The sequence below is a fragment of the Passer domesticus genome, chromosome 11, assembly GCF_036417665.1.
Source record: "Passer domesticus isolate bPasDom1 chromosome 11, bPasDom1.hap1, whole genome shotgun sequence".
Lineage (NCBI taxonomy): Eukaryota > Metazoa > Chordata > Aves > Passeriformes > Passeridae > Passer > Passer domesticus.
In genome coordinates, this window is record NC_087484.1 from 34,741,003 (window position 1) to 34,811,887 (window position 70,885).

The 70,885-nt window shown below is 49.7% G+C and overlaps 1 protein-coding gene and 1 long non-coding RNA gene across 2 annotated transcripts; both read right to left on the minus strand.

Moving 5' to 3' along the window:
* Positions 1-19,766: 19,766 nt before the first annotated feature.
* LOC135278317 (TOG array regulator of axonemal microtubules protein 2-like) lies at positions 19,767-44,694 on the minus strand. The gene is made up of 20 exons (XM_064384872.1): positions 44,538-44,694; positions 43,178-43,224; positions 42,764-42,975; positions 41,059-41,219; positions 39,699-39,745; positions 39,285-39,496; positions 37,580-37,740; positions 37,064-37,110; positions 35,458-35,546; positions 34,340-34,490; positions 33,081-33,242; positions 30,817-30,949; positions 29,110-29,215; positions 28,145-28,380; positions 26,471-26,623; positions 25,192-25,309; positions 24,109-24,212; positions 22,539-22,743; positions 21,150-21,366; positions 19,767-20,065 (listed from the first exon to the last, which is right to left on the minus strand). Exons 1-20 carry the CDS (start codon positions 44,666-44,668, stop codon positions 19,767-19,769), a joined length of 2,991 nt encoding a protein of 996 aa, XP_064240942.1. The 5' UTR covers positions 44,669-44,694.
* A 19,990-nt stretch (positions 44,695-64,684) lies between these two features.
* Positions 64,685-67,088, minus strand: LOC135278609 (uncharacterized). Its single transcript, XR_010346062.1, has 5 exons — positions 66,958-67,088; positions 66,134-66,310; positions 65,736-65,885; positions 65,403-65,517; positions 64,685-64,786 (listed from the first exon to the last, which is right to left on the minus strand). It is a non-coding gene; the product is annotated as an uncharacterized LOC135278609 (long non-coding RNA).
* Between the last annotated feature and the right edge of the window lie 3,797 nt (positions 67,089-70,885).

Here is a 70,885-nt window from a genome sequence, read left to right on the forward strand (position 1 = left end):
CCAGAAAGATGGTGTCTTTAACATTCAGGGGAAACTGAACATTCTCCAAAAGTGACGTAACAGATTCAAAGGAGAAGAAGGAAAGGAAAGGTTGGAAAGCCTCATTCCCCGCTCCTCCTCTAACTAGCTGGGTGTAATTACTAATAAATTCTCAAAACATACTGTTAGAACTGGGATGCAGGGTAGGACAAAGAAACCATAAACCACACATATCGTAAACAGACGCCAGTATCTTTGTAAACGCCCTATAAATCATTATCACCAAGGCCAGCACAATAGCTAATCTAATCCGTGTCTTTTTACTGCAAAAACTACATGATAGGGACAATAATTTTAGTGACCAGAAAGGTATTGAAACCTCAAAAAGGTCTAGAGACCAGAGCCACATAAAGGCCTCCCCAAGAGACATTACAAATTCAAACAACATGGCTACTGGGTACTTTAACTTACTACACAGCAAGCATAACCAACCTGCGATCAATAAAGGGGTTTTTCTACTTTCTCAAGCCCCAAGTTGGGCGCCACTAACTGTATTTGTCCTGATTTAGGGCAAGTTTGGGAGATAACTCTTAAAGGGGCTTCTCTACAAAAGCAGATTCAATTGCCTTTCTTTTTTCTAACTGGTTCGGGAGAAAATATTTCTTTGGAGAAAAAGTGGAAAGAAACCTGTTTATTAAACAATGGAACCCAAACAATATTAAACAATAAAACTTCTCACTACTCCAAAAAAAAAAGCAAACTCAGAACAGTCCCTTCCCCGAGTTGCAGCTCGGCTCACTCAGTCTCTGATCAGTCTCTCTGGTGCTGGAAACGCCGTGGCCCAGGCCCAGCCAGGGGGGCCACAGCTGGAGCTGCCGGTGCTCTTCTGGGTGTTCAGTGCAGAGCAGGCTTGAACAGGTCCAAGAAAAAAGGAAAAAAAAAAATACAGTCTAGGGAACTTCTTTGCCTCAGCTAGCTAAAACTAACTAAAAGTAAAAAAAAAAAAAAAAAAGGAAAAAGGAGTTCTGTCCGGTTGTTTGTACATCTGCAGAAAACACAGTTTAGGAGCAGGAATGTGGAGGAGTGAGAGCAGTCTGAAAACAAACTGTGCGCTTCTTCCCTCCCCTCTTCACTGTCTGGGAGAGTCTTAAAGGTGTAAAACTTATTATTTGGTATAAACAGAACAAGATGATTGGGGATAAAAGCATTATATAGTCAACTCAGGACATGTAGTTAAAAACATTTTGTGGATTTTAATTTTAATTTTTTTTTGTTTTGCTTACATTTTCATGGTTTTTACGCTTTTGTAAAAAAGCCATGGGAGAAGCCTTTTTAATGAATAAAGGTAGTGGAGTTGTGAAGGCCAGTGGGCCAACAGGTAAAAGTCTACAACTGTCCCCTGGATGGAAAACCCCTCAAGCAATAACCACTCTTGTCAAGGTGAGAAGAAAGGCTTCTTCCAGCATGCCTTGCTGTGATATGCAGATTCAATGTATCCCATTGGCCCTTCCCACTCTCTCCACCCCTGTGCCCTCATCCCATTGGCCCTGGTGTACTGTCCCGCCCCTCAAGAACCCTATATAAAGCTGTGCTTTCCCTGCCTGAGTGGCTCCTAGTCCCCAGACTTTCCTGAAGAAGAAGCTCAATGAAGGCTCTCCTTGGAACCCCACACAAAGACCCCATCTCTCTTTCTGCGTCGCCTGGATCTCAGAAGAGCAGAAATCACCCTGCATGAGCGCAGTCGTGCCTTGTGCTCCTGAGGAGTCTTTTCCAAGACACTTCTTTGGGAAGGTACTCTAGACAGCCACCCGGCACGACAAGTGGTGCCCAACGTGAGGCAGCAATGCTAAGGGCCCTGAGGCCCTGATGATCATTGATTGCCAGCGTACCAGACACACTCCCCTTGGTAAGAAAGGAGAAGAGCTGAGCATCAGAGGCAGCAGAGAGCGGGTCAAGACCAACAGCCCCGTAAGTCTTTTTTTTAAAAGTGCTGTCAAGCTAGGACAATTTTATAACAAAGACCCGGGTCTCATCCCCAAGAGCTTTCAGGCCAAGATTGCAGGAACCCCCAGTCCTAGTGTTGCGTGGGGGAAAGTTTACAGGGACAAAGATAAAGATGGGAACAATAATTACAAAGGAAGAACAAGACATTTATAAACATTTTAATTTATTTTTAGATTCTTATGGGACAGAGTTTTCCAAATGGGATCTGAAAAGAATTGTTTGGTGGCTTTACAACACTTTTCCTGGTGTGTCCTGGCTTGTAAAATATGCATGTATTCTATTTTGCCATCTGTTGGGGGTTGGGCAGTTTTTTCTTATCTCTTTCAGGAACAATGACACTGCCCGGAAGACAATGTCCTGCTAATGGGCTATATAATGTCCTGGCTTGTAAAATAAGCATGTATTCTTTTTTGCCATCTGTTGGGGGTTAGGCAGTTTTTCTTATCTCTTTCAAGAACAATGACACTGCCAGGAAGACAATGTCCTGCTAATGGGCTATTGAATTACTCACTGTGGCTGGTAAGATTAGTTACATCATCCCATTGGGAGATGCTCCACCCAGAGGGAGGAGCCAAGCATCCCTGCCACCATAAAACAAGCACTTCTGAGACCACAGACAGCCTTCTTCGCTGGATTTCTGAGAGGAATCAGGAACTGAGGCCCAGCTGCTCCTTCGCCGCATCTTCAGAAAGGATCTACACCCTTCTGCAGATCGCCGCTCCAGGAGGAGCAGCCACCATTTGGCTGGACTGCTGTCAGCACCCTGACTTCTCAGGGTGCCAGGTTTTTTCTCACTCTGCCAGTGGTTGTTTTGCTTGTGTTAAATTACATTGTTATTTAGTTTTTTTTTTCTTCCAGTAAAGAACTGTTATTCCCGTTTCCCATATCTTTGCCTGAGAGCCTTTTTTTTTTAATTCTGAAGTTGTGATAATTCGGAGGGAGGGGGTTTACCTTCTCCATTTCACAGGAGGCTTTTGCCTTCCTTCACAGGCTCCTGTCTTTTCAAACCAAGACAGATTTTGGCGCCCAACGTGGGGCTCGAGGGCATTGAGAAAAAAAAAGGGGATTAACAGTTCTTAGGTAGCTTAATTTGTAAGTACCACCATGTGGTCCAGTTTTCCCTGGTTTGGGTGGCATGTGATCGCAAGTGTATACTTCCCATTTACAGGCCCTTATCTAAATATGGGTCCTATAACTAAGGCCACTGTGTCTGTTATCAAGTTTGTCCTCTGGGTGAAGGATTCATGGATCTTTAATTTCCTCTGGATGGCAGGTACATGGATTCAGAGCTATCACACACTAACTGCATGTTTTTGGAGTTACTTTAATAATGGTACCTACTGTGAGGAAATGACATGGGGGGAAACCTTCTCCCTACCTTTTAACCATCTTTTTGGGTCTGCACCACCAGTTTTCGAAGGGTTAAGATCCACTTTAAGTGCTAATGATATCATACAATGGGTGGTGTTGCTGATATGCCTGTTATGTTTAGCACTCAGAGATAAGAGAAGATTAACCTGGATAACTACCCTGACACCTACACCAGAGACTAGGGGTGCTGCTGCAGAGCCTGACACTACCCCAGAGACTGGAGATGCTGCTGCTCCAGAGCCTGACCCTGCCCCACAGCCTGCCTCAGAAACGAACCACCCAGATTGGGTGAGGGTGCTGGTTAAGGAGATGCAAGCGATGCTGAAGGAGTGCATTTCACCAGCTGGTGAGAAGCCTGCCTTTTGCCTTGAAGAGGGACAGTCTAATAGTACAGCTGTGGAACCCACAAATGTTACAACTGTCCAGGTTCCAACTGAGCCACAAAGGCAGTCACAGCCAGCAGCAGTTGCCCCGGTAGAAACAAGGAGGTCTAAGATGAAAGCAGAGCACCCAGATAGAGATAGGAATGGAGGAACCTCACAACCCACAGGGGAGCCAGAAGTTGCTATCATCACCGAGTCCCTGACGTACGAAAGTCTCCGTAATCTGCACAAAGACATTGTGCGACGAGGGCGTGAGGCTTATACTACCTGGCTACTCCGGGTCTGGGACCTTATGGGTACAGGCGTGCAGCTGGACGGTGGTGAGGCAAGGAACTTGGGACCCTTAACCCAGGACTCAGGTATGAATCAGATTTTTGTAAGGGAGCCAGGATCCCTTTCTCTCTGGGAGCGGCTTTTAATGAGTGTCAGAGAGAGGTTTGTCCACAGGGAGAGAATGCAGGAGCACCACCATAGAATGCGTTGGAAGACCCTGGAGGAAGGGATCCAACAGTTAAGGGAAGTGGCAGTATTAGAGGTACTCTTTGGGAGGGATGGACAACATAATAATGACCCCGACAAGGTCAGGTGCACAGGGCAAATGCTGTGGAGTCTGGCAAATCTGGGGCCATCTCAGTACACCACTTTCATTGCAACAATTGATGCTGACACTAACCGAGAGACAGTGGGCTCTGTTGCCAACAAACTTAGGAATTATGAGAGTATGATTAATGGCCCAATGCAGGCTCATATCTCAGCTGTGATTAAGGAGTTCAAAGAAGAGATGAGGGAGGAAATGAGGAAGGTTAATGCAGCACCCGTACGAGTCACAGGCCCCAAAGTCAGAGCCCAACATTCCCCAGCTAGAGAGAGAGGGTACACCCCAAGGGCTAATCTGTGGTTCTTCCTGCGTGACCACGGAGAAGACATGGGGAGGTGGGATGGGAAACCCACTTCTGTCCTGGCAGCATGGGTCCGTCAACTCAAGGAGGGAAACTCTAACCGGGGGAGTTCTACCAAGGTGAAGGTAGCCTCAACCTCCCATGACCAAGCTTTTGGGTACGATCTGTCAGATCCCCTTGAAGGGACCTCTAGTATGTATACCCAGGAGAGGAATAATAACCAGTGTTAGAGGGGCCCTACCTCTAGCCAGGGAGAGGCACGGGAAAACCGGATCTTCTGGACGGTGTGGATCCGATGGCCTGGCACATCAGAGCCACAAAAATACGATGCCCTAGTTGATACTGGTGCGCAGTGTACCCTGATACCATCGGGACATGTGGGGGCAGAGCCTGTTTCTATTGCTGGTGTGACAGGGGGATCACAGCAATTGACCCTGGTGGAAGCCGAGGTGAGCCTGACTGGGAAGGAGTGGCAGAAACATCCTATAGTGACTGGCCCAGAGGCCCCGTGTATTCTGGGCATAGACTTCCTCCGGAACGGCTATTACGAAGACCCAAAGGGACTCAGGTGGGCTTTTGGCATTGCTGCTGTAGAGGCAGGGGACATTAAGCAATTGAACACCTTGCCTGGACTGTCAGAAAACCCGTCTGCAGTAGGACTCCTGAGGGTGGAAGAGCAACTCGTGCCAATTGCGACCTTGACAGTGCACCGCCGGCAGTATCGGACGGATCGAGATGCCGTGATCCCCATCCACAGAATGATTCGTGAGCTGGAGAGCCAAGGGGTGGTCAGCAAAACCCACTCACCCTTCAACAGCCCCATCTGGCCTGTGCGCAAATCTGACGGAGAATGGAGATTGACTGTGGACTATCGTGCCTTGAATGAAGTGACTCCACCGCTGAGCGCCGCTGTACCGGATATGCTGGAACTCCAGTACGAGCTGGAGTCCAAGACAGCGAAATGGTATGCCACTATTGACATTGCTAATGCGTTTTTCTCCATTCCTCTGGCAGCAGAATGCAGGCCTCAGTTTGCTTTCACCTGGAGGGGCATGCAGTACACCTGGAACCGACTGCCCCAGGGGTGGAAACACAGTCCCACTATCTGCCATGGACTGATCCAGACTGCACTAGAAAAGGGTGAGGCTCCAGAACACCTGCAGTACATCGATGACATCATTGTGTGGGGGAACACAGCGGCAGAAGTGTTTGAGAAAGGTAAGAGGATCATCCAGATACTGCTAGAATCTGGCTTCGCCATCAAGAAGAGCAAAGTCAAGGGACCTGCCCGAGAAATCCAGTTCCTGGGAGTGAAATGGCAAGACGGACGGCGCCAGATTCCCACTGAAGTCATTAACAAGATCACCGCTATGTCTCCACCAACCAGCAAGAAGGAAACACAAGCTTTCCTAGATGCCATAGGTTTTTGGAGGATGCACATTCCTGAGTATAGCCAGATTGTGAGCCCTCTTTACCTGGTTACCCGCAAAAAGAACGATTTCCACTGGGGCCCTGAGCAGCAACAAGCCTTCACCCAGATCAAGCAGGAGATCGCTCATGCTGTAGCCCTTGGCCCAGTCAGAACGGGACCAGAAGTCAAAAATGTGCTCTACTCTGCAGCCGGGAACAATGGTTTGTCCTGGAGCCTTTGGCAGAAGGTGCCTGGTGAGACTCGAGGTCGACCATTGGGATTCTGGAGCCGAAGTTTCAAAGGGCCCGAAGCCAACTACACCCCAACAGAGAAGGAAATCTTGGCTGCCTATGAAGGAGTTCAAGCCACCTCGGAGGTGATTGGCACGGAAGCACAACTCCTCCTGGCACCCCGACTACCAGTGCTGGGGTGGATGTTCAAAGGAAAGGTTCCTACTACCCACCACGCCACCGACGCCACATGGAGCAAATGGATTGCCCTCATCACCCAGCGCGCCCGTATTGGAAACCTGAATCGCCCTGGGATTTTAGAGATAATTACAAACTGGCCAGAAGGTGAAAACTTTAGTCTCACTGACGATGAGGAGCAGGTACAAGCGACAAGAGCTGAAGAAGCTCCACCCTATAACCAACTACCAGCAGAGGAAACACGCTACGCTCTTTTCACTGACGGTTCTTGTCGCATCTTAGGGATGAACCGGAAGTGGAAAGCAGCCGTATGGAGCCCCACACGACAGGTTGCACAAGCTACCGAAGGAGAAGGTGGATCGAGCCAACTTGCTGAACTCAAGGCCGTTCAGCTGGCCCTGGACATCGCCGAAAGGGAGAGGTGGCCAAAGCTCTACCTTTATACTGATTCATGGATGGTAGCCAATGCTCTATGGGGCTGGCTGGGAAGGTGGAGAAAAGCTAACTGGCAACGTAAAGGAAAACCAATCTGGGCTGCTGATATATGGAAAGACATTGCCTCTCGGGTGGAGAAACTAACGGTGAAAGTCCGTCATGTAGATGCCCATGTCCCCAAGAGTAGAGCCAATGAGGAACACCGAAACAACGAGCAGGTAGATCAGGCAGCGAGAATAGAAGTGTCAAAGATAGACTTAGATTGGCACCATAAGGGGGAGTTGTTCCTGGCTCGATGGGCTCACAATGCCTCGGGTCATCAGGGCAGAGATGCCACCTACAAGTGGGCACGAGACCGAGGGGTGGATCTAACCATGGACAGTATTTCTCAGGTTATCCACGACTGTGAGACATGTGCTGCCATCAAACAGGCCAAGCGGGTGAAGCCCCTGTGGTATGGGGGGCGGTGGTCTAAGTACAAGTATGGGGAGGCCTGGCAGATTGACTACATCACACTGCCCCAGACACGCCAAGGCAAGCGCTACGTGCTGACCATGGTGGAAGCCACCACTGGATGGCTAGAGACCTACCCTGTACCTCATGCCACTGCCCGGAACACCATCTTAGGCCTGGAAAAGCAAGTCCTATGGAGACATGGCACACCTGAAAGGATTGAATCTGACAACGGCACCCATTTCAAGAACGGCCTTATCAACACCTGGGCCAGAGAACATGGTATCGAATGGATATATCATATCCCCTATCATGCTCCAGCTGCTGGCAAAGTTGAACGGTGCAACGGACTCCTTAAGACTACCCTGAAGGCACTTGGTGGGGGAACATTTAGAAACTGGGAAAATAACCTGGCAAAAGCAACCTGGATGGTCAACACCCGAGGGTCCATCAATCGAGCTGGCCCTGCCCAGTCTGAACCCTTACACACAATAGATGGAGATAAAGTCCCTGTGGTACATATGAAGGGTATTTTAGGGAAAGTTGTCTGGATTAATCCCACCTCAGGCAGAGACAAACCCATCCGTGGGATTGTTTTTGCTCAAGGACCTGGTTACACTTGGTGGGTAATGCAGAAAGATGGGGAAACCCGTTGTGTACCACAGGGAAACCTGGTCTTAAGTGAAAACTGAGTATAAGATTTCATTGTGACACAGATGGAAATAGAATAAGGGGTGGATAATGTCCTGGCTTGTAAAATATGCATGTATTCTATTTTGCCATCTGTTGGGGGTTGGGCAGTTTTTTCTTATCTCTTTCAGGAACAATGACACTGCCCGGAAGACAATGTCCTGCTAATGGGCTATATAATGTCCTGGCTTGTAAAATAAGCATGTATTCTTTTTTGCCATCTGTTGGGGGTTAGGCAGTTTTTCTTATCTCTTTCAAGAACAATGACACTGCCAGGAAGACAATGTCCTGCTAATGGGCTATTGAATTACTCACTGTGGCTGGTAAGATTAGTTACATCATCCCATTGGGAGATGCTCCACCCAGAGGGAGGAGCCAAGCATCCCTGCCACCATAAAACAAGCACTTCTGAGACCACAGACAGCCTTCTTCGCTGGATTTCCCAGAGGAATCAGGAACTGAGGCCCAGCTGCTCCTTCGCCGCATCTTCAGAAAGGATCTACACCCTTCTGCAGATCGCCGCTCCAGGAGGAGCAGCCACCATTTGGCTGGACTGCTGTCAGCACCCTGACTTCTCAGGGTGCCAGGTTTTTTCTCACTCTGCCAGTGGTTGTTTTGCTTGTGTTAAATTACATTGTTATTTAGTTTTTTTTTTCTTCCAGTAAAGAACTGTTATTCCCGTTTCCCATATCTTTGCCTGAGAGCCTTTTTTTTTTTAATTCTGAAGTTGTGATAATTCGGAGGGAGGGGGTTTACCTTCTCCATTTCACAGGAGGCTTTTGCCTTCCTTCACAGGCTCCTGTCTTTTCAAACCAAGACATGGTGCATCTGCAAGACTCCATATTTACCATCAACTTTTGGGACCTAGTTTGTGTGAAGAACACTCACTATGGCACCTGAATTGCTGCCCATATCCTCTGCCATCCAAGAGACCTTACACCATCATGCAGCACATGGAGGCCTCCTGCCTTTGGTCATGTCTCCCATAAAACCCCTTCTAGCTTCTGTGAAGCTCCCCTTATTCTGCCCCTCTCTGATTTTCCCATACCCTCCCCAGTCCCTGATCTGGAGTAGTGTTGGCCATGCCATCCCAGACCCTCCTTTTCAAGATGGTAATGGTCACACCACCTTGAAACTGTTTTCCAGCTCTTCACCTTCTCTTCCTGGCTCTGATCTCGCCTCTGGCTCTGCCTCTTCTCCCGAATGCACCATCTCTGGAGGCTCTGACCGTTCCATCATAGGGCACATCTCTTCTAGGGAAGATGGAACCAGAGACCCCGCTCCGGAAACCATTCTTTTTTTTACTCCGCCAAAATGGTGGCGCCCATAACCCCCCGACTGGACCCCCAGACAACTTGCTACAGTTACCCAACATACAACATCAGGGCTTCCACTCTCTCTCCTGAGAGGGTCTCCCCCTTAGTTGCCTCCACCAGCACCATACAGCCCCTCTAAAGCCAGGCTGATCCATCAGACAGTTTGGGACATGTGTTCCAGTGTCGAGAGCCTCCTTTAAATGCAGCCATTGCCATCTGGACTCCCCAAAGAAACTTCATATTCAATGAATTTGTGCCTGCGCCAGTGACCACCGCCATGGATTGCAGTGGCAGGCATCTCCAGCACGCTGTGGCAAACTGCATTTAACAAAGTTTGACACCTAGAGCTCCCAAGTGCCGCCAGCAGAGGAGAAATCATCACCAAGCCTGCTCCAGACAGCAAATTAATGTAACCGTACAAGTTTTCTATAGAAATCATAACACTTCCCCTTTTATTCCTCCTTCCTGGTAAATATATTTTCAGTTGTATTTAGATAATTTTAAGTTTAACCAAGTTCTAGATCACCTTGAAGATATGTTTGTTTGATTAACCTTTTACAGATCCCCAGTCTTCATTAAAAAGGAGTAACTTGATTTAATAGTATTAATTGAAGTGATGTAAGCTATTCAATACCAGTATTATTATTTTGTTGGTTAATGTTGATTTAGTTTTTACAGACTGTTATTATCTCTTTTAATTTTAATATATGCAAAAATGTAAATAGTTCTCAACTAAAGTTACAAGAAGTTAATATGACAGAAACAATCCTAACTCCCATTATTCATGTTAAATCTTTAAATGCCTCTATTTTAATTAATTGGAAAAATCGAGTTTCCAGAATGCACTCTTTATACCCTGTCTATTGTCCTTTCTGCAAGGAACCCCGCAGAAAGACAATATCATATTGTAAAAGTATGTGTCAGTCATAGGTTAAGAAGGAAGTGAGTTTTTTTGGGAAGCTGTGATTAAAGCAATCAGTGCTTAGATTTGAATACTGGCACTTACCTTGGCCACTGAAGGTATGGAGTGCCTTTGAGAACACCAGGGGTGAAAAGAGCAGAGAACTCCTAAGAGAACTTTCTTGGTCCCAGTCCGTGAAGCAAGTCAGACCTTCCCTACCCAGCCAGGGCTGGGTGGGGGAGGCGAAGCCTTGCGGCTGGGTGAAGTAGGCCGGAGCTTCAGGCAAAGGAGGGGAGGTGAAGGCCTTGTAAGATGAAAAAGTGGAACAGCCCTGAAAAGCATTGAGCCACCCCCTACTCCCCAGGAGAGAGAGAGAGCCAGTGCCTGTGCTGCCTTAAAATTCAATATCACAGCCTGACAGCACAGCTGGCCAGAAGGAGAAGTAAGGGATGTGGCACAAAAAAAGTGCCCAGCAGCCGTGGGAGTTCTGGGCAGACAGAGGGGAAAATTTTAATCCCTTTGTAGAATAAGAACCTTACAAACACTGATCCTCCTGCATCTGAATGAAGAGAGAGAGATGAAGCAGTGGGCAAGTGTGATGAAAGTGAGTACAAGTGAGAAATATTACAAGAGGTGAGAAGAATCCTCAGTGTGAAGAAATAATAGAGTTGCCTTGAGCTGGACTCTTTCTTATATGGCCATGGAGAGACCTATATTTTTCCTGTGACACAGAAAAATGCACTTAGGGGGAGGCAATGCCTTGAAGCCAAAGAGAGTACAGTGAAGCAGTGGCAAGAACAGAGACAGCTGAGGAGGGTGTGAGATGCCCTCTGTCTTCAGAGAAGAAGATCTCTGTTTACGAGGCCCCTCGGCCCCAGGGGGTGAAATTTGGGAAGGACTGGTGTCCCGAAGTTAAGAGACTGCTGCTTTTGTTAGAACTAGGTGGGGCATCCTTAAAAGAAGAACCCTAAAGGCAGTTCTGGTCCATGTGCAGTGGTGAGAGCACTGGACATGGAGGGAAGAAGTCATGAGAGCAGATGTTCTCCGAGCAGTGCCACGAGTGACACGGAAACACAAGAAGTTCCAATTGTGTTTCCGGGGGAAGCCTATGATGCAAGGGGAGACTCCTCTCTCCCTGATAGACTTGAGAGTTGATTATTTGAAAGGTGATGATAGACTCAAAAAGTTGATTATCTGAGAGATGATGATAATGTAAAAATCTGTGGTGTCATTTCATGCCATGAATGAAAGGAGAGGGAAGGAGGAGGAATGTATTGGGAAAGTTTTCATTCTTAGTTTTGTATCTGTTCCTTTTTAAATGCTGTAAGTTAATAGAATTTGTCTCCTTTATTCCTAAATTGAAACCTGATTTGCTCTGTTCCTGATCACATTGCACAGAAGCCACTAAAGAAAGTGTATTTTCATGGAAGCACTGGCACTGTGCCAGCCTCAAACCATAACAGTGTCTAATTTGATGTTTGATTTTTCACTGGTTGAAAAAGTTTTTTACAAATGATGTGATTTATTTTGTGTTTTTATAAATGGTGTGTTTTATTTTGCACCTGATGTGTTAAATTACAATTCTCGTTAGTAGAAAAGTAAGAGAAGTTTTAATGAGAGTGAAAAGCAAGTGAAAATAAGGTGTGTGTAAGCTGTCTGATTGTAAGACAAGGAGTGATAGTATAGAATACTTGAAAGACTGTTAAAGGGAAGAGAAAGAGGAAAAAAAGGAAAAAGAAAAGAGAGACAGTGAGAGTGAGAAAAAAGGACTAGTTTACTAAGATTAACGGCATTAAGTTGAGAACCAAGAAATGAAAGAAAAGACTTTCCTTAAGTGTTACTTTGATTATTACGTTAAACTTATTTTCTTACCTATACCTTTCGATCTTTACATATCTCAAAATTAATTTCTTGTGTGTACCCCTTTCATGTTTAATCTTTCCATTAAGATTGTTTATTGTCTGAAGTTTAGCTAAAATTATCAGTTCTATAATTGTCATTGTCTTGTTAATAGTGTTTTACTGTTCATTATTATGCCCCCGGGAATCCCTTTATGAGTTGTCCTAATGCCTCTAGAAGTTACCCCATAAGTATGAAGGAATTTAAGTTGAAGAGTATTCTGGGGCCATAACTTAAAGATTGTTCTCCTGTTTCTAAAAGAAATAAAAAAAGTGGGAGTTGTTTTGTGCCCCCGCCCCAGGTGGCAGGGATTCTACCCAGACAGACAGCATCGGTTGAGGGGTGTGATTTAAAGAAGATTCCACCCCTCCACCCTGTGGGGCATGTCCCTGGAAGTCCGGAAAAAGGCATTCCACTCCATCTTGTCAAAGAAGGAATGGCTCCAGAATGTTCTTCCTTTCCTGTACCCCCATTGGTTTCAATTCTACTGCAATGTCCTCACCTTAGTTTTTTCCATTGGCTGTCCTCCTGGATTCACCCATTTGCAGTCCCCTGCTCCTTCTGCTATTGGACCCTGACCCTAAATGCCACCCCTAGCCTGTCATATAAAACCCATGACTACCCCCTTGTTTCTTGTCTTGGTCGCTGGCACAATAAAGGATTGAGGCTTTTGCTAAAGCAAGAAGCATCCTGTTGCCTGCCTTTCCCTGTTGTTCATCGGTGCCTGCCTGAGGTCTGAGACTCCAGGGCCCAGGAGTTGTTGCAGCACAGTCCCCATCCCACTCAATTTGGAATTTTAGGAGGTGGCAGGCCATGGGGGGCCACAGGCCCCTGGGCTGGATGCAGGTCCCTGGACACGAACGCCAGCCGTTTTTCATGGGCAACAAAACTGACCAGGCCAGTTTGCTGATGTCCTTTCCAGGAGGTGCTTCCCACTGCCAGGGCAGCATGAGCTTTAGGTGGTACCAGGTTGCCTCTGGGAGACATCCTGCGCCATCTGGGATTTCAGGAGGCAGCAGACTAGTTGGGGCCACAGGCCCCTTGGCTGAATGCAGGCCATTTTCCATTGGAAACAAAACTCACCACCCCAGTTTCATGGTGTCACTTTGCAAGAGGCACTTGGCACTGCCAGGGGAGCCCGAGTTGGAGGTGCTGGAAGCTTGGGTCTGGGAGACATCCTGTGGCATTTGGGATTTTAGGAGGCAGCAGCCCACTTGGGGTCACAGGACCCTGGACATGAATGCCAGTGGAGGAAAGATCTAATTCTAAAAGCATGGCCCAGGCAATGCTCCTTTGACAAGTTCTGCCCTGAGCTTTCCTCAGGAAGATCTGAAATGTTCAATGTCACCAGCAAAAGCTCCTGCAATGGCTGCTCGCCATCAGAGCAGGACTGTCAGCTGTGAAACAAGTGCTGCCACAAGCAGCAGCTTACCCAGGGCAGCAAATCAAGAGCTAGGAAGGAGCTGATCTGAAGGCCAAACCTCCTTAGCTCCTTCTAAAAGAGCTGGAACAGTTCCTCATTCCAGTGCGGTGGAATGCTGGGCACCACAGCTCTAGGTGAGAACTGGGCACAAGTTTTCTCTCACTGTGTGCTGTGATGGTTTCTGGAGGAGCTCTGGGCTCCTGTGCGTGCTGGCCACAATGAGGAGAGAAGGAATCAAGTGCACTGACACACCTTTGCCTTGAGCATAACCCAGCCTGGACCAAACACACTGAAAGGTTTCCCCCTGTCTTGAAAAGACTGGTCCACTGACAGCTCAGGTTGATTTGGTGTCAAGGAATTTCCCTGAGAAATACTCAGTTTGTCTTCCTCTCTGCCTTTCCCTCAGCAGCCTTGGGGATGCTCCTATGTGAAGCCATCTGTCTCACAGAGTTTGAGACAACTTAAAACAGGATACTGTGCAATAAGTCGTCTCCTCTAAACTGTTGCAACAATCCCTTTCCAGCAATAGGAAATTATTACTAATAGATGAAAGTGGAAAAAACCCCAACAGTTTATTAACAAACAGATCCCGCTATGACACGTGTTACAAGGTGGAGCCGGGATCTCTCTCGGGAAGAACAGGAGCTGTCATGGAGTAGTTCTAGCAGCTGATGAAAGCTCGGTGGCTTGTCTGGCATCGACTTTCTGCCAGTGGCAGAGCTCCATGGAACAGTCACAGCAGGTGAAGCAGCTGGGCTGGAGCCCCTCAGTGCCTTTTCTCCCTGGCGTGGCTCAGCTCACAGACTCTTGGGCTGGGAGCGGGTCTGCTCCGCTTCTGCCAGCACCATGTCCCTGGGCTTGGACAAACAGTTTTCTGCTAGGAGAGCCCTGCACTCAGTTCCACATCTCTTTCAAAAAGGCCCAAACCAACTCCAAACACTCAGTCTACAGCAGCTTTTCACAATGGGCTGCAAAAATCGAGGACTGCTGCAAGTGAGTGTTGGAAGGCTCTTGTCTTGCTCCTGCCAGCAGAATTCTCTGTGATTTTATGCAATTTTATTCAGATGCAACAGGAGAACTGAGGTTTTTTATTAAAATATTCCATAATAAGTAACAGGCCTCGGGAGCATGAGGTGCAGAACTGACATGTGAAAGCATGAGCATATCCTCCAAAGTGGTCAGTTTAATTGTCCATTTTATTACTCTTCTATTTACTCTACACTAAGAAGGAAACGCAAGCTTTGCTTGGAGGCAAAGCAGGCATGGGATACACTAGGATCCCTCGCAGGCTCACCAGGGCTGGCAGTGACAAAGCAGGCAGACTGCTTCATTGAGAACCACTACAGAGCTACATCCCTATGTGCTTTTAAGTAGCATGGTATTATTAAGAGCTCCTTTTCTGCATGAGATACAAAAAAGGAGGTCCCAAATGATCTTCATGCAAGCATGCAGTAAAGACCTGATCCTGCTATCCTAATGAGGCTTTTGCTTTGGCAATTACACTCTTCCCATTCATCTTTTGAGGCAAACACTTGTGGTTTTCCCCTACACCCTTGCAAGGCTGGCAGTTGCTGCTTCCCATTTCCTGTTCTTCCCTAGAGCCAGTACAGTGGCTGCTTTGAAACAAAAAGCCCTGAGATCTGGATAGCTTGAAGGAGCATGAAATGCTAATTGAGTGTTCATGGTGGTCATACCCAGGTCTGCACTTGCCAGTGCTCTGAAGCAGCAGCAGGAGGACCGTGCATCATTCCTGTTGGTGGATGTTCATGTTTCTGGTGTGCAAGAGCAATGACTTGAGGAGGGACAAAAATTCCCCAATTCAAACAGTGGCTGTGCAAGGAGATGTGAAGTTTCACAGCCTTTTCTAGGATATTTTAGAAAGATCTAAGAGAATATTGTGGCATTGAGTAGGTCCCTAATTTTGTCTCCAGAGAAATCCCCAAAGGCCACATTCACTCTGCTGGTGATGGCAACCCCAGCAGCTCACGGGCTAGTTTTCCCTGCAACATGCCACCCTGCCTGGGCTTTACTAGGCCAGGACTAGACCCATAGCTAAGCAAACACATGCAGCCAGGTGACATAGAATTTTTCTTTCAGAAAGCCTAATTAACACAATTCCCATGTCGTTTCTTCTGTAACATCAGAAGCTGGCAACCATGAGAACTTTGCTGGCAAAAGGTTACATTTTGCACTGGGCCTAGAAGTGTTTTTCCCTAAGGCAAAGCAAATTGCAATGTGAAGTTCAAAAGCTTCAAATGCCTATGAAAGGAAACTGCGGAATAATTTCTGGAAAGGCAGCATTGTCAATGATCATGCAGCCCAGCAACAGCTGGAGCTGCATCCAGAATTGCTTCTTCCAGCTGTGCAGGAATTCATTTCAGTGGCAAGCACTGTTCCATGATGAACAAATTGTCCCCTAGCTCTGGGCTGAATGGCACCCAGGCTGCGGTACAGATTTGAGGAACCCTTGTCACTTGTTATTGGCCTCCCAGTGCACTCATCCTTCTGCAAACAAGGTGCAAACAACACAGCTGGGCTGCTGTCCTGGGTAAATATACATACAGACGGTTTTTCCAAATCAGTGCATCTTTTCCCAGTGAAAGACACGAATTCTTCTTACCTATGAAATTGTGATTGAAGACACCTGTGAGCCAGATCTGTGTGAGACTGCAAAGGAGCAAAGCTTTGGGGTTTGGGCACATTTCTCTTTGTTTCTTTGCTCAGGCTTTTTCTGAGCACAGAACACACCTAGGTAGAAAGCTTTTGACTATAGCGGATCTTTTGGATCCATTGTCCCCCAAATAAGTCAACAGGTGGCCCTGTCATAATGCCAAGTAACAAAGAGCAGCACAAATGACACAAAGAAAACATGGCCAAAGAGGAAGAGGAGAGGCCCAGTGAGGAGGAAAGGATGTGGTGAGACACTGGCACATTGAGTGAGCTGCACTCCCACCATCTCTAGGCTAGCAGGACCTGGTCTCACATTCTTCTCCTGGTTTATTTAAATTTAATTTATTTATTTACTTTTTTTTCATCATCAGTATAAAAGATATACAATTAAAAATATGTAATCAAGATTTAAAGATACAATCAAAACACATTTATTCAAAACTACATCTAAGGATCAGAACATATGTACATCTACTACAAAACCTAACATATAAATCCTATTCTTCAAACAATCTTCATACAGGCAGCAGCTTCTTCCTGAACTTGGAGAAAAGAGAGCTCTTCTGTACAGCAGGCAAGGACTTTGTGGGTAAGGCACCATGGGAATTGTCCAGAGGAACCTTCTCAGTAAGACTGTAACCAGTCCGATCTGCAAAATGGAGACAGAAATTTTAACAGGGGCCACAATGCAAACCTAAAGCAGCTAAAGCTCCATATTTCATGGGACAGACATCCTGCAAACTTCTAAAGAGCTGCACAGGGAAACATGCTCTTGCTGGCAGGCACTTGAGGCAGGACAAGGTAAAACCCTGGCCCACTTCCACAGGGCTGCCACAGGAGCACCCTGGCCTCTGGGCTGCCCTGGGACAGCAGGGAGCCCAGAGCCCTGTGCTCTCCAGCAATGGCTCAGCTGCACATGCACCCTCCTGCTCCTCTGCCTGCCCCACAGCTGAGCAGCCCTCCAGCTCCACAGGCACTGGCAGCAGCACAGCTCATTGCAGGGGCACATGCAGGCACAGCTGTTCCCTGGCAATGTGCACAGGCTCTCTGGGCTGCCACAAGACCCTTCCTCCCACCAGAGATTGGCCCAGCTCCCCCTCACCTCTGTGTGAGGCTGAGCCATGATCAGCCTTCACCTTGTCCTCAGTCTGGAGTTGCTTCAGGCCCCCCATGCCATGACTAGGAAGGGCGATGGAGAGAGAGGGGGCAGGTGCACACCCTTCCTTAGCATTTGGTCTCTTTTGGCACAGCTAACAAGGCAGATCTGGAGGTGTCCAACTCAGCACGTTGTCATCTCTCTGGAGAACATCATGCCTTCACCAGCCCAACATTTTGGAGAGGTTTTCCCGCACATGTGGAGGCTGGCTGGCAGCACATCTCTTCAGCTTGGTGCCCATCACCTTGTAGAGGGCAGAGGCAAGCTTGGTGGCCACAGTGCGGACATTGGCGCTTCGCACCGGCAGCGCCTTGTTCTCCAGGAAGGACCAGAGCACGGGCAGGGCGTCGTGCTGGACCACTTCAGGGCTCCTGGCATAAACCCACTCCACAAGCACTGCCGGGAGAGAGACACAGCTTCTCAGCCACCAGCCTCAATGCAAACAGGGATCTACCTCTGCTTTTGCTAACTGGAAGCCTTCTGGCTAAGATCAGCAAAATAGCACAGAGCCCCATGATCCAGAAACGGGCAAAGCAGCTGATCATCCTGGAAACAGAACCACCAACCCCTCAGGACTAATTTCTCCAACCACAGCCTTGTCCCTGTGGCAGACTTTGTCCCTTTACTAAATTATTTCACCATCTCTTTCTGCATGAGCAATGAATGAAATGTCCAATTGCTTTTTATTTCCATTAAGAAGTTGTCTAAACCCACACTGAAGATTCGGAAATGCACCGTGGAGAGAAAATTGAGAGATTTCTAATAAAAAGGATGATTCCATTTTCATAACTTTGATGTCAAGTGCCAGATGTCTAATCTGGCTCTTCCCTTTGCTCAGTGGCACACAGCAAAGGGCAGGATTAGAACACACCTCAAAACTCCAGCCCACCAGAGACGGCTGCTGCTTGGCAGTTGGATTGGAAACACCAGTGACTAGCTGGTGTCTTTGGCAGAATGCTTCTGGGGCTTCCAACAAGCAGCTGTTTCAAACCTCAGGGTGTCTTAGAGAATTAGCTAGTCCCATTGCCATGGCATTTGAGCATCTCCACATTTTAATGCCATTTCCCCTCCCAATCTTAATGGCATTTTTTCTTATAATGTCCACTGAACTAAGGGCATAGAGAGAGCAAAATGCTACACAGGGGACTGAAATTCATCCAAAACACGAGTGTTTTCTCATATTGTCTCTGAAATCTGCTCTCTGCTCATTTTCTGAACCAAACTATATCAAACACAGACAAAAAATTTACTACCAACAGGCTCCTTGCACGGCAGATTTGGCTGAAAGATCAAAACCTGAAAAGCTCTGGAGACCATTCTTATTTTCTGATCAGGCAAAATGTTATCTAGTAGCCATTTATTACTCTGTGGTGGAAGAGACTTCATTTTCTCTAAGCTTTTAATCCACTGGCAGTCATCAATATTAAAACAGCTGCTGAAAGTACCCAAACCCCAATTGTGCTAAGCAGGAAAAGCGTTATGGTACCCATTTTAACATGGGAATTCATTTGAGTTTAAATACAATTAAAGACATTGGTGACTATTGAAGGTAAGGAACAGCTGTCTCTTCCTACTAAATCTCAGAGAGAACATCTACTTTTTCTAAAGTAGTCCTAATTTATGTTTCATTCCTTTATTTGAAAAAGAGATCAAAAGATCTGTAAAACTAAATTCCCTGTTGCTGGAGATCTACTTTTTTCAAAGCTCTTTAAAGGGCCTTTGACATTCCCAATCGCTGAACATGCCCTTTTGAGATTCCCAATGAAGACACAAAGTGTATTAAACCTTGCATTCAAAGATATTGGCCTAATTAGCAGTGGCTTTAGCCCCAGATAAAGCAAGGCTATCAATAGTCTGTTCTACTATATATTGGGATTATAATTTTCCCATTCTTTGGCTATTGCTGACATAGCAAGCCCCTCTGAGGAATCAATTATCAGCTGCATTTGTAACATTTGGGACAGTGCTGACACAGGCAGACAGTGTTTGCACACCCTGAAATGCTCAGTCCAGTGCCACTTTGGCAGCACAGGCAGGGAGCCTCAGCACTCTGCTTCTGCCCCTCTGCCCCCAAAGGCTGCCTTGCACTAAATCCCTGCCTCTAATACGTCTGTTGAGTTTTGACCTAAGCTGTGACCCCAGGCTCTGCACAGTTCAGCCTCAAAGCTTTCCAAGAGAAAAACAAGAGTTCTGTGAGGACAAAACAAACTGGTCCCCTGAAACAGCATTTGCCACCATTTTCCCTAAAAGATGACAGATGTCCCTGAGCTTCCAAGAGAGGGGCCAGCTGGGGTATTTTGAGCCCCTCCCTTTCCTGGAGCTGGGTTCTGAGATGCCCCAGTGGGAGCTCAGCCCCGAGGCCGAGCGCTGCCCCATCTCAGCTGCTGCACAGCTCTGCAGCAGCCAGGGAAACCTGCCAAATACACCTGCCTTGGCTGCTGGGCAGGAGGGACAAGCTCAGCACCTCCTGGTTTGGAGGAGCTACTCTGCTGTCTGTTCACAGGCATTGCCTGTAAATACTCCCTGGGAAGACCTCTTGGCCTAGAAGGGGAGGCCATACCTGTGATACACTCCGTGACATCCAGCAGAGCTTGGCCACTCAGTTGATTCCACTGGTAGCTGAACTCTTTCAGCAGTGATACTTTATCTACAAGTGAAACACATGTTTCTGCTCACTTTTCTGAGACCATAGGAGAAAGGACAGTGCAGAGGGAAAGGGTAGGGGCAACCCCATTCTATAAAATAAAGTACATTTCTGCTGGTTTTTGAATCCTTTTCTTCTTTCCTTCCAGCCTGCTTGGCAGGGATTTAAATTGCAAAAGAAAAGCTCTCCTTTCACATTTGTAAATGCAAAGTTGTCTGCTGTATCAGGAGCTATGTTAAAACATTTCCCATCAGGGACCTCAAGAGTTCAGTCACATGTACGCAGTGAAAAGATTTTGCATCCCAGAGCAAAAAGGAAGAACCCCATACTTGGGACACAGAAAGGCACCGAGTCAGGCAGTTCCTGAGTTCACAGAGCAGCTGAGGAGGAGAAAGTGGCAACTCCCCTTGAACACCTGCCTCTTCAACACTCCTATTTTCAGGCACATCTCCTCAGTGTGGCATTTTCAGAGCTGACATAAATCTGTGTGGCAAAGGAATTGAGAGCAGCCTTTGCCTATGTAGCTAACTGCTGTAGACATCTTGCCCCATGCAAAACAACATGTGGAACAAGGCACCATTGACAGCTGGGTTTATACCTATTTGTTATAAAGAAATGAACTTGGCAAATCCTAAGTTCCCCTTTGAAAATAGAAGACAAAGAAGAAAAGGGGAAAATAGGCAGCTAATGCCTATCATGTAGAGCATTCCCGGTGGCTGCTCTGCAGGAGCTCTGATGGGTCACTCTCCCTTCATGCCAAGAGCAAAGCTATTAATTTGGGAAGTCAAACGGGGCCCAAGCAAACTCCAAACCCCCTTTGCCTCTGAACTGTAGCAAAGCTGTAGTCTGGGACTTGCTCTTCAGACAGGCAGCACAGAGCCAAGGGCTCCTGGGACTTTTGGGAAATGCTGATCACGTTCAAGCCTGTTGGGGGACTGGTGCATAAGGACTGCACCTGCACAGCTTCTGGGGGATGCCAGCTGGAGCTTTCCACAGACAACAGCAGCTATCAAGGCACTCAGCACTCTCTTGTGTCGGAGAGACAGAGACACAGGTGAGGAGAGTCCATGCCAAGGCTCAGCCTTACCTAAATGAGCAATGGATTCTTCCAGTGCTTTCACAGCTGCGGCACGAACCCTGGGATCCTTGGAGTTCAGGTTCTTCGTTATTCCTTCCACCAAACCAATGATCACCGGGTTCAAGGCATCTTTCAGGACGCCTGTGATTTCAGCTAGCACGTCCAGCGCCTTCTGCTTCACTTTCTTGTGGCTGTCAGATATTCTCAGGACAAAATAATCAAAAATCTGTGAAGAGAACAAACAACATGAAAGCTGAATTCACATGTCCTTGTTTGAAGAGTGGATGTAGCAGTCAGCAATGTAAAAGATGAGAGTGATCCTTTCTGTCAGGTCAGCACTTGCTTGCACAATTTCACTCTTTTCCTGTGGGCCACTCACTGGAATGGTGGCACAACCTCATGCTGCTAGAAAGATTTTCTTCTGTTTTTAAGAGGTTTGGTTGGGGACAGAATAGTTCCTATGGTATTTCACTCCATCTGTAAATCATTAAATCCATTCCATTTATTCATGCTAAAGACTACCTTTGCTTTAGAAGTATGGAAGCAGATGTTTACAATGCCCGGTTTTCTACACAGTTGCCTCAAGTACTGAGGGCAATTAGGATTTTGCCAAAACTATGGCAGGAGGAGATCTAAGTTTTCTTTTGTTTGTCTCAGCAGCAGTATCTGGAGAAGTGCAGGGCTCTGATCAACTCTTCCAGGATGCAGATCATTTCTCTAAGTAACAGGTAGACTTCTGGAATTTAATGAGCTGTACAGCCCTCATTAGAGCAGGTTCAGTCCCTTGACAGACACATCATCAGGCACCTTTTCTTGGAGAAAGGGGAAAAGCAGCTACTGGGAGGAGATGGCAGAGATGAGTCCTTAGCTGTTTTCCTCCTTTTCCAAGGAGAAAAAAAGACCCCCCAAGAAGGGTGAGCACTGTCTTTACCAAGAGGAATAGGAACAAGGATGGAAATGAGAGCCAGAGTTGTGCCTGTGCAAGACTAGATGGAGTATATGGAAGTATTCTTAAAAAAACCCTGGGTTTAAACCATCCCAGTCTGATCTTCTCTTCCCTAGGTAAACCCATTTTTAGTCTAGAGAATAATTGCCATGCTTTCAGTGGCTGGATTGCCTTCACTTAACCCAGCTGGGAGTAGGAGAGAGCAGCAGTCACACCAGCAGAAAATTCTGTCATCATCGATGAACAGCATCAATAGGCTCCTGCCAGACGTATACAGCTGGACTGAAATAACTTGTCCTGAAGCCTGGACCTGAATTAAATTTGCATGGGTAAGAGGGACCAGCGTGTCCCAAACAGCCAGGATGGAATGCCAAGACACACTGAATTAACTTTACTGCTACAGGCTTAGGAAAGGAGCTAAAGGAAAGGAGCAATGAAGATACACTACATACCTGGACAATGTTAGTGGAGATGAGCTGGGGGCTGGTTTTGCACAGGTCTTGGAGGAGTGACACTCCTTCCATGCGTGTCTGAAACCCCTTGGCCTCCAGGAGATTGTAAAGCTTCTGGAGCAGCTCCGTTTCTTCCTCAACCGGAGGTAACGTGACCTGGGCTTGTGAATGGTGTAGGAGGCATCCATCAGAGGTAGATTTCACCCTGGAAAATAAAACCAAATGAGGACCTGTTGGTGATAATACCTTCAGTAAATTGTGAGCAAAACATCTTCAGTAGCTTTTCTAATTATGTGATTTCAAGCTGGAAAATCATGAGGCTCTGAAAAACAACATGGACCTAATGACATTTTGGGAGACAATGTGCAAGGAACATTCTTGCCAGTGCTCACTCAGGAAAAGCAAGGATGAGATGCATCTGATCTATCTTCAGATGGCTGCCAAGGCACACAGGTCACATTGCTTTGTGGAGAAAGAGAGACACTACTTCCAAGTTTAAGTGGCTCCTCATATGGAATGTTTGTGTCTCATAATAAGGAAACTCATCACTCTGGAGAAGTGTCTCTACAACCAGGCATGACAATCTGCAAAAATAGCTCAGGTGCACCTGAACAGATGAACAGGGTCATATGTGAAGGATTCAGAAAATCAGTCACAGAGATAAAAACAGAAGCCAAACACCCCAGAACTATGCTCACATTTCATTTGCTTCCCTAGAGACTAGATCCACAGCTTAACAACCCCACTGGGAACAATTCTCCTGGATCAAGCTGTCTCTTCCATGAGCATGGAAAGATGCTAGCTATGCTACTGAGGCATGTGGTCACGTTCCTGCCACTGCTGAGCGTGACAGAGCTAAATAAATCCCCTCTGTGATCAGAGGAGAACAGCTACAAGTAGCTCTGCAACTGCTGTGAAGAGACAGCAAGGACCAAATTCCTGTCTTAAATGCTGATTGCAGCACAGGATGAAATAAACCAAACATGCTGTCCATCAAGCAAATCATATGAAGGACAGGAATATCAAGACAAAAAGTCCACATTGAGACACCTGTTGCCTGAAGTTGATCAGGAATTGCATTGCTACTTACTACTCAAACTTGATACTGTTTCAGGGTAAGAAAACCATGATTCAGCCAGGCCAAACCACATGCATGAGAACTGCATCTTTGTGGAATGGCATCCTGCTTCTAGACTGAGACTTCTCATCAAAACACCCATCAGGAAAAGACTCCACTCAGATGAAAAAAAAGCCCTGGTTGAATTTCCTTGTCCCAAGTCAGGCAGCAGAAACTTGGCCCTGTCATAGCCTCCATACCACTGCCCTTGCCACTGAACTGGATCGTCTGAGCTGCAACCAATGGGGTCTTTTTGTCTCTCAGTTGTGAAAACCCCTCCAAAGAAGTTGTGTTCAGTGTAATGCAGAAGTAGACTTTTTTTTATCATAGAGCATTTGTAGGGAAAGAGAACAATCTGTGTCACTGGCCATCTCTGCCAGAAAGATTTTCCTGAGGAAGAGACATGTACAGCTTGTCATGTGCTTTGTCACATCTGAATAAAGTGCTCAGTACCGTTTGCTAGAAGACAATGTGGCCTGGGGTTTCTTGGAGCAATCGTTCCTCTTCTTCACCAGCTCCTTGACAGATGGGTGTTCAGCCTTCTGGTTTTCCATCCCCTACAAAGACATAGAGAAACCCCATCAATCTTTAGAGTATAAAATAGGAAATTCCCTGCTTAAAACACAAGTTAGAACCAGGATCACTGCTACCAAGGCTTAGGGAAACATTTCCTAACTTGCAGATAGAAACAGCCCAGGGATTCAGTGATGCCAACTCTTTGCTTTCAATAGCCCAAGGCAGGCTATGGGTGCTACTAGACTGAGCAGCAGTCTAAAATCCCAAATTCATTAGTCTTCAGCATAAATGGGAATAATGCAAACTGGCAGGCAACAAGTGTTCGTAAACAACAGAAGCAACAGAAAAATCTGGACTCTCTGGGGGTTGGCCCATTGTGTTGGAAGGATTTGGTTCAACACTCACTCTCCCTGTGCCTGAACAAAGGCATGCTCCCTTCTGTAATGTCGATAAAAAAAATAAAATCCCTGCCCCCCCCCCCCAAAAAAAAAAAACAAACCAAAAACAAAGGGGTTTCCACTGGATGCTGCTGAATTCACCAAGATTTTTCCAGTTCCACAGAGCTTGACAGCAGGGCGGTATTCCCAAAAGACTGTAACTGTAGTAACTAGGATTGACTTGGCCATCTTTTGTAAATTTGGAAATTTTTAGTACTACTACTTCCAGTATCTTTTGCAAAGACTCTGTTCTCTTCAGAAGCACTATTCTCACTTAATTGCTTTACTGGGCAGAGGAGGGAGAGCATGGTGGGGGCTTACACTTAAATGTAAACCCATTTGCTCTCTTTCCCTTTCTTCTTTGTGAATGATATTGAAAATATTCCAAACCCCACTTTTTCCCTAATAACATCAATTTCTTTGTGGTTTGCAGATGAACAGGCTGAGGATTAACATCTCATTCCCAGGAGAAAAATGATTCAGTAGAAGAGGAATGAGATCAAGACAGATTGGGGATGTTTGATCTCACATTAGCAGTGGCAATACTTGCACCAAGGAGCCATTTCTACTGCCAAGCACTTACTTTCTTCTGCATTCTTGTCAGAATATCTTCCAGGTCATGGGTGGAAAGAGATCGCTCCAAAAGCATTTTAAATTTTTGATGATTGAGCAACATCTTCACCATCTCCTGTCCATAATGCCTAAGGGAGGGAGGGAGGGAGGAAAGGAAAGAAAAGTGAACAAACAAAGGAAGAGTGTGAACAGAAGAGGCTTATACCTTAAATTCATCATGTGCAATCCTTGCACAAGAAGGCATTACCTACTCAGCAAAGAAGGAGATTTGCCTCCACTTGACACTGCACCGTGCTGTCAGATGAACACAGGAGGCAAGAGGAGAATGTGGGCAACAGAAAAATACCATTTCACTCTGAAACTGTGGGTGTGCTCCTGTGGGATCAAAGGATCCCAGAGAACAAGCAAAACACATCTGCTTTGTTGTCAGAGCCTATTAGCAGTGTCTTGCTGCCATTGCACAATAATTTGCCTTTCTTTAACTGGCAGGGAAGCCAGGACAAAACACCTCCTGCATCCTATTGATTATTCTATACTATATGCATGCACAGGGGCAGCTAGTTGCTCTGGTGTTCTTGGCAGCTATTCATGGGAATTTCATCATCAGAGTAAGGGGACTTTGGTGGTTTGGGTTGATTTTGCCACTGGGAAACCACAGTTTTCTTCAAGAAGAAATTTGGAGGTCACTGAGCCACAGATAACAGCATTCTAGAAATCTGCAGACCAAGTTCAGAAAGACTGAATATGTTGGCTAAAGACCCCTGAAATATTTATAGGAATGTATTAAATTAATGATAAACAAATGTTTGGGATCCTTCAGTAATGAATATTAGCCAACACTTTGGCTTTGTGTTTTGCACCTAAAGACAATGAAAACTGTTGGACTGGCTCATCTGAGCTCTTTTGATCTCAGTAAAGAATCCTTCAAGCCATAGGAAGTTGGCAATGCTCATTTCTGCTGGCCAACCTCAGGTTACCCAGTACAGTCATTTGCCCAGGCAAGCCAGAGCAGTGGTCAAAGCACCAAGGCTGACAGAGCTCCAGAAGCCTTTGGACAATGCTCTCAAGCACATGCAGTGACTCTTGGGGTCACTGCATATGACCAGGAGTGTGACTGGATGACCCTGATGGGTCCCTTCCAACTCAGCATATTCCATGCTTCTATGACCCTTATTCACACAGTGAGGGAACTTCATATTTCCTTCAGTTTCCACTCTTGTGGGGTTTTACCTTTATAGCCAGGCACAAAAGGCTTTTCCTGTTTTAGGAGGTGAAATGAAGATCATTACCTTGTGTCCTGGTGACAGTCCTGAGCAAGCTTCCCTGCCACGTGTGCCAGCCTCTCAGCCCTGGCTGTGCCTGCCAGCTTTGTGACTCCAATTCTCTCCATCAGGGACAGGAGGAGCTCGGCCCCACACTTCCGCACCTGGGCGTGGCAGCTCCTGGGAAGGAGAGAGCAAACCCTGGGGCACAGGGAGAAGGAGCAGCAGCAGCGCAGGCCTTGGCCAGAGCCTGCTCCCTGTCCTTGCTGGGGGAAGGAGGCCTGGCTTCTCCCTGCAACTTTAGACACCGCTAGAAGGTTCTGTCCTCAGGTAAACACAAAGCTAGCATTGTACAGAAGGACTGCCTGCAAGGCAGAGGGAGGAATTCAGTCTCCCTGCACTCTCTGATACTCAGCTCCTTTCACAGTATTTACTCTGAGAAAGATTAAGGAAATAGATTACACATGAATGATTTAGAAATTAAAGACACTTCATGCTGACCCATCAGAGGGCACCCAGTACACAGAGCTGCAGCGGGATTGAGGCTCTTTCCACTCATGATCCCCAAATCTGCAGACCTTTGGAAAAAAACAAATGCAGGGAAAACATGTTGTGGGCCATGAAGTTGCAGAATATCCAGCAATGCAGCCTGTTTCTTCTGTGAGGCTTGGCAACGGAGACATCTGAATGTTTTACCCTATTCCAAAGCTGAGGAAAGGAGGGACAGGCAGTTTAGCCAGGCTGTCCTGTTCTAGAGAGTGTCTCTTGGGAACTACCAGGCCCAGCACCAACATTTAAGGCAACATGTGCTTCAACTGTCCCATGGCAGTCAGGCTGTGAAGGTGCCTTTAAAGTGATTCATCATCCCAAGGCTAACATGAAACATGAGTTTGAATAGAAAGTAGAGTTCTATGGCCAGGACAGTCATACAAGACTCCTTTTGGCAGGAGCTGCACCTGCTGTGCAGGCTGTGCCACACCCAGCAGATTGTCCCCCATGTGCTCCACGCCCCAGCAAGTACCCTCCTCCTTTCTCAAGCTAATGGCATCATGAGGAGACATGGTTTTCCCAGGGCCCCTGTGGTTAGTGCTGTGAAATACCAAACACCACTCACAGCTGCAATTGCAATTGTCCCTCTTGCCACAAAAGCACAAGGCTCTATCCTCAGCCTTTGCAGGCACTTTCACTTCCCCACCAGTCACCACAGCTAGGAAAATCTGACAGCCTGGGAGAACTCCAGGAAGCAGCAGGAAGCTGAGTCAGAGGAGCTTTCATTTGGGTATCAGGAAAAAGGTTTTTCACCCTGAGGGTGGTTGGGCACTGGAACAGGCTCCCAGGGCAGTGGTCACAGCACCAAGCCTGACAGAGTTGAAGAAACATTTGGACAACAATCTCAGGCACTTGGTGTGACCCTTGGGTTGTTCTGTGCAAGGCCAGGAGTGGACTCAATGGTCCTGATGGGCCCCTTCCAACTCCCCATATTATAAAGTTCTGGGAATCTGAGAACTAATAGGCTGCAGGTGGGCAGAAACAGGTGACAAGAAGAGAGAAATGATGTTGACTGGAGAATGAAGTCACTGAGTTCACAGAAGATGCAGCATACAGGACCCTTCCCTCCCACCATTCCCATTCTCTGTCTCATCCCTTCTCCCTCCCACACACTAGAAGGTGAAGAATATCACTAAAAGAAGAACAACCTACTTGACTCCCATATCCATGAGAGCAGTCATTGCTCGTGCAGGAGTCACATTCTCCACCATGATGCCCAGAGTCTGACTGGCTGCTTTCTGAACAAATTCTGGGGAGTTGGACACCATCTGCAGAAGGACCCGAGCAACCTCATCCACCTCAGAGTCCATGTTCTTCTTCAAGGTCGCAAAGAGCTCTCCCAGAGTGACAATTGCAGAGTAGGACACCTTGGAACGGAGGTTGGCCACCTGGACAAGTCATGAGGGGAAACATAAGAATCACCTTGAAAAGAAAACCAGTTGCCTTCAACAGAAGTCCCAGAAAATGACAACACATCCCACTGTGTCCAGAGAAACATCAAAGTACAGTAAGAGCAGGAGAGCACAAGTACAGAAAGGCTTTTACTCTGGCACCAATTTCTGGTCTCAGACCTGCTTACTGCAGGCCTAAAAAAAATATTTCATTAAAGTGTTCTACTTAACCCTTCTAAAATGTTCATAGCTTTGATTTTAAGCCCTTTGACTAGAAAACTGAAGCAAGGGCTGCTTTCAAATCATAAAAGCACAAATAATAAAGATAGAAGAGTCAGGTGCTCCTGTTCAAAAAACAACACCAGCAGCTGAAGCACTCAGCCAGGAAACAGAAAACACAGGCTCAGACCCACAGACCAATTTGCAGTGTTGAATTACAGCTTGGGCAGAGACTGGGACTCTGGCAAATAACCTCATTAGTTTCTGCATTTGCACATTGCATTATAAATGCACCACACTCAAAGACAAGTGTCAGATACCCAACTTACCAGTAAATACAGCTACATGTACCCACAGATCCTACAGATAGCTGACAGAAATTAGAAATAGAAGGTCTAAAAGCAGAAATGAAGGTAGACCCTGAGCACACATGGAGATGAACAAGCACATACCTGCTCTACACACCATGTATGAAGTATGTGGGACAATTCAGAACAATGTTCTCACCTCGTTGGTAACTGCCAAGCAAATGTCATCAAGTCTGGAAAGCAGGACCTCGGAATGGGACCCAGCCAGGTGTTTGATGTTGTAGAGTCCCTCCTCCTTCAGCTCCCTGAAAGGCAGAAGATTATTTTTTTCTCTCCACCAAGGCAGCACCTGCTGAGATTATCAGGCTGGCAGCTCAGTCAAACAATGGGAGGTGCTTTTCAAGGAGTACTTAATTTAGTTATGGAAAAGGTTGCCACAGGATGATGTGGCTGTCAAAAGCCTACACAAATCCAAGAGGTGAATAGAGGGGTTTCAGAGTGGCCATTTAAGCAGACAGCCTTTCTGAAATCTCTGGCACATGATGCCCCCCTGGCACTGCTTCCTAGAAGCTGTAGACCAGACCAAGCTGCTGTTTCTTGTCACCTCCCTGTGCCTGTCCCTGAGACACAGTCCCACCTGGCTGTTTTTGGGGCATTTTCCTTCTTTGTCAGCCCCAGCAGGCAGTTCAGCACTGAGAGTCTGCACTGGCACTCTGGAGCTGAGTTTCCCCTCTGCCATCTAGGCCTCTCTGTCACCCCCTCCACTCCACCTCACATATTCCCCAAAAAAAGCAGCAGGATGTCCCAGAAGATTCCACCCCTGAGCAAGAACTGTTGAAACTCTGGCTTTTCCCAAAACCCCCTACCTAAAACAACCCCCACAACAGCAACATGTTATTTAAAAGGTGCAAACAGCACTGTCTCTCAGCACTTTGTGCAGGGCCTCAGCTACAGGCAGGAATGTGCGGCATCAGGGCTGCAGCACAGGGCTGGCGACTGATCCCACTGGCACCCCTGAGCATCATCTGGACCCCCTACACCTGCAGAAGCTCTCTGCACCTCACAGGACACCCATGAGAAATAGGGAAGAGAAAGCAGAAGAGAAAGGACAAAACAAAGGTGACTGCACAAGGAGATGCATCGTGGCAGATTTTTCATGCTCATCCCAGTGTGTATGGAGTCCTTACCCCTGTGTGAATGAAGCATCTACCAGGGAGAGATCAAAAGGACATTAAAAAGGAAACCAATATCACCTAACATTTGTAGGGTTATCACCTCTGGGCCTCCTTCTGCCTGTGTATAATTTTGGGACACATGGTGAGTGTTGACAAAACATCTCAGGCCCATATGAAGCAGTAAGAAGGAAAAAGTTGAATTCCAAAAGTGCAAGATTCCTAGAGGATTTCATTTCTTTTTCCTTCTCTTCTGCCATGAGCCCTTCAGGAGTAATGACAGCCTGAGGGACTGGACAGCACAACTCCCTGGAGGAACTCCCTGCAGCTGCTTCTGGGACTCCCATGCAGGAGGTCACAGGGAGACGCTGTCACCTGCCATTGCTGTCAGCAGTGGGGGCAGAGAGGAATCTTACTCAGTCCCACTGGGCCAGTGGCCCAAGGCACTCAAATCTCTACACTCAAAACTTCTGCCATCCCCTCAAGGTTTCCTTTGCAGCTCCATGGAGCAACAGGCAAAGCAAGGAAACAGCACGGAGCTGCTGCAGCTGGAGCAGTGCTGCAGAGCAAGGCCAAGAAAAGGCTGCTCTCAAATCTTTATCCTCTCACTGCTCTGGTTTCACGAGTGCCCTTTGTCCACTCTGGGCTCTCGGGGGCTCAGAGGTACTAGCAAGACACGATTCTAACCTACATTAATGCCAAGAGGGACACAGAGTGAACAAGGCCTTTCTTACCAGTCATCGCTGCTGAGCAAGGAGAGTGCCTCCAGCAAGGAGTGCTGTGGGTCTGGAGAGGCTCTGTCCTTCTGCCCATGCCCACGGAGCGGCTCCTCTCGGCGCTGGGCACCAGTGGCCGTCTGCGAGGTCACTGCAAGGAGAGGGTCGGCCATGGGCGCTGCGGCCCGGGCAAGGCACCCCGCCATGGAGCGGCCTGCAGCCCCATCTCCCAGCCAGGGTTCCCTGTGGTGCCAGCTGGCACTGGCTCAGAGACTTCCCTGCTCTCTGGCTCCTGGGGCTCCTTGCCTTCTCCCAGCCCCCCAGCTGGGCACAGCTCCAGGCTAAACCTGACAATTGCCCCGCAGCCCCAGCTCCCCAGGGCCACAGGTGCCACGGCCAGCGGCAGGTTCCTGCGGCCGCAGAGCTCCCGCTCCCTGCCAGACAGCGCTGACCAGCAGCACTCGCTGCCCAGGAGGGAACCCCTCAGTGCCCCTCTTGTCTCAGCACCCTGATTTCCCCAGCCCTGAGGACAGGGTCCCTCTGCAGCTCCCTGAGGAGAGACCTGCAGCTGCCTGGAGACATCCCCAAACCAAGCCTGAACAGGCCAGCCCTGCTGGGCCCGGCTCAATCCTCACGGAGCAGCTACCAGGGAACAGCCATACCTGACCCTTCCCACCTGACAGCGCCTCTGTTCCCACAGACTGCAAATATTCTAGACAGCAGGCAGCTGAGTGCACATACATTTTAGTATCCCTACTATTGGGAAGGGAGTACTTTATGGATGTTGTTCTTTCCAAACATCATCAATCTGTACTCTTTCAGAGGTGCATACTGCCTGTATTTCAAAGATGCTGAGGTGAAATTGGTCATCTAATGGATGTGTTTGCAAACTCAGTAGATTCTAAGCTTTCTCTTGTGGAAAAATGTACTTTCCAGACTAGACAGTTGATTAAAAAGGTTTCCAAATGCACTCTGAGGATAAAAATATGCAAATACAGATCCACATTGTTGGCAGACACACTCTCTTGTTGATCAGTTGACCTGGGTTTGCCTTAATTAAATTTTATGGTAAGGAAAAAAACTTACAGGGTATGAAGAAAATCAGATGATAAATGCATTTCTTATGAAACCCATTTGTCATCAAAAGCACTGTCAATCAAAAATTTCATGTTGTGCACTAAAAAGCTCATTTTCTAATGTGTAGATGAAAACATTTCAGCTGTCTACAATGATGGAGTATAAATATTGCACAGAATCTTGATGAACTGCCCTAGACTTTATAGGGTTTTTGTGCTACCTTGCATATTCTCACCAAGTATGGAGGAACCATAACAAGAAAAATATTCAGACAGGAGCTAATCTGGATGTCACTGAGGTACCCCAGCCACTGACACCAGTGATGTCACTGCAGAAGTATGTAGGCATACACATCTGGATTCAGTATGAATGGAGAGCCACCTCAGGCTAGTTCTGGTCAATTCTGGGCATGGAAGCAGCATCACTAGAAAAGAGCATTGAAGTATCACTCCTAGCTGCCATCTTCTTATCTCACCCTGCTTGGGATCACAGCACAGGCAGGCTGCCCACAAAGGAGAGACAGGAGCCACTAGGGACTATCTGCTGTGTATTTCCTGCAGGCAGCAAACAGCCTGGGAGCAGCAGGCAGCCCCTCCTGGTGTCATCGGCTGCACACGGCCGCTGTATTTGCTGGGTGACACAGGAGGCACTGCTTGTTCCCTCTTGGCACTGCAGGCTGTGGGATGGCAGCAACGAGGAGCCTTCGGGCACTTCTGGGAGCAGCAGCAGCACGACTGCACCAAGCTGCTGACTGCCCTGCAGAGACAGCCCTTGCTGGGATAGCAGAAAAGCTGGCTGCAGAACTGGACAGCAGCACAGGCAGAGGGCCAGATGGTGAGTGAGCAACTGATGGTGGTGGTTCTCGCAGGTGCACGGTGAGCACACCCTGGCAGACAGCCCTGCAGCTCACCCTGCAGTCACAGCTGCCTCCTGGCACCAGTGCTGTAGTTTGGACTATCAGGATGGGCAAAAGCCAGAGCTTAGGCCTTTACACTACTTGATTCAGCTCAGCTTTCCAACAGAGCTCTAAGAACCACTGCTCCAGCACTCCCAAGCTGGAGTAACTCAAAAGTAGATTTGCTGTTCGTTCTCAGGACAGACTATGGACCCAAGATCCCAGCTGTGCTGGCTGAGGCAGGAGGCAGTTTGTACTCCTTGTGCAAGGAAAAACCTGTTTGGAAAAAGCTGTCATGGAGCAGGCTTACCTGAGGAGCTGCGTGGGAAGCTGCCAGCCCCATGGATGATGGGCCTATTGGGCAGTAGGGACACATTGTCCTGCTTCTTCAAGACCTTCTTCTTCAAGGCACTACCAGGGTGTTTTCTCTGCACTCTAGAAGCTGTGCCATCAACAGGTGGTAGGCTAAAGCCTGCAGGGACCAAAGAGGAGCTTCTAAGTGGAAGGCACTAGACAGGGTGATGATGGAAAGGGCGAGAAAACTTGCCAGAGCTGGGTAACATCTCTTTGTTATCGCAAAGAACTTCAAGTATAACAATGGCACACTAATATGGGAAAAAGAATCACAGATTCCTAGAAGAGTTTGGATTGGAAGGCACCTTTAGGCACTATCTAGTCCAACACCTGTGAGCAGGGACATCTTCATCCTGATCAGGTTGCCCAGGGCCCCATGTAAGCTGGCCTTGAACACCTTCAAGGATGGACCAACAACAGCTTCTCTGGGCAAACCCTTCCAGCTTTTCATCCCCTTCCTTTAAAAAAAAATATCTCTAATATCTACTTTAAATCTACTCTCTTCTAGCTTCAACCAAATTGCAGCAATGCTTCCCCTAAGAAACAAGGAAACTCAGTACTGCTTTGCTTTTGTTTTCCTGTTCCAGAGGCTGGCAGGGGAAGTTACCAGAGAAAGTGCAGATAACCTTGCGTGCTGCCCTGGGGCTGAGTGCTGCCTCCTGAGGGCCCTGCTGCCGCCCTCGGGCAGCGCTCACAGCCCTGCAGGCAGAGCCCCTCGGCCGGGATTCAGTCGGGAACGCTGCTTGCTCCTGGGGCAGCAGCAGAAGCACTGCCTGGGGCTTCAGCACAGCTCTACAGCACCAGCTCCTCAGCAGGGAGTGGCAGGAGAAGGATCTCTGGTGTTTTCATGAGAAGGAGTTGCATTTTGTTTCTTCCAGGTTGCACCCTGGTTGAAAAGCATTCTTTTGGACTCACCTTGCCTGGAGGCTGCTCTCCAGGAGAGAGTCTGAAGTTCCAGTGTGCTTTGCAAGACAGAATTTTCTACTCTGAAAGACTTTCGAGGTGAAGGGGGGAAACTAATATTCTGTTACTGACTCACTGAGGCCACAAGCAAGACACTTCATGCCCCTGTATTTTTCTTTCAGAAACAGAATTAAATCCCAAGCAAGCTTCCACTCAAATGCAAGTGGAACAGTCCCCCAGTCTGACTGCAACACTGTGCAAAGGGCAAGCAAGTGGTCAAAAAGGACCACCACAAGTGTAGCCACCACTTACTTGCTTCAACTTCATCCCCGGGCTCAACTGTCTCCAGAATGGGTTGCAAGGATGTTTTCCTTTGCCTCCTTTTCTTCATCTCTCTCTCCAAATGCTCTGCGTCCTTCCGCTCTAAGTTCTTTTGAGCCAACATGCACAATGCAGCACGGATCTAGGTGCAATGGAAATGCATCATAGACTGTAAGGAGAGACACACAAACCAGACACATCTCCTCAGGAGTACAGAGTCCAGAGTCCACAGAGTGCCATAGGTTTCAATGCAGCTCCATAGACATTCCAAAAGTTTCAGAGGAATGTCTCCCGTCCTCACCTTGGCAATTACACACAGCCAGGTGGAACACTTCCGTGCCACAACCTTACACTGCTCCAACTGCAGCCTATGTCAGGAAGCCCTGCTTGAAGCATGAAGGTCATAGGAGTGCTCCAAGACAGAGGAAGAGCTGACATGGCCAGTGAGCAGGCAGTTCAGTTCCTACAGGCCATGGCAGGAGAATGAAAACCATGTGCAATATCCAGCAAGGAGGGGTAATTAGCTGTTGCTTAACACTCATGGCCAGGAATTGCAGCTGTTTCTCACTTCCTGGCTTCTGAAGGACTCAGCTCTAAAGGACTCTGAAGGACTTGGTCTCTGACATCAGGAGACCAAAATGGGGAGTCATATGAAAACAAGCTGCAGAAACACTGCTGTTAATGAGCAGAAAACTTGAGAATGAGAGGGCTGTGACATACAGCCAGAAAGGTAACCAGGAAAAATCAAACTCTCCCATTTTCTTTTGCAGACTTGCTTACACACAACATTAGAATCTTTGCTTCTCTGCTTCCGAGGATGCACTTTGCTTACATTCACTGATGTGTAGCTTATTCTGTCATTCAGAACTTCTCTAAAACAGCCTTTGCACATAAAGAATGCTTCTGACATGACCTTAGCACCATCTGCAAACCAGACACCTTGGCACCACTGGAAATAGCCAAGCAATTGCTCTCTAGTTGTCAAATATATTCCCAAGAGAATCCACATTGCCCAGGAGAGGATGATTATGATTTTCAGTGACATTTTGGGCCAAGCACTAAACAGCCACTGGAAAGGAATTCTGCTCATCCCTGTCCTTCTCTCTTACCTTTCCAAAACCTTCCCTCAGGTCTGTGTCACTCGTAAGACCAGGATCAGTGTGATGATCCATCTCCTTGGCCCGGCTCAGTGGGAGGCCTGGAAATGAAAGCAAAGGTTTGTGTAAATCTCTGGCAGATGTCAAGCCCCCAAAACCACAATGCTGGACAACAGGCAAGACAGGTTCCAGATTGCAGAGCCCTCAGAAGACACAGAGACTGTGACTGAGAGCAGCAAGGTACAATGCCTAGAGCCTCTCCCAAGGGATGGGCTACTGGCAGCAGACATGACATTACTCTGCTGGCCAGCAGACTGAAACCTGCTGCATGATGAAGGCCCCAGCCCCTGGATGCTGGAGAGCCTCTGTGTCTGACAGAGATGGGCAGAGATGGAGATTGCTCTTGACAGCAATTCTTATCTGCTCTTATTCATGCTGATATTAGTAAACATCTTCTTTTGGTTCCTAAAAGTCCCAGGTTCTAATACCTGGATGCATTTAGATCAACATTTTCTTCTCTTTGTTGGAATATTTTAGCGGACATGCAAAGAAAAACTTAGCATTGCAGGAGTGTTACCCAAACATGAACTGTGTTCTTGACACTAGATAATTCATTTTCCCCAAGGATTTTCCTTCTGAACTGTATGAGAGTGGGCCAATTTTGGGCTAGCCTGACTAAAGGCTGATTTTCTAATTGCAAGAAGAACAATGGAGCTCATTCTGAAATACTCTCCAACAGAGCTGTTAGAGCTAAGAGAACTAATTCTTTACATGGTTTCACAGAGGGTAAATTCATACAGCAGCCAAGCAGTTTGAGAGGAATCCCTGTCCTAAAACTGGATTCCTTCACCCTGTAGAATGCTTCAGTCAGTAATAAAAGTGGGCCAGCTAAGGATTAATGTCATAGGTCATTTCTAGTCCAGAATGAGTCCAGAAAAAAAGTCACCTTCCTTACTGAGCAATACTTCCCCCTAGCTGCATTAAGCATTCCAGCTGCACATCAGCAATTAAGGAGTCATTCCAAAGGGGCCGTACCCAGGATTTGCCAGAACTAACCCTGAGCAAAGGGATCAGGTCATCTGATCCATTCTTCTGCATCAGCAGAATTATTTCTTCAAGTCTCATCTGTCCCATCATGACACACCCAGAGATGGCAGAGGAACAACAACAGTGTCATTGAGGCTTTCAACTTGAAAGCATTGGCTGAGCCAGATGCACCAGAGAGTGCATTTTGTCTGGCACAATTCCACTTGTCAGGGATTAGGCAAGGCAGGGAGGGAGGACAAGGCAGAAGGCATCTCCTCCCCCAGCCTCAGTCTGCAACACTGACACAGGCAGAGAGAGCCAGGGAAGAGATTTGTCATGGTGAACCTGCCATAGGTGGCTTTGGGCCACTCCTGCTCCTGCCACTCAACAATTCACACTGCAGGAATTTTCACTGCACCACCAGAGAACACTCCCAGTGACTGGACTCTGGGAGAGTCCACTGAGCCCGTCAAGCAATTGAAATGCATTTAAAGAAATTTTAAAAATAATGGGTTTTAATCAGGCTTTCCAAATGTCACCTCTGAGTCAAGACCACAATGGTCATTTTAGGACAGACATGCCCTGTACCTACCAGCATGTTCAGAGTTCTCCTCCTTGCTTCTGCTGTTGGATCTTGGCCTGCAGAAAATGGAGGACAATGAACATGTGAGGAGGTAGAAAGAGAAGGGAGGGAATGCCTGTACCATGAAAGAAGGAAAACCGCCATAAGATGGGCACTCTGATGAAGGAGGAAATGCAACACAGAAACACACCAGGATGCAAAGCTGATTAATTTTCCTTAAGCTTTCCATTGCAGGAGTCACAGAGAGCTGGCCAAGCTCTGTGTGAAACAATAGCCAAGTCCAGAAGAGGACTCATCTTGAGGTGCTTTGAAGCCCTGCCTCCTCTTCCCCACCACCACCTCTGCTCTTGGCACATTGGTGCTGGCTTTGACATTGTGCTGGGTCATCATAGATCGGCAAAATGGGGAATACACAGAGGTTTGCCTAAATACATGGGACACCTGGCTGTGCAAAATAACCACACTTTAGAATGGGAACACACAGGTGAACAGCACACTGCAGCAGCAGCAGACACCTTGGCTCACCTCATCCCCTGGGACTCCTGGAATTCCAGCTGCGGAGAGATTTGCAGAGAGTCCGCAGCACTGCCAAGAGAGGGACTTACTGCCTTGCCTATGGGGGGGATCAGAGGTGGTCCCAATGACCCCTTCTTCATATCCCCTCCACTGGAATACAGCAAGGAAGCCTGCAAAGAGTAGAACACAGTGCTCAGATCAAGCATGCAGCCTTGTCCCTATTCATGCCTCAAGACATTTAGATGTGCATTTAATTGGGACCTGGCAGGAAAAGACAAGGAAAACTGATGGAGCAGCTTGGCCCAGGATGGGGAATGTTGACCTAGGAAAGGAAAGTGGTGAGGGAGATCCCAGGGCACACATTTGGCACCTCTCCCATTGTGCTCAGTTTTCTGCATTCCCAGCTGGCATTCACATATTTGACATCAAAATGTTCTGAGGTGCCACTGCCTCCACCTGGAGGACAGGATGTCATGGGAATGGGTTTAGATCACTATTCTCTCCCTGCCCCTAAGGTACCTCACAGCCAGTGCTGATCTCCAGTCATGTCCCCACAAAGCCATTCTGCAGGAGGCCAAAACCTGCTCTTCTCAAGCCCCTCATTTCTTCTGCTGCTGCCCTTCCCTCCTACACTTCCCCAGCAGCCTTTGAGCCCAGATGCTGCTGCTGAGCTCCCGGGATGCTCGCTGCTCTCCAGCCCCCACACATCCACCATCTCAGCCTCACTGGCTTTTAGGATGTTCAGCAGAGCTCCCCGCCCTGCTGCTCTCTGCAAGGTCTCTGCCTGCCCAAGTTCCTCCAGGGCCCCCATGCCATGGCCAGGAATGGGAATGGAGGCAGCAGGGGCAGATGCACACTCTTTGTTTGTATCCCATCATTTCTGGGCCAGCTAAAGAACCAAATCAGGACCTGTTCAGCTTCAGTGAGAGGGACAGTTCCTGTCAGGGAGACACTGGGCCTTTTCTCAGCAAGGCTGAAATCAAGTATCCAAGCCTTTGATTGGACATTTTGTCTACCAAAACTCTTGTTCATCTGCCTCCTCCTGCACCCCATGGCAAACTCAAAACAACTGCAGCTCCTGGCCCTGCTGCCAAGGCAATTGTGTGCCTGGGCTCTGGGCTGCTCTCCCCACGGCCACTTCCCACCCTTTCCCTCTGGACAAAGCCATGCCACAGCACACAGCTGCCCAGAAGCTGATGATGTCTAGAAATAGCAGCAGAGACAACTGTGCAGAGGGCATGGCTGTACAAGTCAAAAGCTGAGACAACCTGGAACTGACTTTGCAGGACTGCCTGCTCCAGCAAAGACCTTGTTCCATCCCAACCAGACACAGCTGACAAAAAACACCACCAAGACATAGACATGGCTCACAGATACCCATAGGTTACTAAATCTAGAAGGACAGCTTGTCCAGATTGGACAACTTTAGCTGCTCTGACTGCTTGTTGGTGTTTTCTCAGCCATGAGACAGAGGAGGAACCACAACAGAGCCCAGAAACCATTCAAAGACCTCTCCTGTTATTGACACATGCTGAGGATATGAAGTCTGCACTCCACAGCCACTGCAGAGACAGCCTGAAGCACAGTGTCCAGCTGAGCTCTTCTTTGGCTCAGCTGCTTCCCTGAGGTCACACCACAGGAAAAGATCTCCAATCTCTGCCTCCATCACATAAACTGAAAATCTACTGCACAGGACATAGTTTGGTCTCCTTACCTTATAACTTTTTCCTTCTGAACTCTGCTCCTGGTGTTTTCTACTGTCATTATCATAGCCAGTGCCAATGTCCTTGTTTTCTTTCTCCATGCTGTACATTTTATTATTGTTAGAAGAAGGAGAGCTGATCCTGATGGGAGGCAATGGCTTTGAGGGAAGGAGCGAAGAGGGACATGGCCGGAAAGACGTGGAGAAAATGAACCTAGTCACGCCTGCAAAGTGGAGGAATTTTCACTGCACCACCAGAGAACACTCCCAGTGACTGGGCTCTGGGAGAGTCCACTGAGCCCATCAAAAAACTGAAATGCATTTAAAGAAATTAAAAAAAGAATGGGTTTTAACCAAGCGTTCCAAATGTCACCTCTGAGTCAAGACCACAATGGTCTTTTTAGGACAGACATGCCCTGAACCTACCTGCATGTTCAGAGTTCTCCTCCTTGCTTCTGCTGCTGCATCCTGACCTGGAGAAAATGGAGGACAATGAACATGTGAGGAGGTAGAAAGAGAAGGGAGGGAATGCCTGTACCATGAAAGGATGTAAACATTCTTAGCGTGGGCACTCTGATGAAGGAGGAAATGCAACACAGAAACACACCAGGATGCAAAGCTGATTAATTTTCCTTAAGCTTTCCATTGCGGGAGTCACAGAGAGCTGGCCAAGCTCTGTGTGAAACAATAGCCAAGTCCAGCAGAGGACTCATCTTGAGGTGCTTTGAAGCCCTGCCTCCTCTTCCTCACCACCATCAGTCATTCCTCAACTTGCATCCTAACTCCCCAATTCTGCTGTCTCTCCTTTTGGAGCCAAGTGGCTCCTACAGCCACACGGAAGCAGCAAGAGCTGCTCAGCTGAGACATGAGACTGAATGGAGGGCAGCTACTTTTGTACAGATGCCAAAGCTTGACTTTGCCTGCTCGTGCCTAAACCTGGTGACAGTCTCATGCTACATGTGGTCAGAGCACTGCTGTCTCCGAGAATGCTATGACACCTCCTGGCTCTTTCCAGAACAAAAAGGCTTTTTCCAACTCAGCTGCAAGGGGAGGATATTCAGATTGCACTTTAAAAGCCCTCCCAAAGATTTCCAATTCAAATGATACTTCTGTGTCTCCTTCTTTATTGTTATCACTCGGATAAGCTTGACAGCTATATTTTCTCTCACATAGCCAAGCCAATATCTTTCCATCAGGTACGGTCCTATAACTCTTGTCTACCACCTTGCCTTCTTTGATCTTAAGCCCAGATCAAAACATTAAACATTGATCAGATTATACATCTATACCCCAAAACTTCTCTAGCATCTCATTTCACAGTGGAGGCCCAGGCACAGAGAAATTATTCCTGATGTTTACAGAAGCAGCACCTGAATTTGCAGACCCCTCTCCAGTAGCCAGTATTGGCCCATACATAATCTCATGGGTGCAGAAGTTAACAGTCAAGAATGACAGCATTCAAATATCTGCAGGACCCAGACCCAAGCAATTCACTTCCCAAAAAAGAGCACAACCATTACAAAGGGAATCAATAGCCAAGTGCAGCAGAGGACCCATCTTAAGGTGCTTTGAAGTCCTGCCTCCTCTTCCCCACCACCACCTCTGCTCTTGGCACATTGGTGTTGGCTTTGACATTGTGCTGGGTCATCATAGATCGGCAAAATGGGGAATACACAGAGGTTTGCCTAAATACATGGGACACCTGGCTGTGCAAAATAACCACACTTTAGAATGGGAACACACAGGTGAACAGCACACTGCAGCAGCAGCAGACACCTTGGCTCACCTCATCCCCTGGGACTCCTGGAATTCCAGCTGCGGAGAGATTTGCAGAGAGTCCGCAGCACTGCCAAGAGAGGGACTTACTGCCTTGCCTATGGGGGGGATCAGAGGTGGTCCCAATGACCCCTTCTTCATATCCCCTCCACTGGAATACAGCAAGGAAGCCTGCAAAGAGTAGAACACAGTGCTCAGATCAAGCATGCAGCCTTGTCCCTATTCATGCCTCAAGACATTTAGATGTGCATTTAATTGGGACCTGGCAGGAAAAGACAAGGAAAACTGATGGAGCAGCTTGGCCCAGGATGGGGAATGTTGACCTAGGAAAGGAAAGTGGTGAGGGAGATCCCAGGGCACACATTTGGCACCTCTCCCATTGTGCTCAGTTTTCTGCATTCCCAGCTGGCATTCACATATTTGACATCAAAATGTTCTGAGGTGCCACTGCCTCCACCTGGAGGACAGGATGTCATGGGAATGGGTTTAGATCACTATTCTCTCCCTGCCCCTAAGGTACCTCACAGCCAGTGCTGATCTCCAGTCATGTCCCCACAAAGCCATTCTGCAGGAGGCCAAAACCTGCTCTTCTCAAGCCCCTCATTTCTTCTGCTGCTGCCCTTCCCTCCTACACTTCCCCAGCAGCCTTTGAGCCCAGATGCTGCTGCTGAGCTCCCGGGATGCTCGCTGCTCTCCAGCCCCCACACATCCACCATCTCAGCCTCACTGGCTTTTAGGATGTTCAGCAGAGCTCCCCGCCCTGCTGCTCTCTGCAAGGTCTCTGCCTGCCCAAGTTCCTCCAGGGCCCCCATGCCATGGCCAGGAATGGGAATGGAGGCAGCAGGGGCAGATGCACACTCTTTGTTTGTATCCCATCATTTCTGGGCCAGCTAAAGAACCAAATCAGGACCTGTTCAGCTTCAGTGAGAGGGACAGTTCCTGTCAGGGAGACACTGGGCCTTTTCTCAGCAAGGCTGAAATCAAGTATCCAAGCCTTTGATTGGACATTTTGTCTACCAAAACTCTTGTTCATCTGCCTCCTCCTGCACCCCATGGCAAACTCAAAACAACTGCAGCTCCTGGCCCTGCTGCCAAGGCAATTGTGTGCCTGGGCTCTGGGCTGCTCTCCCCACGGCCACTTCCCACCCTTTCCCTCTGGACAAAGCCATGCCACAGCACACAGCTGCCCAGAAGCTGATGATGTCTAGAAATAGCAGCAGAGACAACTGTGCAGAGGGCATGGCTGTACAAGTCAAAAGCTGAGACAACCTGGAACTGACTTTGCAGGACTGCCTGCTCCAGCAAAGACCTTGTTCCATCCCAACCAGACACAGCTGACAAAAAACACCACCAAGACATAGACATGGCTCACAGATACCCATAGGTTACTAAATCTAGAAGGACAGCTTGTCCAGATTGGACAACTTTAGCTGCTCTGACTGCTTGTTGGTGTTTTCTCAGCCATGAGACAGAGGAGGAACCACAACAGAGCCCAGAAACCATTCAAAGACCTCTCCTGTTATTGACACATGCTGAGGATATGAAGTCTGCACTCCACAGCCACTGCAGAGACAGCCTGAAGCACAGTGTCCAGCTGAGCTCTTCTTTGGCTCAGCTGCTTCCCTGAGGTCACACCACAGGAAAAGATCTCCAATCTCTGCCTCCATCACATAAACTGAAAATCTACTGCACAGGACATAGTTTGGTCTCCTTACCTTATAACTTTTTCCTTCTGAACTCTGCTCCTGGTGTTTTCTACTGTCATTATCATAGCCAGTGCCAATGTCCTTGTTTTCTTTCTCCATGCTGTACATTTTATTATTGTTAGAAGAAGGAGAGCTGATCCTGATGGGAGGCAATGGCTTTGAGGGAAGGAGCGAAGAGGGACATGGCCGGAAAGACGTGGAGAAAATGAACCTAGTCACGCCTGCAAAGTGGAGGAATTTTCACTGCACCACCAGAGAACACTCCCAGTGACTGGGCTCTGGGAGAGTCCACTGAGCCCATCAAAAAACTGAAATGCATTTAAAGAAATTAAAAAAAGAATGGGTTTTAACCAAGCGTTCCAAATGTCACCTCTGAGTCAAGACCACAATGGTCTTTTTAGGACAGACATGCCCTGAACCTACCTGCATGTTCAGAGTTCTCCTCCTTGCTTCTGCTGCTGCATCCTGACCTGGAGAAAATGGAGGACAATGAACATGTGAGGAGGTAGAAAGAGAAGGGAGGGAATGCCTGTACCATGAAAGGATGTAAACATTCTTAGCGTGGGCACTCTGATGAAGGAGGAAATGCAACACAGAAACACACCAGGATGCAAAGCTGATTAATTTTCCTTAAGCTTTCCATTGCGGGAGTCACAGAGAGCTGGCCAAGCTCTGTGTGAAACAATAGCCAAGTCCAGCAGAGGACTCATCTTGAGGTGCTTTGAAGCCCTGCCTCCTCTTCCTCACCACCATCAGTCATTCCTCAACTTGCATCCTAACTCCCCAATTCTGCTGTCTCTCCTTTTGGAGCCAAGTGGCTCCTACAGCCACACGGAAGCAGCAAGAGCTGCTCAGCTGAGACATGAGACTGAATGGAGGGCAGCTACTTTTGTACAGATGCCAAAGCTTGACTTTGCCTGCTCGTGCCTAAACCTGGTGACAGTCTCATGCTACATGTGGTCAGAGCACTGCTGTCTCCGAGAATGCTATGACACCTCCTGGCTCTTTCCAGAACAAAAAGGCTTTTTCCAACTCAGCTGCAAGGGGAGGATATTCAGATTGCACTTTAAAAGCCCTCCCAAAGATTTCCAATTCAAATGATACTTCTGTGTCTCCTTCTTTATTGTTATCACTCGGATAAGCTTGACAGCTATATTTTCTCTCACATAGCCAAGCCAATATCTTTCCATCAGGTACGGTCCTATAACTCTTGTCTACCACCTTGCCTTCTTTGATCTTAAGCCCAGATCAAAACATTAAACATTGATCAGATTATACATCTATACCCCAAAACTTCTCTAGCATCTCATTTCACAGTGGAGGCCCAGGCACAGAGAAATTATTCCTGATGTTTACAGAAGCAGCACCTGAATTTGCAGACCCCTCTCCAGTAGCCAGTATTGGCCCATACGTAATCTCATGGGTGCAGAAGTTAACAGTCAAGAATGACAGCATTCAAATATCTGCAGGACCCAGACCCAAGCAATTCACTTCCCAAAAAAGAGCACAACCATTACAAAGGGAATCAATAGCCAAGTGCAGCAGAGGACCCATCTTAAGGTGCTTTGAAGTCCTGCCTCCTCTTCCCCACCACCACCTCTGCTCTTGGCACATTGGTGTTGGCTTTGACATTGTGCTGGGTCATCATAGATCGGCAAAATGGGGAATACACAGAGGTTTGCCTAAATACATGGGACACCTGGCTGTGCAAAATAACCACACTTTAGAATGGGAACACACAGGTGAACAGCACACTGCAGCAGCAGCAGACACCTTGGCTCACCTCATCCCCTGGGACTCCTGGAATTCCAGCTGCGGAGAGATTTGCAGAGAGTCCGCAGCACTGCCAAGAGAGGGACTTACTGCCTTGCCTATGGGGGGGATCAGAGGTGGTCCCAATGACCCCTTCTTCATATCCCCTCCACTGGAATACAGCAAGGAAGCCTGCAAAGAGTAGAACACAGTGCTCAGATCAAGCATGCAGCCTTGTCCCCATTCATGCCTCAAGACATTTAGGAACGCATTTAACTGGGACCTGGCAGGAAAAGTCAAGGAAAACTGATGGAGCAGCTTGGCCCAGGATGGGGAATGGAAAGGGAGATGATGAGGGAGAGACCATGGCACACATTTGGCACCTCTCCCGTTGTGCTCACTCTTCTCCAAAAGTGGCTACATTCCCAGCTGGCATTCACATATTTGACATCAAGGTGTTCTGAGGTGTCACTGCCTCCACGGGCATTTTGGATATCACGGGAGAGGCTTTAGATCTCCTTGCCCCTAAGGTACCTCACAGCCAGTGCTGATCTCCAGTCATGTCCCCACAAAGCCATTCTGCAGGAGGCCAAAACCTGCTCTTCTCAAGCCCCTCATTTCTTCTGCTGCTGCCCTTCCCTCCTACACTTCCCCAGCAGCCTTTGAGCCCAGATGCTGCTGCTGAGCTCTCAGGATGCTCGCTGCTCTCCAGCCCCCACACATCCACCATCTCAGCCTCACTGGCATTTAGGATGTTCAGCAGAGCTCCCTGCCCTGCTGCTCTCTGCAAGGTCTCTGCCTGCCCAAGTTCCTCCAGGGCCCCCATGCCATGGCCAGGAATGGGAATGGAGGCAGCAGGGGCAGATGCACACTCTTTGTTTGTATCCCATCATTTCTGGGCCAGCTAAAGAACCAAATCAGGACCTGTTCAACTTCAGTGAAAGGGACAGTTCCAGCCAGGGAAAAGGTCTGAGAGCTCTGCTGACAGCACAGAAACTGAAAATTGACCACACTGCACTTAGCTTGGTCTCCTTACCTTATGTCCTTGTCCCTCTGAACTCAGCTCCTCTTCTTTTCTCCTGTTCTCAGCATAGCCAATGCCATCTTTCCCATTCTCCTGCTCTCTGCTGCATATCAGGCTTGGCTTGGTAGAAGGAGAGCTCTTCTGGATGGGAGGCAATGGCTTGGAGGGAAGGAGCATAGAGGGACTTGCCAGGGAAAACCTCTTGGCAAGAGGGTAGCCAGACAGGCCTGCAAAGTGGAGACACAAAATATAAGAGAAACCAAAATGCAAACCCAAAGCATCTGAAGCTCCATATCTCGTGGGACCCATTCCCTGCAAACTTCTAAACAGCTGCACAGGGCTACATTCTCTTGCTGGCAGACACTTGAGGCAGGACAAGGGAAAACCCTGACCCACTTCCACAGGGCTGCCACAGGAGCACCCTGGCCTCTGGGCTGCCCTGGGACAGCAGGGAGCCCAGAGCCCTGTGCTCTCCAGCAATGGCTCAGCTGCACATGCACCCTCCTGCTCCTCTCCCTGCCCCACAGCTGAGCAGCCCTCCAGCTCCACAGGCACTGGCAGCAGCACAGCTCATTGCAGGGGCACATGCAGGGCACAGCTGTTCTCTGGCAATGTGCACAGGCTCTCTGGGCTGCCACAAGACCCTTCCTCCCACCAGAGATTGGCCCAGCTCCTCCTCACCTCTGTGTGAGGCTGAGCCATGCTCATAAGGGAAGAAGTGAGTTAGGTGAATTCCCACCTTTATCATTAACACATCTAATGGGTGTGGCACTCAAGGGGAAGAATTTTTAATTTTAGAGAAAATTTATTTGAGTTCATTTTTCATGGAACTAGCCTGCATTTAATTCCTATGAATAGTATGGAGTTGGCAAGTCTGAAGGGAAAAGGCGAAGGTTCCAATGATAAGAGGAGAAAATATTCCTTCTTCAGTCTGGCCTGTGAATCCACAGGAAAAACCCACACCGCTGTTACAGCTATTTCTGTAAACCACCAAGTCCTGTCAGCAACAGGTAGGCCTTATTGGTGTTTCTGTAGCACTGTAATACCATCCTCAGTGTTGGACCTGACCAGCAAGCAGAGGAAGAATGGGAAATTTATCTGTAGTGAGACCTGACATTGATGGCAAGGAAAGCAACAGGACTTGCATCTCATGACCATGTCCAATCTGTGCTCAGCTGTGGCCACAGTCCCTGTCCTGGCTGACAGTATGAGTGATTTGGCTGCTGTCAAAAAGGAGAAAGCAGAGTAAAGTAATGACAGAATGTTGTGATGCCATGGGCGTCCTTGCAGGATCATCTGTATCTGTCAGCCACCTACTCTGACCCAGAACTGAGCACCATGGAGCAGTTTTTCCTGAAATATGGTGGGGATTGTTTTTCCATTTGGCTTCAGCCTTTCAGCTCCTTCCTATCCTCACCTTTTCCTTCAGAGGTTTTTCCTTTTCCAGTAAACTCCATCTTTGAACCCGTGCTTCTGCCTGGCAGAAGGATCTGGTTTTGAATTTGGGAGCACTCTCAGTGTAGCCAGCGACAGGAGCTTGGTGCCCAGCCTCAGAACAAGGCCGGGTGACTCCGATCGCCAGCGCTTGGCACAGAGAGGCAGAGCCAGACGCGTCTGCTGCCGCTGTGGCCGTGCCAGCCACAACCTTCACAGCCTTCACAGCCCCAGCGTGGGGCTGCCCCTTTGTGACACAACAGCCCATGGGGCTGCCCCTTTGTGATGCAATAGCCCGTGGTTCTCTCATTTCCATGGCTGCAAAACCCCACCCCAACTCCATCCCTTTCCCTTCCCTTCCCAAGGGCAGCCAGCCTTAAGCCCAGCCTGGCCATGCCTGAGGGTTTCACACTGTCTAGGAAGTAAACCCTCTCCAAAGCTACTTTTCAAGTCCTTTATTTCTGTAATTCCCACTCAGTTCTGGGTTGCAGCTGGTTGGTGTGGGAATTGGTTAATTTCTCTTCACATCAAACAAAGTGCTGGGACACAAAGAATGGCACCAGGGGGTGGAAGTAAAAGCAGCTCTGCACTCCCCAGTAGATGAGCCCACAATTCAGCTGGCCGATAGCTTTAGGGAACAAATTGACCATCCAAACATTCCAATTTTGCTCTGCTTCATTGTTCCAGGGGTTTATTTCCTGCTTTCTTGATTGCAGAGACACCCAAACCCAACATAAACATCATCTTCCTCAAAACATTTCTGACCCTGGCAGTTCCTGACAATTCAAAATTTTCTTCATAGAAATAGCACTTGGCAGGTCATTCTAAAATACTCTCCAACAGAGCAGATAAAACTAATCATCCTTGATTTGGCAGAACTAAGCCTGACCCACGGGACACATGGGTCTGATCCCTTTTTCTGCATCTGCAAAATTATTCTTCAAGTCTCATCTCTCTTATCTATTCAAAGATCTCTGCATTAGATGCCCCCAGTGTTCAGCGGGCCGACATGATCAGTGTATCTGTAGGGTGTAATTGGCCATGCAAAACTCTCCATTGTTGTGCAAGGAGATTATTCCTGTTTTCTTTCCTGCAGACACACCCAAACCCAACATTACAACACCTGCCTCAAAGCAATTCTCATTTGGACTGTCCCTGAAAATTCAAACCTATACTCAGAGTGTTTCCCTGTCCCCAGGGACAGGCTCCAAGGCTGGGCTCTCACCTGCATGGAATGAAGAAGAGCTGCTGCCCTTGCCAGTGGCTCCGGGGTCTGGCAATCAGCGCTTTGAATGCAGCTTTTGTACACACACTGCCTCTCTGGGCCAAGCAGCATTCCTGGACATTGGCAGCACCTCTGCAGGCCAACATCCTCCAGGCACAGCTGCAGGAACGAGATTGCAGCAAGTGCTGGCTGAAGGAGTCTCCAGGCTGCAGCAGCCCTTCACCTCCAGTGGAATCATCTTGTGCTGCCCTGAGAGAAAGCAAAGGGGGTGACTGGCTCTTTGCAGATGAGGGTCTCCTCCATGTGCTGCTGCTCGCTGGGCTGATACAGCTGCTGGTGCCCTCCCCTGCAGATGTACCAGGAGCCTGTCTGGAAAAATAACACTGCCAGTGCCAGTGCCAGCCACCCATCCCTGCCATGGCCCTGCCCGCAGGGCGTCCTGCCTACCAAACTGCTCCAGTCAGGTGATGTCAGACACCATCAAAATACATTCAAACTATGCATTTTACACATTCTTTCCAAATCGTGGCCATGCAGTCCACATGCTGGAGGCAGACTGCTCTTGGCAGAATGGGGGAAGCCCCAGCAGCTGCTCTCCCCATGGCTGGATGGCCATGGCAGCAGAGCCAAGTCTCTCACCGTGCCCACTGCTGTTGGGACCCAGTGCTTTGGACATGTTCTCACTGAACTCAGACTTCTGCTACAGCAGCATTGTGCCTTCACGCATTTGATAACTAAGAGTTGGAATGGTAAGGACTCCTTACAAGAGCTACCAAATAAAAGGGGAGGGAGGGGGTGAGCGAGTTAGAATAGTTTGCTCCTTTTTAATACAGGCATACCTGGATTGAAGCAGGGACACTGGGCTAATCGTACTGGGGACTGGTTTGTAAGCCTTGTCTCTAGCAATTCCCACCAGTCTGCAAGCATTTTTTAGTAGAAAGCAGTATATAAGATTTTACAGCACATCCATGAGCAAGTCGAAGCCAGAACTCCAAGTACAAAACAAATACTCCCAAATCGGCCACCCATGGGGAAAGGAAGAAGAAAAGCAGGTGAAACAAGTGCCACTGCAACTGAATTGCTTGCGTTCATCCCATGGTCCAACTTTTGTGGACAAAAGCTCTTCAATTCAAACACACAGCTTAAGAGCAAGGAATTCAAGTGTTTTGAGAGCATTTAAAACCTGATTCCTATTACTTTCAAGGAAAGGTAGATGCTAAATTCCTTAAAAACACAAATATGGGTCTAATTGGGACTGTATCCTCCAAATCAGGAATGGAGGTTTAGAATTGCAGAACTGTTTCCATTGGAAAAGGCCTTTAAGATCATAGAGTCCTCCCAATAACCTGACATCACTAACACTGCCAAGGCAACCACAAAAGCATATCCCAGGAAATGTTGGGAGATGGAACATCATTCTTCTCTCCTTTGTCTCCCCAGGAGCCCCTTGGCAGGAGAAATGCCCACATGGGCTTTATCTGACTCCTTTCTAACCAGCCTTTCCCTCACTCCCAGGTCTCATTTGCTCTGCAGGCTTCACTAGCTCGCTCAACTCAGAGGAGCTCTCAGAGGAGAAAATGCTGCCTGGCGTGGGGCTGTCTGATCCCTGTCCCATCTTGATTCCATCTGCCCCATTCCCTCTCCCATCAAAGAGACCGAAGGATCCCCCACAACCCCACAGTACTGCAGCAGATCCCGGGCACGTTCCCTCCTCCGCTCCTTGGTGGCCCTGGGGAGGCTCCAGAGCCCTCCCTGTGTGCGGGACAGCTGCTACAGCACCGCTGCGCCTGCGGGCCAGCAGCGCCCAAGGAGCAGCTGCGCAAGTTCAGGGTCTGAAACAGAATCCTCAGCGCACACAAATGACAACTGGCATTTCAGGGGCTGGCAGGAGAAGCTAAATCCATCAGCTCGCTGCCCCTGCTAGCCATGGCCACGGTGATGCAACTGGAAGAATTGCCCCTGCCCAGGAAGCTCTCAGGTAGAAGAGAGGAGCAAAAGCCACGCATTTCTGAGCTGCTAGCTCCCAGTGCCTCAGGTTTTCCTTCCAATTTCTAAAGGGTTTGGACTATTTTTACTGTTTCAACCCTTATTGTGCACCCCTGTGAGCAAGTAAGCACTCTACAAACCCTCTCCCTCAAAGCCTTGAGGGACTGCCAGAGCAGAACTTGTTCATGTTCTTTTCTCCTGGTGATTTTATAATCCCATACAGACTCTGACAGCAAACCCGTGCTAGAGGAAAGATTGACCTTGGAATCATAGGGTACTTTCTGGGTGGGTGTTTTAATCTGCTTTTCCAGGGCCTTGGGCTGAGCAGGGTGAGGATCTGGGGGATTTCACAGAAGAACTGGCACAGGGCATTGCCATGACACTGGGGCAGGGAAAATGTATTGGCTGTTTGCAGCAGAGAATAGAGAAAGGCACTGGCCCAGGCAGCTGCTGCCATGTGGGCACAAGCTCTGCTGCCCAGGAGGGTCCCGTAGTGCAGGGGTTTGCAGATGGACACAGAGCGGTCGTAGCACATGATGGTCAAGAGGGAAAACTCTGCAGCTAGGAAGAAATAAAAAAAAAAGAGCTGTGCAGCACATCCTTTGTAGGAGATGGTGGTGGTGTCCCAGAGGGAATTGTGCATGGCTTTGGGGACAGTGGTGCAGATGGAGCCCAGGTGGCTGAGGGCCAGGTTGAGCAGGAAGAAGAACATGGGCGTGTGCAGGTGGTGGCCGCAGGCTACGGTGCTGATGATGAGGCCGTTGCCCAGGAGGGCAGCCAGGGAGATGCCCAGCAAGAGGCAGAAGTGCAGGAGCTGCAGCTGCCGCGTGTCTGCCAATGCCAGCAGGAGGAAGTGGCTGATGGAGCTGCTGTTGGACATTTGCTGGGGCTGCACATGGGGACCTGTTTGTGGCAAAAAGCACAGTGAAGGGTTAGAGGAGATACCTGGAACCAAAATCAAAGCCATTTCCCATACACCCCACTCTGGAACACACAGAGACGCCCTTTTGTGTGCAAGAGTTCCAGGCATTTCTTCATAAGCTCCCCCATATCTCTGCTGGCTTTCTTGGATATCAGAAACTCTCAGCATTTCTGCGACCCCAGGGAGAACAGAACAAGTTCTGTGAGGCCAAGTGATGAGTGGAGAGTGAGGGGAGATGGTCTGTTGTTCATATGTGGTCAGAGTTTCTCTGCTCTTTAACCTTTCTCAGGTGGAGGGTGATCACCTTCCCACATTTCCCCTAAAATGTGACCAGGTAGTGCTGAGAGCAGATGGATCCACCACAGCCCAGCTCCATTTCTGTAGCCAAGGACTCACATTGCTCATTCCACCAACCCAACAGCATTTTCAGTGTCTGCTGTAGTTTGTTTTGGCGGGGGGGGGGGGGCACCCCAGGGTGTCCCCGGAGGGCCCCCTAGGCTGTGAGTTCACTGGCAGCAGCAGGCAGGCAAGAAGACCCAACACGGCTTTTGAGGGTGCTAATTAGAAGAGGGTTTATTAGGGGTCCCTTCCCCAGGAGCATGGTGGTTACTGAGGGGGAAGGGGAAAGGGGGAGGGAGAGGGAGAGGGCAAGGGAGAGCCTAGGGAAGGGCCAAGAAGGGAGAAAAAGGGGCTAAGAGAGGAGGAGAGGCTAAGAGACCAACTGGTCTCACTTGCACAGTTTAAGAGGGAGATTGAAAGTGGGCGAGGAATCAGACTTGGGCCAGTGGGATTAGAGATACAGGATGGTTCAGGGCAGGACCACAGGTTGGGAATGTACTATACATTTTTGAAGGGTGAGACAGAGCATACCATTTGAATAAAATGCAATACTACAAGTGCCAGAACACCTCTGCCTTTCTCCATGGATCTTATCACTCAGAGATGCCCCAGGACAGGTTTGCACCCTGGATTGAAGATCCCAGCTTGGACTGCAATCTCAGAGGGACTTCCAAGTGTCCTTATGATGGCACTGGATGAAGGGAGATGCAGCTCCTTGCCTGGCTGCACTGACAGCATTGCCCAGAGCCAGGCACTGGGCACAGCGTCACCCTGAGCCAGATGTGCCCCCTCCCAGAGCCCCCAGGGCCGGACAGCTGCTCCCAGCCCTGTGCTCTGCAGAGGAACTGGGCCCGGGGCTGCAGAGCTGCCCCACGGCTCTGCTGCAGCTCTGCCTGCACAGGAGGGGCTTCACACCTTGGAGCCCCGGCCCTGAGGGCAGAGGTTTGGCTGGGGGACAGGAGGGAGGGGGCTTGTTCAGAGGGAGGGGCTGCACTGGAGGGGATCCTGTGGAGATCTCTGAACTCTCCCTGCCACAGCATTGCTGGGTTTTGTTTTCTCTCATTCCCTGATCCTCTCTGTGCTTCCTGCAGATTTTCCTCCTGCAGGTGTTTCTGTGTGTCTGATCTCTCCCTACCAGCACTCACAGATCCCAAATCTCTGTGCAGTCTCCTTGATTTACAGAACCCTGCCTGTTTGCAGGGAACTGGCTGGGGGCAGGTTCTCTTTGCAGCTTGGAGAAAGGACAGCTCAGACTGAGCCTGATGAGTCCAGCAAATGGGATGCTGGTGCTGTCCATGGGCAGAGGGGCTGAAGGCACAATAGGGATCTCCTGTGAGCCTACTGGTCACTAAAATAACAGTTCAGATGTCTCAGTCACGTGTCAAAATTCACAACTAATAATTCATAATCATCCATTAATATTAATCCCCTCTCATTGCCACTCTCAAATAGTAGGGATTCATCCCCCCTCTGTTCCACTCTCCAGTAGTAGGAATCTGAACACAAAGTCTTAGGAAATTTCCTCATTTTTATCAAAATCCTTGTCTGGGAAATATTCTATGACTGATCAGAACCCCTCAGCATGTCAGAGCTTCATGAGCATTTCACCTCCCCTGCACCAAAAATACTCAGAGTTGTACTCACAGAGTCTGTAGGCACTGGGATGTTCCAGCTTTAGGAGATCACTCCAGGAGCTGCAGCTGCATTGTCCTACAGCCAGAGGTTCCTGTGCCAAGGGCTGGCAGTGATTCTGCCTCAGGCACTTCTCAGCACCTTCCCAGCCCTGACTGATTGAAGCTCTCTGTGCCTCTGGGCTGTGCCCGGGCTGGCTGCAGGCAGTGCCCCAGCCCTGCTGGGCTGACAGAAGAGCTGCTCATCAAGAGAAATGTGCTTTTGAAGCTCTTCTTGCTTGCCAGGAGCTGCCTCTGTGCCAGGAGCCCGGCCCAGCTCAGCAGCACAGACACAGCACAAGGACTTTAATGAGCCTCTGGGGCTTTGTGCTCAGGCCCTGAACATCAGTCCCTGAGAGGCAGCTGAAGAAACCTCTCCAGAACTCCAAGTCACAATCCAACTCCAAAGTTGCTTGGACTTTTACTGGATCCCAGTGAGGGACACGACTGAGAAAATGTCCCCAGGCCCCAGGCAGAGCAGAGAACTGGAGGCACTGATGACAGGTGGGGACAAAGAGAAGCCAAGTCTTGGTGGCCTGGGGCACAGCAGGGTCTGTGCCACCAAGGGCTGGGAGGAGACACCTTGTCCTGAGGCCCTGGGGCCTCCTGGCACAGCTCCAGCCAGGCTGGGCACTGTCAGCCCCTTGTCCTGCCCTCAGCATCTCCCCCTAGCCCACATCCCAGTGGCCTCAAGGATCTGCTGGAAGGAGTCCCTGGGGAGCCTTGTTTAGGAATGGCCCTGGGGGCTCCTGAATGCTCCCAGGGAGTGCAGGTTTTTCCAAGGAGTTTGGGTTTTGCTTTTGCCTTGGAGTCTCTGAGAGCTTTGTGCAATCATGGCCTCCAATTATCTGCTTTAAGGAGTCGCTGGAGAGCTTTGTACTGACATTCAGTGGGGCTCATTAATACTTTGAGACACTCAAGGTGTTTAAGCTACTTTGGATTCTCCTTTCCACACTGAGTCTCTGAGAGGCTTTTGTGCTATGCTGGCCACCAATTCTCTCCTCCAAAGAGTCCATGAGGAGGCTGTCTTGGAGAGGGACCTCACTGGGACCCATTAATGCCTTGAGACACTTTGGGTGTTTCCTCTGACTTGGACTCCTGGAAAGGTTTGTGCAATCTCCACTCAGGTACTGAGGTTCCAGGGCTCAGCTCCAAATGCACCACAGGGCTCATTAGGATCAAGCAAGTCCTGCCAAACCATGGCTCTGCCTTGATTTCCCTCCGCTCTAGTGCAGGTCATTAGGAGGGTTTCCTTTTTCAGTTATGGAGAAATATTTCAAAGAGCTTCTAGGAAGTATGTATTCCTATTTTAAAGGGTGTCTTTTATTGCTGTTCTTATTACACAAGAGGTGATTGCAGCATTCAGTGACTGATATTGATCCAGCAGGGACTCTCCTGAGGAGCTCTGGCCTGCTCAGAGAAGCTGTGCCTTGAGCTCTGACCCAGTGTGGACAACCTTGCTCCACATTCCCCAAGCCCATTTTGTCTCTCCTCACTCACCTGGCACCTGCTTTGCTCAGAGAACTGGCTGTACACAGCCAAAGAGGGGTCATCGTCTTTTATTTTTTGAACCAATCTAAAACTCCTGAGTTGCCCCATTGAAAACAGACATCCTCCTCAAGTGTGTGCCAAGCCCAAGCTGCCACCAAGGAGGTTCCCTTTCCCTAAGGCAGAACCCTGCAAGGAATATTTTAGACACACAGGAAGTTCTGCAATAAACACAAATCCAGAGTTTGCTCAGGGCAGAATTAGACCAACTCCTGACGGACAGACCAGCTTTGAACTCCTTGCAGCTGAAAGCTCTGAGCTGGGAGGTTTGGGAGAGACCCAAGAGTGAGGGAAGGGAAATGCAGAGCACCCAGCCAGTGCTTCTGTGCAGACAGGCTGTGGGGAAGGGCACTGCAGAGCTGCCCTGGGCCAGCTGGGAGGGTGGATCATCATCCCAGTCTGCACTGGGCCATTACAAGACACTGTTGGATGGACACTGCACCGACCCCAGTGCGCCAGCCCATTGCTCAGGGCTGCTGTCACTGCCCAGAGCCAGAGGGGATCCCTTGCTGGGGGCTTGTGCCATGGCCACCTGCCCTGTGCCGCGCTGGCCGCTCAGGCACCAGGAACCAGCAGCAAAGGGCACTGCCAGGGCCAAAGGCCAGCTCAGCCAGACAGAAAGGGGCAGTGCTGGCACTGTTTCCATGGCAGCCCTCACTGGGGGTGACACCTGGGTCACCTGTCCTGGCAGCTGCCATGGAAAGCCCTGGCAGGGACTGAGGGCACAGACACTGGCACTGAGACACTGCTGGGCCGGGTGCTGAGCACAGGGCTGAGCACGCAGAGATGGTTTTGTTCTTGCTGAGCTGCAACAGAACCAAGGCCTGTCCTGCCCCTCCTCCAGCCACGCTGGGCAGGGGCTGGGGCTGTGGGGGAGCTTGGCAGGGGACACAGCCAGGACAGGTGACCCCAACTGACCCCGGGGATACCCCAGACCACAGGACATCATGCTCAGTGTATGAAGTGCGGGGAACAAGGAGGAAGGGGGAAATGTTGGAGTGAGGGTTTTTGCCTTCCCAGGTAACTCTTAGGCAACAGGGAACCCTGTTTCACCAGCGGGCAGGGTCAGTACCAAAGACACAGACACCAACTTCAGGAATCCTGTAATTTATATAATGCACAGCTGCAAAGAATTACAAAAGGATAATCTCAGCAAAGCACATAATCATTAGCAAAGAATTACAAAAAAGCTCAGCAATCCATCCAGTCATTACTAACAAAGATTGCCTGCAGTGATTAAAGAAAGATCCACCACCAGTTACCCTCAGACTTTACCATCACCCAGATCCACACATCAGCTGGGGCAGACAAGGACTGCAGAGCCACTCCCAGACACTGGGAATTCCTGCAGGTGCCTCCACCTTTGCAGGCAAGGAGCCTCCAAGCCCACTGTGAGAGGACACAGCTTTTACACTCTCAAACAAACAAAGTGACATCACTGCTAGGGTGGGAACATCTGGTTTCATTCTCCTGTTTGGTTTCTCCCAAAGCCTGGCCAGGGCTCAAGGAGGAATCAAGGGAGTTGACTTTGATCCTTCACCCCCTAACAAGGCCAGATGGGGCCTTGTCTGGTTTCTAAATACAGAAAGAGAAATCCATGTTTTATCAAGGAACACATCCACTGATCATGTTGTTAATAATGCTTTGTTAGTGAGTGGATACAAATATAACATTTATTTGTAAGGTTCATCTAGAGATGAACTTTGCCTCCAGGCCTGTTCAGGCCTTGATCCCAGCCTGTTCAGGCCTTGCTACTTGGATGGGTCCGGAGAGCTACAGTGAACTACTAGCTTCATAACAATTATTTCAATAGCACAGTTTAGATTTAGATATTAGGCATAAAGGCATCTCCCCTTGTGCTTCAATTAAGTGCTGTTAAATTTCATTACTCAGAGCTATTCACGTTCCTTTTCAAACATGCCTAAAGAGTTGCTGTTATTCTGTTATTTATCAAATGCTCTCTTTACTTGAGACTGTCTCTTTTAAGACAAGTCTCAATACTTCACTTCCCAGCATAAAGTGTCACAACAACTTGAACATGGAATGTTAGAGTGCACACCAAGTGCACACACTGCAATGATGACAGACACTGCCACAAATGCATTTCACAGCAGCCTCCAATTTGGCAGCCATGAAGCCAATCCCACCAAGAATAATTTTCTTCTTTCTGCCACTCTTCTCCTGCTCTTTCTGTCAAGGTGATTGCTGACTGCTGGCCTTCTAACGCATCACTGACAGCAGTGCAACATTCCTGTCCCATGACAGCCCAGGCTCCTCCTTGGCCAGCAAGCAGATAATCCAAGGCCATGCGGTTCTGTGGAGTCCCCATTTGTGTTTGTTGGAGCCCATAGGATGTGCTTATTGGACATTTTAACAGCATCATTTGCTACTTCTAATAATCCATCCAGTCAACTCCACAGGACGGGGCAGCACACATGGAGCACAGGATGAACCAGAATCTTTTGCTTTCTGAAACCCAAGGCACTCCACGGGGAAAATGTTCTCTGGGCCCCAACTCTTCCTTGTGGTTGTTGCTGAAGGACCCTAAATGGTGGCCCTGCAGCCAGGAGTGGGGTAACACTGACACTGACCAGCACCAGCAGCCCAAGTTCTACTGACATTGGGAGTGATGGTAAAGAAATCCCCTCACACTGTGGCCTCTGTAACTAGAACAGGCTTGGGTTTCTCCTGAAGGGAAATCTTAGTGAATCCTGTCAAACGGATCATTGTATTCCTGTGTTTTCTTGAACTGTCCCTTCACTGACAGTTACGAGTCAGAGCCCATGGACTGAGTTCTGGCCAGCCCACAGGGTGGGCCCTCCAAGAGAACCCCATTCCTCCCAACTTCAGCTGAGAACAAACACAGAAATTAGTGACATGGAGTACTTTGACTACCCTGATCTTGAAATTTTCAGAACTAATCATTAAATTTTGATGACTAATCCCTTGGTGAAACACTGGAGGTGTTTGTGGCAAACAAAGATTCTGGCACACTATCAAGGTACAACTTACAGACATCAATAGTACTTTAGTGACACTGTTCTTAATTTTTTCTCAATCTCATTTCAGTAAAGAATAATTGTGTTGTCCATGGAGATGGAGCCTTTTCAATTCCAGAACAAAGCCTCCAAAGTCCTTTGCTGGTCAGCTTTACCATGTTGTCTGTGGCTAACAAGGCTTGGTGGGGCCCTTTCCCCTTTGGCTGGAAGGGGGCTGAGTCCCAGTCCCTGAGGGCACCCAGGCTCCTGGATGGAATTTGTGTGCAAGTCCCTCAGTGCCACAGCAGCATTCACATGGAGCCCCGTGGATCAGAGCATTTTCCAAAGGGGCCGTTGGGGCAAACAAGGAGATTTGGTCTGGCAGGATGTGTAAAACAGTATCCTGTAATATCTACTTGTTCTCACACAGAATACTTGGCTGCAGGGACATATTCCCATTGTTCCTGCCCAGGTTTCAGGATTCAATATTGTATTTCCTAGGAGCTGCTCCTTCAGCTGCCTCAGGAGGGCCTTTTGGCCTCCGGGCCCACACTCTGCCTCCATTGTTAGGACTGCTGCATCCAAACCCTTTATCTCCACAAATGGTAATGACTGGAGGTGGATCTCCATTTTTCACAATCGTGCTTAAATGTGCAATATCAATAACTGTGCTACCCTGTCATGGGGTTGAATAATCCAATCTTATTGACAATTGTTTAACAGAATTACTGTAATTTCTCCTTTATATTCAGCATCAATTCCTCCTTTCCTCCTGCCATGACATGAACATTTTGCAAGACCAAGCTCCAAGCGAGCAGTTACCAAACCAAAGTGTCCTGGAGGAATCGGAATTCCTCTCTCAGTATTGATAGCTTTCATTTGCTTTGGATTTATCCTAATTAATTCCAATGCATGAAGGGCCAGCCCTGCAGCCTCTGGGCTGGCCCTGCCAGGGGCCATCACACCCACAACAATTTCCCAGGCAGTCCAAGTCTCTCTGTCCATGGTTGTAGTTGCAAACAGGGTGCAGCCATGCACAGCCAGGGGATTCCATTTCCCCAGTGGGCCATTGTTAAGGGTATGGAGCACATCTGGGAGATGGGTTCACCATGGGGACAGGTTCCCATCTCCTCCTTTTTTCAACTGCTCTTTTAACAACCCCCTCACCTGTTCAACAAGTCCTGCAGCTTGAGGATAGTTTGGTACATGAAAAACCCTGCAGTCTTAATCACGGTATTTTTCACAGTAACACACAAAGCACTCTGCATCACAGTATCAGCAAACCCTGTAAAAATAGACAATTTTATGCCCTCCTCCTTTTTTCATTGTATACAATCTCACAAAGTTTACCTCTGACATTAGGGTCCTGGCCAATCCTTTTCTATAGAGTGTTTAATGTTACATCCCTGAGCAGCCAAAGCTAGCAAATTAGTATTGTCAGCACTATTTCACATTATTACTATTTTATACGTAGATATAGATATTGGTATAGAAATATAGATATAGCTAGATAGCTATAGACATATATATAAAATATATATATCAATATATATATTAAGGCCTGATTATACTATAAATATGTACATAGTTATTTATGATATTAATATTTCACTTGCACAAATGCATTAGAGCTCAAGATTAAAACCTTCTGTTGCTCCATGTGGGAGCATTCCAACAAGAATTGTTCCTTCTGAAGGTGCTGTTTTCAATGTACGATTAACAAATTCATCTTTGTCTGCCCAAACCCACAAGTTCTTTCCTTTTCCGTATGCAATTTTTGGATACATTTTAAGACATCCAGGGGTTCAGCTTCTTTTAACCAACTGCCCCACTGCTCACACAGTGCTGCGACCTCAGCCCACTCCAGAGCCAGCCAACTCCAGGGAAGGGCTTCCCATCTGGGAATTTCTGATGCCACTGATTCCTCACATTTACATTTAACAAGTGACATTTTGCTGTGATCTGGCCAGACTGTGCCAGTTTTGTTTTACCAGTGGGCAGGGTCATCACCAAAGACACAGACTGCAACTGAAGGAATCAGTGTCATTTACTGCAGCTCAAAGCAGCAAAGAATCACAAAAGGAGCAGCTCAGCAATGCACCCAATCATCAGAACCAAAGATTTCTTGCAGAAAGATCCAGCACCATTTACCCTCAGCCTTTACCATCCCCCAGATCCACACAGCAGCTGGGGGAAGCTGTCCCAGCCAAGGGCTGCAGAGCCACTCCTGGACACTGGGAATTCCTGCAGGTGCCTCCAGCCACAGCTGAGGCTCCAACCTCGCTGTGAGAGGGCCCAGCTCTGAGAGTGCCGAGTGAACAAACTGACAGCACTTCTAGTGCAGGAACATCTGGTTTCATCCTCCTCTTGGGTCCCTCCCAAAGCCTGGTCAGGGCTCAAGGAGGGACCAAGAGAGCTGACTTTGATCCTTCAGCCCCAAACAAGGACAGATGTCAGATTTCATGGCCCTGTCTGGCTTGCAAATACAAAAAGACCAATACATGTGTCACTAAGGTGTGGCTACATCCATCACAGTGCTAATGACCATGCATATTTCATCAGTGAGCAGATACAAAGATAACCTTTGGTTGGAAGGTTCATCCAGAAGTCACCTTTGGCTCAGGGCCTGCTGCTCAGGCCTCACTCAGGGCTGTTATCCAGGCCTTGGCACTTCAGGGACATGGTTTAGTGCTGGGCTTGGCACTGCTGGGTGAACAGCTGGACTGGATGAGCTCAGAGGTCTTTTCCAACAGAAAGGATGCTGTGATTCCATTATTCTATCCGCTGCATTTAGCTAGGTCTATTTGAGCAGCATTACTTTGCTCTAAAAGTTCCCTCTTGCTCAGCTCCTGTGGCCTGTGGCGGCAGCTCCTTCAGCTCCTGGTGCTAAGCTGCTCAGGCTGAACGAGACGACTCGGAGAGTTGAATACAGTCCATGCAATTCCTTCTGGGACACAGAGAGGGGAGGGTGTGGAAACAGGAGCATTGTTTGGTGAGGCCTCCTCTCTGCCCTTCATGCCCTTCAGTGCTTTGAACCAGCCAAGAGGTTTTTCCAAAAGTGCAGTGAAGCAGCTGTTCCTGCTGCTGGCTCTGGCTCTCTCCAGTCTCTGACCTCGCCTGGTTTTGTCCCTCTTGCTGTGCCCTCTCTTCCCCCAGGGCTCAGTGGCTGCTGCCCAGGACTGTGGGACTGGCAAATCAGTGGTTGAGACCCTCCTTTCTCTGCCCTTGGAGCTGCCTGGTCCCGGCAGCCTTTTCCATCTGGAAGCTCCCCATGGACAGGGAGTCCCCAGCTGCATTCCTTGCACAACCTCCAGGAGCCCAGGGCTGCCATCTCAAGTCCCTGCTGGCACTGGGGGCTCCCAGGTGCCTCAGGCTGCTGTGACACCGCTGCACACAGGAGGGAAGAGTGGCAGGGGCTGTGCTGAAAGTCAGCTCCATGTGCTGCTGCTGCTGCTGCTGCTGTGGGGTCATTTGTCCAGCCGTGTCCCAGAGTCAGGGATCAGATCCAGGCCCTGCTGCTGCTCCCTCGGGATCAGCCCCAGTTTGGGTGTTGCTGTCAGGGTCAGCAGTAGCGGTGGCTGGAGCAGCAGGTGCTGACAGTGCCCCAAGCCCTGGGGCTGGAGGGGTCCCTGGGCTGGGCTGGGCTGGGAGGGAGCTGCCCCTTGTTCTCCCTCTGCCCCACGCAGAGCTGGGCTGGGCACAAGTGGGGCAGCACAGCCAACAGGGAGCCTGCGAGTCTCTTCCAGCCCTGGCTGCTCAGAGTTTGGGCCTTGGAGCCTCAGGTGGCCAAAGGCAGCTGCTCCTGGTGCCTCTGGGTGTGACCGTGTTCAGCAGTGCTGCTCCATCAGTCTGTGCCCAGCAGTGGGGAAAAGCCTCAGCCCTGCAGGGCCAGGAGCTGCCGGGTTCTGCCTGAGCAGCTCAGCCAGCAGGAAGGGAGCTGCTCCATATGGGAACCAGGAGCAAAGGGCTGCAGCACCTCGTGCTGGGGCAGAGCCCAAATTCTGAGAGGGAATAACAGAGTTATTCATGTGCATTGGTGTGTCAGCACTGCAGGTGCTGGGCCTGCAAACACAAGGTTCGAGATCTGCAAAAGAATTCTGCAGCTCTTGACTAGATCAGGATGTCAGCAGTGTTGAACTCCAGCACAGTCCAAATGAAACACTTCACACCTCTGCTCATATCTGCTAGATAATTTTCTTCAGGGTATCCATAGAAAAGGAAACAGAGGAGGAGCCTACATTTTCATTGTTTATCAGAAATATTTCTCATTTTGCTGTACATTCCTTTTGTAGGAGTTCTCTGAGTTCTCTGTTAAAAACACTGGACAAAAAAGGAAAGAAAAAATATGAAAGATAAAACCAAAAAAACAAATGTGTAGTGAAAATCTTTGGTAACTTTGCATTAAGAGGCAACTGATCTTTTTAAGAAGAGAAATCAGTTACTCTGTAAATGTTCTGATGGCATGGATTCATCTTACTGACCTTGGCATCCCTTTTTTAAAACATTCAGGGTTTTGTTTGCAATATTATGTTATTTTAAATTGTGATTGCATCAATAGGAAATTGAAAGATCTATTATGCATTTATGCATTACTGTGTCTTGAGTGTAAAAATATTGCAGTTTGAAATTTGGATTTAAAGTGTTGCAAATGAAAGTTATAAATCCCAGTGGATTGTGTGACAGCAGCTTTTCCTAGAGGATGTACAGCACTCCAAGGACTTAATCAGTGGTGTTGGGGGTACTTGGACCTTTGTCCTGTGCCACTCTGAGAATGTCACAGAATGCAACTTCACCTGCCACCAGCCCAGATCACCCTCTGCCACCAAAGCTCCTTGGACCTTGTGTCCCCCAGGCAGGCACAAAGTGTTTGTGCTGCTCCCCCTTTTGCACAAACCCACAGAGAGCTGGGATTTTTCCAAGTCTCATGTCTGCATTGGGCCAAATTCCTAGAGAAGCAGCAGCCCATCCCAATGAATATGGCGAGTTATGTGGATGGTTGTGAGCTCCACTTCCTGCCTAGAAATCCTGAAACTGTTCTGAATGCTGCTCCTTCAGCTCTGGGACACCTTCTCCCACAGAGTAGGGAAAAAATACCCTGGCCACCAGTTAAATGGTGAGTTATGCAAAAGTTACTGCACTGTGGGAAACCCCTATCCATCCATATCCTATTAATATATCCATACCTGGGGGTGTGCCTGGTTTTGTCTTGTATACAAAGGAAGGAGTGTGCAAGCAACATGACTGACACTTTCACTGTCCATGTTCATGCCATACCCATGGGTACAGAGACATTATGGAAACCCAGGCACACACAGAGCCTTCAGTCCATGGATGCACAGACATCCAAGAGCCCCTGGCACACACAGACCCTTCTGTCCATGGATACAGAGACATCCAAGAGCCGCTGGCACACACAGACCCTTCTGTCCATGGATACAGAGACATCCAAGAGCCCCTGGCACACACAGACCCTTCTGTCCATGGATACAGAGACATCCAAGAGCCCCTGGCACACACAGACCCTTCTGTCCATGGATGCACAGACATCCAAGAGCCCCTGGCACACACAGACCCTTCTGTCCCGGAGGATGGAGCGTGGTGGGTGGGGGTGGTTCGTGGGCAGCGAGTCCTGGACAGCAGGCCAGACCTGGCTCCAGCCCTGCCAGGCCCTGCCAAGGCTCAGTGCCAGCTCCTCTGGAATGGGAAAGCCCTTCAGCATTGTCCCTGCCCAGAGGGGCAGTGCTGGCCTGGCAGCACAGGTTGTTTTCCCCTCAGGCTGCAGGAGATGAGAACACACCACTTGCCAGCACTGAGTGCGAGGCACAGCTCCGGGTGCTCTCCATGAACCTCAGCTCTGGGAGCACTGTCTGCCCCAAGCTCCAGGGGCTGCAGTGGGAGCCCGGCTGGGCTCTGCCCCGGGGCCATCCTGCAGGGACAGCTGGAAACAGGGAGCATTCAGCTGCCACAAACAGCCAAGCCAGGGCTGCAGGGCAGCTGCTCCAGCCCGGACTGCACTGCTGTGTGCTGTGCTCTGGGGCTGGGGCTCCCCACACAGGGGACTGGACTGGTGTGCCAGAGAAGACAGAGAAGCTTCAGCTTCAGCCTCACTGAGGTGGCTGCGTGGGCTGGGAAGAGTGGGGAGGCTCAAGGGGATTCACAGAGCTCATCCTGCTGCAAGGATGAAGAAAAGGGAGTGGGAACTCAGCAGTGAGGAGAGCTGAGGGCTGGAGAGTGGCTCTGAATGACACTAAAATCCCACTGGACCTCTGAGACACTGCTGCTCCTCAGCCAGTGACAGCACGAGTCCCTAAGCCTGGGGCTCGGCCTTCCTTGTGGTCAGGGGCAACACGGAAGGCCAGCAAGTAAAGGAGACTGCGATGGGCTGGGAATTCACTGGGGGAAAAAAGGGAGCAGTTGAGAAGTAAAAGGCAGGTGGGGGAGAGAACTGTTCAGAGAAGGGCTGAGCTACATCTTGAGCAAGCTGAAAAATGTCATTTGGAGTCATTCCAGATTGATTTGATTTCAGAAGGTATTGAACAATTTTAATTTTTGGGAGGTGTCATGTTTTCCCTTGGAGGTGTCCATGCTGCAAACTTGAGCTGCGTTGTCAAAATGCTCAAGCAAGTCTGTGCTGCAGGTGACACCATTTCTTCTTTGGCTGATTCCAGCCCGGTGCTGAGCTCCAGCAGAGCCCTGCCAGAGCCCAGAGCAGCCTCAGCATCCGCAGAGCCTGGCTGCAAGGAGAGAAAGCAGAAACTGCCCGTCAGCTGATGGCTCCTGTCCCCTTGTCCCAGCTGCCTGTGGTGCCCAGGCCGTGCTGGCCGGGCTCAGAGCTGTGCCCAGAGCTGCCCATCACTGCTGCCTTTGGGAGCAGGGCAGGAGGGCAGGACATGTGCCCAGCCTGCAGCCAGCCATGGCACATCCACCTGCTCAGCAGCTGCCCAGAGCAGGATGCTCCTGTGCTCGCTGCCATCTCCCAAAAGCTCTGATCCCACCCTGCCAAGCAGACGGGCACCCACCTCACGCCATCCACGGCTGGAAGAAAAGCTGGTCCCAAACGATGTCCTCAGCCTGCTCCAAGGGCACGGCCCATCCACGCTGCAGCTGGTCCCAAGTACTTCCCAATCCAGACTGGACCACCTAGAATGCTTCCTCTAGAAAAAAACAAACAAATTGTTGAAAAGAGGTTAGAGACAAAAAGGGAAAAGAAGAAGAAAGGTCAAAACTCTTAGCTCTGTCAGGACCTTGAGGAAGGCCCAACCCCTACATGCTAGGGAAAAATCCAGCCATGGGTGAGGGAGGTCCACACTTTCTCTCTTTCCCTCTGCACTGGCCCCCAAAATAACCATGATCCCAAAGCAAACAAGGGCAGTGGAGCAGCCCAAGGCCTTCCTTGCCTGCACAGCAAAGCAGCCCCTGCACAGGTTCTGGAGTCCCACCTCTGCTCCCACCACAGGGGTTTGTGTCGGGCTGGCTGCCCCAGCCCCAGCCCCAGCCTGGGGCACGGTGGGTGCTGGGGGCTGTTGGCAGGGCCAGGAGCCCACTCCCATTTCGTACCCACTCCAGCCCATCCCACCAGCCCTGCCAAAAAAGCAGCTGGGCAGCTGACTGAAGATTTAGTTCCATCTGCCCCAGCAAAGGGGCAACCTTTGCTTCCCAGCCAGGCTGGGCAATGCCCAAATCTGGGAGCATTTCCCCACGTGTGGACTCATCTGCAAACTCCCTGTGGAGTTTGGCTTTGAAGAAGGTGCCACAATCATAGTGCATCACCTTCAACTGCTGGTGGCCAGGTCCAGGGAGAGGTTGTCATCATCATGTCATCCTCGCCGTCTCCTGCAGCAGCAGCCCACCCGGTACAGCTTCTCCAGGGGCTCCTTTTCCTTCCCTGGGGTGAGACCAGGCTGTCAGGGCTCTGCCCAGGGCCCCAGCTGTCAGGGAACCAGGACAAGCAAAACCTGCTTGGATGGCAGCCACCAGGGCTGGGCAGAGCAGCTCAGCTCCAGCACAAGGGCTGCGTGTTCCCATCCCATGACCCTGGTGCAGTGACACAGGCTGGGTTCCTTTGCTTCTCATTGCCAAGGCATGTGTGCAGCTGTAACTTACCAGGGCCCTGGATCTAAGTGTGCCTGTGGCTCTCTCCCTTCTTCTAGGGCAGATGAATATCCTGCATCCAAGGATGACTGAACACCTCTTCTAATGAGGGTCTGGCCAAGGGGTGCATGGATAAACACCACCCGATCAGATTTTGGCACTCTGGGGAGAGAAACCAGAAACTGCCCGTCAGCTGGAGAAGGCTCCTGTTGGTTTTGCCCCACTATTCCCATGCCCAGGCCATGCTGGATGTGCTCAGAGCTGGGCCTGAACTTTCCCATCAATTCTTGGTTTTGGGGGAGAGCAGGACATGTGCCACCTCCTCAGCAGCTGCCAGAGCGGGATGCTCCCGAGCCCGCTGCTGTCTCCCAGCACTGGTATTGCACCCATGCCCAGAGAAGAGGATCCACCTGGAGAGAGCCGTTGTGGCAGTGAGAGCTGGCCCCAGCTGAAGTTCCAGCCCCTCCTGAAAGGCATCTTCCCACAGACCATCTTGTGCAGCAGGATGCCCAGGGACCAGATGGTAGCTGGCTCGCCATGGTACCAGCCAAAGCGGGTCCATTCCGGGGGGCTGTGTGATGGTGTTCCTGTGGAATACAGATGGAGTTCATCAGGGGGATGCTGCTGCTCCCAGAGCCTGGCCCCAGCATCCCTGGGCAGGCGAGGGCTGCATCAGTGGCACACAGGGTGACCACTGTCCTCTCACCAGCACCTGGGACTGGTGTACAAACTTGGGATTGCAAAAGAAGCCACTGGTGTGGGAAGGGGACAGTGGAAGCCCTGGCTAGGCCTGACTATGACATGCAAAGGAAATACCTACTGCGTGCTGGGGAAAAAACATGCCCTCATTCTCCCTGCCTGCATTGCCTCAAACATATTATAAAGGCAAGACAAACAGGGCAAGTGGAGCAGTCCAAGCCCTTCCTCTTGCCTGCACACAAACTGGCTGGGACACAGGTTCCAACCTCCCTCTCTGCTACCCCCACCCACGGCTGTTTTTGTCAGGCTGGCTGCCCCAGCCCAGCCCCAGTCCTGGGCACAGTGGTGGGCAAAGGCTGCCAGCAGGGCTGGAAGCTGGCTCCCCACCCACCCCTGCTCTAAAGCAACTCAGCTGCAGATTCAGTCCCCTGAGTGGCAGCAAAAGGGAGAATCCCCGCTGCCACAGCCAGCTTGGGCTGAGAGATGTTGGGCCATGAGATGCCAGGAGCGGGAGCACAGCCCTGTGTAGGCTCACCTGCAAAGTGAGTGTAGGCTGTGTCTTGCAGGTAGGTGCCACAGCCAAAGTCAATCAGCTTAGCCTGCCCGGTGGCCAGGTCAACCAGGATGTTTGCTGGTTTGATGTCGCGGTGCAGGACCCCGCAGCTGGTGCAGTGCCGCACGGCCTCCAGCACCTGGCGGAACAGCGGCCGCGCCACCTCCTCGCGCAGGAACCCCCGTGCCCGAATGAAATGCAGGAGGTCCTGAGACTGCTCTGGCCGCTCCAGCACCATGACAATGTCGCTGGGGAGCTCAAGCCACTCCAGCAGCTTTACGACACTGGGGAAGCCAGTGGACACCTTGTCCTGCAGCACAACCTCCAGGGGAGCGCTGGTGCCGTCGGGCTGCGGGAGGAGCACGATGCCGTCAGTGGGGCCGATGCCGGGCCAGGGCTGGGCAACCCCTCAGCCAGCCCGGGATGCTCTGCGCCCTGCGCTGGCCCCACGCCCGCTCCCCCTCGAGACGTCCTGGCGGCTTCCACCATGCCGGGGCTCGGCTCATCCCCGCTTGGCACGGCCCGGCTTCTCCTGCTGTCCCGGCTCACTCACCAGCTCGCTCCAGTGCCGGATGCGGTTCCGTGGCACCCTTTTGATGGCGACCTGCAAGCCAAGGGGAGCAGCGGGCTCAGCTCAACGCCCGCCCTGCCCAGCCCCATCCTCCTCCTCCTCCTCCTCCGCCCGCCGCCGGCCCCGCCGCTCACCGGGGCGCCGTCCGAGAGCCGCGTCGCCGAGCAGACGCTGCCGAATCCTCCGCGCCCCAGTAGGGAAACCAGGCGGTAGCGCTCCTGCAGGCCCTCCTGCGCCTTCCCTGCGGGCGGGACGCGGCTGTCAGCGCTCGGCCCGGGGCCAGCAATGGCCCCCGAGCGCCCCTCACCCGCCCCGGCCCGGCCATCCCCCGGCGTTCGGTTTTCAGAACGCGACACGGGAGGCTCGGGGCCGGCGGCTGCGCTGCCGAGCGGCGGAGCTCGGGCCGGGCAAGCTGCAGCGGAGGCGGCGGGAGAGGCAACGCCGCCTGTGTCCTCCGCGGGCCCCGGGAGGAGCCGGGGCCGGGGCCGGGGCCGGGGCCGGGGCCGGGGCCGGGGCCGGGGCCGGGGCCGGGCCAGGCGGAGCCAAAAGCCGGCGATGCCGCCCCAGCCCCAGGCATTGACGCCCGCCCAGCAGCGCCAGCGCCAGCACGGCCAGAGCCGGGCTGAGGCCAGGCGGCGGCAGGACGGGCGGGGGCGGGCACGGGGCAGCCCCGCCCGGGGCCGGGGGCGGGCCGGGGGCATGGCCCGGCCCGGCACGGGGAGAGGGAGGCGGGGAGAGGAGGGGAGACCGGGAAAGGGAGAGCGGGAGAGGTACGGGGCGGCGGGAAAGGGAGAGGAGAAGGGAATCTGAAGTTTCTTCTCTCGCTGCCGCTGCCGCTGCTGCTGCCACTGCCGCGGCCGCTGCCGCTGCTGCTGCTGCTGCTGCCGCTGCTGCAACTGAAGCTCCGGGGCCGTTTGTCCCCGTGTCCGTTTGTCCGTTGCCCGCTCGCCCCCGCGCCGAGCCCCACGTTCCCCGAGGGCAGCCCCTGAGCCTGTCCAAACACGGGAACTTTGCCGAGTTTAGCCAAGACCCAGAGTCTGGACTCCTGCACAGTGGCTCAGGAATCCCCTCGGTCACTGCTGTGCATTGTCCCTGCTGAGGGTCAAACACTCTCAGAGCGCATTCCCTGAATGCAGAATTTGTACCTGACCCAAGCACTGCACTTACCTCTCCAGCATTGATTTCCAAGAAAAACAGGGAAAGCCAAAGTGTGTCTAGGTCATGGTATCTTAAAATGTCTAAAACTTGCCAACTCATGGATCTTAGAAGTGAGATCTGTTTGGAATTAATGGGATGGACAACTAGTGCAAGATGGAAAAGGGGAGCATAAAAACAAATCGAGAAAAACGTCTTGAATTGTTTCAATTTTCATTTAATTTCTTAAAAGCTCTTTCAGTTTTTCCAGAATCTTCTCCTCAGTACTGTTTGCTTTTTCCAAGAACCTTTCCCGGAGAACGAGGTGCAGCTTCTGTCACAAGGTGTGCCACCAACTGCAGCTTTCCACACTGTGGGTGCAGCACAACACTTGCAGCAAAGCAGGAGAAATATTTGAAGAATTTGACAGCTTGTTCTTTTCTTTTCCTTGTGGGCTGGGCAGTTGTGCCATTGGAAAGGTTTTCATTGTTACTGTTCTACCCTAAGAAAAGATGACAGGCTACCAAGAACTCTTAGGGAATGCAAGCCTGACTGAATGCAGAGAAAGAAACTCTAGAGCCTGCAGCCAGAAGTGGAGAGCTGTGTGATAATCATTCCAACACCCCCAAGGACATCTTGAAAATGATCTAGAAGATGAAAATGGGCTGACAGGGAGTTTGTTTCTGTCTTCAGTCCAGATTCTTCTACATCTAAAAACAATTCCACAGTCTCTATCTAAATCAAGAGTACAATCAGTTCATGAAAAGCCCCAAAACAAACTGTACCTCTGAGGAGATGACTGAAAGAATCTGAAAAGGAAAAAAGCAGGAGAAATGCATTTCTCAGCACTGCAGTACTTGCCCACCTGAAACCCTCCTCCATTTCCTCTGCATGCCTGGATCTGTTGGTGTCAGTTCTGTATTCGGTGGTGCCTCCAGCCCTGAATCCCCTCATCTACAGCCTGAGGAACCAGGAGCTCAAGGCTGCAGTGAGGAGACTGATGACTGGACATCTTAGGAAGCATTAAAGTGATTGCCAATTTCGGCAAATCACTTGTAATAAAAGTCATCTTTTCTAGCTCTTTTGGTTTGGTTCATTGATTTCCCTGTTGTTTTTCTTTTTAAATATTCTTCCTAAAGCTAGACGATTGTTTCTGCCATCTCTGACTTTGTTTCTCTCCACCTTCCCTGTGGCCACAGACTGTGCCAATGAGGGGCTGCAGTCTCAAAGGTTTTAAAGGAACTAAAGGATCTCCCAGCAAAGTTTTCTGCAGAGATGCCTCTATTCTTGCCTTCTCTGGAGCTGCAGCAGCAATGTCTGTGTGCAGAGCTGAGGCAGATCAGTGCTGGCACAGCAGCTGTGCCCAGCAGCAGCAGCAGCAGCACTTGGTGTTGCCAGTGCTGCTGCCGTGGCCCTGCCCCGCTGCCCTGGTGGCCCTGGTGTTGCTGCAGGGCCTGAGTGCTCCCGGGGCCGGGCACAGTCCTGGGGGTGGCAGTGCCGGGGCTGCAGCAGGGACAGGCCATGGGCACTGCTGGGGCAGCGCTGACGCCTCAGGCCAGGCCCTGGGGGCTCCAGGCTCCTTGCCCAGGCTCTCTCAAGAACACGGCCAGGCCAATGCTCAGCACAGAAAAGCCCCAGGGTGAGCAGCCCCAGGCTGGCCGTGGGCAGGCTGGGGGCAAAAGCATGGCTGGGGCTCTGCAAGGGCCCTGGGGGAGACGGGAAGGAGCAGCAGAGCAGGGGCTGATCCATCCCCAGGGTGCCGCACAGCCCAGGGCAGCGTCCCAGAGCATCCTCATGGAGCTGCCAACAACATCCCCCCTCTGCAGCCCTGGCCTCTCCCCCAGCTCACAGAGGTGCCGCATCCTTGCAGGCACAGCCACGGCAGCACTGGCTCAGGAGCCCCTGTTTGCATTGCACAGAGCAGGCAGGAGCACCCCCATGCTGCTGCTGTGGGGACATGAACCTGAGGGAGCACAAATGCCATCAGCCTCTGGGGCCAGCAAGGGTGGGGGACACCAGGGAAACCACTCAGCTTTGTCGTGGCCTCTGCAGTCAGCCAGAAACTTTGTTCCCATTAGCTGGGAGATTCCTGTCCCACTGCAGACGCTATTGCTCAGAGCCAGGGCTGTCTGTCAGCCACCCCTGAACTGCCCTGAGCATTTCCTTGGCTTCACCTTTGCTTTTTTCCCCCCTTTTTTTGGTACA

Coding starts and splice junctions, on each gene's coding strand:
- LOC135278317 (XM_064384872.1), bottom strand. CDS start 44,668: ATGAAGAAGGGGTCATTGGGACCACCTCTGATCCCCCCCATAGGCAAG. Junction 30,950..33,080: donor CTTCCCACGCAGCTCCTCAG/GTAAGCCTGCTC, acceptor CTCTCCTTGCAG/TGACCTCGCAGACGGCCACT. Junction 28,381..29,109: donor GCTTGGCAGTTACCAACGAG/GTGAGAACATTG, acceptor TGACTTGTCCAG/GTGGCCAACCTCCGTTCCAA.